This window comes from Pterocles gutturalis, unplaced genomic scaffold, assembly GCF_000699245.1.
Source record: "Pterocles gutturalis isolate BGI_N339 unplaced genomic scaffold, ASM69924v1 scaffold7002, whole genome shotgun sequence".
In the NCBI taxonomy this organism is placed as follows: Eukaryota; Metazoa; Chordata; class Aves; order Pterocliformes; family Pteroclidae; genus Pterocles; species Pterocles gutturalis.
This window is the reverse complement of record NW_010112627.1, coordinates 43,530-108,469: the sequence shown is the minus strand read 5'-3', so window position 1 is coordinate 108,469 and position 64,940 is coordinate 43,530. Positions and strand designations below refer to the sequence as shown.

Genomic DNA, 64,940 nt, shown 5'->3' with positions numbered 1-64,940 from the left:
ATTATTAAATAAATATTAATAGAGTTCTGTTGCCTTGAGCTAGAAGCTGGCAGATGAGTTCAAAATATGAATGCATTTTGAATCTTAGAAGCAACGCTGTCTTTTTTTCCTCAAGCACATATTTTCTTGCAAAGCTATTTATTTGCCCCATAAGATAATAAAGGCAGGCTGATTGATGCAAGACTTGACAGCATCCTTTTTGAGCAGCTCGGTCACTTTATCTGGGATTTTTGAAAGATTAATTTTACTGTGCCTCAGAATCATATTCTTAAAGTCGCGTTAGGATGAGTAATGCTTCTTTTTGGTTTATGTTCAGTCATTCCCAATTGAATGGACTTAAGCGTGCTCTTAAGGGACCAGATTGCATTTGGAGGGCAAAGTAGAACCACATAGCTTATCCAGGAGACCAGATGGGGACTGTACTGGTAACTGCCTTAGAGCGGAAACAAAATGTGTTTTTTCACAGGTGTAAGGCTGGTGTTTCTCAACATTATTTGGGTTCTGCTCCTGGGTTGTGCTTCCACAAGCAGTACTTGTAGTTATGGAAGCCCCTACAAATCCATTGCAATCAGTTAGATGCAATCAGTTAGCTCCTGCATTAGATGGTTCAGGTCTAGTTTTCAGTAGGCTTCTTAATGGCCTGGTTCTGCAGTAAACAGATGACTTTCTATCAAGAGCAAGCCTGTAGCAATCACTTTGTCTTTTAAAGCAGCCTACATGTTTGATAAAGCTTCCAAATATCTGTTAACAACAAAGTTGTTTGTACGACTTTTAGGGATGCCTGAACAAATATTCCGTGATTCACCTCAGGTCACAGACTAAGTCATCATCAGAGTCAAGGGAATGTAAGCCCGGGCTTTGACTTAGAGTAATGGCCTGTTAAATGGGTAGGATGAAGTTCTGTTAAAGGTAGTAGCTCTTTAAGGGAAAAGGAATGGATCTTGCTCCCACTAAATGATATGTCAAGACTTCATATCAGGTGACCCAGGAGGAAAATTGCGTTTTTAGTTCAGCTTGAGTATGGCACACTGCTTTTATATAGTACATTGCCATAGTGAAATCAGTTGTATTTGCAATAACATTATAATAAACATATCTGCTTCTTTTCTTGTTAGTCTGGTGGTTTGTCTGTAGAACTTAGGTGAAGCTGATGCATTTTCTGTTGGTGGAGAACTAGAGGAATGTGGTTTATGAACAGATGCACAAATGAGTTATTTGACCAGAAAATAGTCCCAGTGTTCTTTGGGGTATAGTCCTTATGATAGGGTCCCTCTGCTGTGGAGTGAGCAGGTGTGAAGTCTGTCATGCCTCTCCCTGATCTATTTTTTCTCAAATTTGAGAAGTGACTTTTTGTTGGTTGGTTGGTTTGGGGTGGGCTTTTTTGAAGATGCTTTTGACTGTAACCATCTTTTTTTTTTTTCTTTTTCTATGTTAACCTCCCCCCACCCCAGCCTCTGGGATCATGATTCTGCATTGCTGACTCCTTCACCCGGTCTCTCTCGTATGGTGCATGGAAGCATATTCCTGCCTTGCATGTCCAGTCCAAAGTGCTTGTGTATCCTGACTGTTTCTCACCTCACTTGCCTTTGCAAGTGTGTTCTTTTTGATAACAACAAGCAAGTGCAGATATTTACATATGCCCTCAGATCTCCATATTTATCTGAAAACATTTTGGACTTTTTCCTCTTTGCCTAGAAGTCTCTAGGAATTTTACCTGTCAGTGTTTCTAATACAAGCTATGAGTTCTATGAAATTGTGAATGTATTACACGTAAATAGATGTCTGGTTTTATTAAGGAAAGCCTTTGCACAGTGTGCAAGTCAGGGTGTAGTTTCACAGCACATAGGCTTAAACAGCTCTGCTGGTTTGCATTTTCTCCTTCCTCTCCCTGCCTATCCTCTTGTTCTCCCTCTGGCCGCACACCAGGGCTTTGGCTCTGCCAGCGTAGTTGTCGGAATGGCTGCCCCATACCCAGTGTCTCTGAACGCCTCCAGTTCAGAGGTAAACCTGCACATTGTGACTTTCCTTAAAACTGCAGGGTTAGTTTTCATGTTAAATCAGTCTGTGGTTTACCATGCTGCCTCACAAACTATTGTGTTAACAAAATTGTGCCAAGAGGTAGAAATGACTGGGAGGGAACAAAGAAAATGAGAGGATTTTTCACTGAGCTGCTGTATCATGGAACTATTTGCATGGAGAGCGAGCAGTGGGATGTGTCATGTGTGCAGAGCATCCCGTTTTGTCCTTGCTGCTGGGTCCCCTTTCATGGCACTCCACTGGGCAATGTAGATCTTCCCTAAATTCCCTTCAGGAAAATGAATCTAGACATCCTGCGTTCTTGCACTTTCTGCTAGTGTCACTTGCTGTGGTCTTAAAGCCATGTTTTTAACCTGATTTTAATAAGTAGGCCATAGCCCTTCCCACAAGGGAATGAATTGCTGTACAGAAAAAAATCCTTAGTGTATGATCACAGGTGCTGTTCAGCAGTATTAGGTTGATGATGTGCGAAGGGCAAAGGCTGAGAAGTACTGGAATAAGAATATTCTTAGTTGCTACTTTTAGATAACATTGAAATACTTGTTTTTAAGATAGTGATTTCTCTTTAACTTTACATTAATGCTTTAGAGATGTCTATTTAATTTTTATCAATTTTGTGAATTAAGAAGAGATAATTTCTAGACTGAACTCTGCAAGAAAAATTTGTAAAGATCAACCAAATGTTACTTCTTACAAGAAGCAGCCAATGCTTTTCATAGCCTACGCTCTCATCAAGATAAAAATAATTCCCTGGCAGTGCAAGTATGGCATAAATACTTGCCTAGCAATCTGTGTAACCAGTAGTGGATTCTCTGTATGGCCAGAATTATTGCTGCGTTTAATTTTGTTTTGGACAGCACCTTACTGTGTTAACAATCTGAATCCCAAGATGACACAGACTAAAATTCTCTATTTACAAAGTCATCATTTCAACAGGAAATAAAAAAAAAAAAACCACACCAACCAACCTCTATTGAGAATAAAATAAGGAATTGTCATGCCTCAAAACGGGTCTCAGTCATGACATCAACAGACACTGACTCTGTCTTGTTCTGGTTTTGTGTCAAACCTACAGTGGAATAATTGGGTTTTTCCTCTGTTTTGCCGGTGAATGCCTCAGCAGGTAACTTGCAGCTACAGCACGTGTAATTATACATACAGACAGCGTTGCCGGTGAATCATTTCGCTCTTTCTGGGAACAGAATATTTTATTAGCTGTTCCCGCAGGAAAGCAAATAATTGATATAGCACCAGCTAAGACGTGACATCACTATACCCTACGAGGAAGGAGGAGGAGACTCTTGGAGATATCTCACAGGTTTTTTTTCCTGGTTATACCTGTGTGGTTGCACATTACCAGCTGGGCAGTAATATAGACATCTTGATGCTTTATGAGAGGAGATTTGTTGTTTGTAGTGGTATGGAAAGAAGTAAAACAGTTAAAGTCAATATACACTTAAAAATCAGTGCACTCGGGTGAGATGCAAATTAATTGGTGCATTATTATAAGATAGCCTCATGTTTAATATCTTTCTGTGCTTTAAGTCACGGCATGGTGTCAATGCCATTCTAGCCTCTGGTGTTACAATTCTTCATGTCCTAGTCTGTGAAAATTCCATACTCTTATTTGTTTTAACATGATCCTGAGGGCAGATCTCTCTAGTATTTAATTTCATGGAGAGTTTTTAGTACTGTGAGACTGATGTAATAATCTAACAAAGATTTGAGGAAGACCAGCTTGCTGAGGAGGGGACGTGGAGAGGGAGGTGCTGAGCTCTTCTCCCTGGTATGGGATAGGATGTGAGGGAATGGTTCAAAGCTGCGCCAGGGGAGGTTTAGACTGGACATTAGGAGGCGTTTCTTTATCGAGAGAGTGGTCAAATGCTGGAACAGGCTTCCTAGAGAGGTGGTCAATGCCCCAGGCCCGTCAGTGTTTAAGGCATTTGGACAATGCCCTTGATAACGTGCTTTAACTTTTGGTCAGCCCTGAGATGGTCAGGCAGTGGAACTAGATGGTCGTTGTAGGTCGCTTCCAACTGAGAATCTTCTCTTTCTCTTTTTCTTACACTTTTTCTCTTTCTGTTTCTCTTTATCTCCTCTTCTCTTTGTAGCTTGGTCTTATACTGATCTGGTACTTCAGGATTAGTGCAAGATTAACAAGACTGATCAAGCTAAGTACAGCTGTGGTAAGGGAGAGAAAGGTAAAAACATGAAAGATGGGCAGTGCAGTAAGTTACTCTGTGAATACTAAACCAGTAGTGATCTGCTTATTCAGTTTGCTGCTTTTTTGCCTTTTAAGATGAAAAGTGATTTCCTTTAATTTCTATTCATGACTTAAACTTGGCGATGTAGTGATTTATGTGTCACATATTTGCTGTGCCTGGCAATAAGATAGACACATTTGAAAAAGAACTGAATGAAGCTGTGTGCCTTCAGTGACCCTTGAAGCGTGTTATCTCCTAGTAACACCAGGCATAGAGTAGTTCCTGAAATTGTAAACCAGCAACACAACATACGTAGTTTAATAATACATTGAAAAAGTTTCACAGCTTGTGAAGATATGTGCAAAATTAATCCCTGCAGAACAAAACAATTACAAAAGCACATAATGAAGCAATTAGCTAAAAGAGGAAGGAAAATACTGACAATTTAATATGGGAAGAATCTCTACGTGTATTACTTTATCAATGAGTGTTTTAAAAAGGTGCAATTAATGTAAAATGAGGCCTATGAGGCAATTAATGATGACTTCTAAAGTAAGATTTAAGGGATAATTTACATTTTTAAAAACGAGAAGCGCTAGTTATGTTAAAGCTTTTTATTTCCTTTTAAAATGTCTTTTAGATTGTGGGGGTGTGCTTTTGTAGGTTGCTTACAGTTTCGTGTTAAGATTATGAGCTTGCTTATGGAAAATATCTGTTCTTGCACACAAATAGGTAAGTCTACCTGAAAGTATGACAGGCTTGTATGATGATAACAGTCCGCAAAAACCTCACAGCACTTCAGTAAAACAGATGAAGTCATTTTAAAAATCTCCCCTTCAGTCTCTGATTTCTCTATGCATACTGTTCTGAGCCGTGACTATCGGCAGTCACCTCTTGCAGTTAAGTTACACCCTAATTTCCCGCTCTGCATGTATGTCCCAATGACTTGATTCTCTTTTCCAGCCCATGCAGCACCTAGAAGCAGGGAGTAAACCAGAATCATAGCTTCAGTAGGCAGTGTATTTTCTTTCTCTTCCTGTCCACCTGTATTCTGATTTTTCTCATCCTGAGTTTGTGTGACTCAGGTCAGGACTCTGTGTTTATTCCTACTATTTGGGAAGACTTCTTCAATGAGTGGAAGCTGTTTGGGACCACTGGAGTAAGCAAAGCTGTGCATCGTTTCTTACTGAATTTGGGGAAAGTTAGCCAAATCCGTCAGTACTCATGGTCACTACTGCAGTTATTGAGTGAAGATTATGGGACTTCAGTCGAGATACAACCTAAATAAAGATTGATGTATTTCAACCAGGGAGTGTAGTTTCTAGGTTTACAGAGACAGACACCCAAATGTACATGACAATCCAAAAACTTCCAGGGTGTGATCCAAAACTCACCGATTGCTACTGGAAATGTGAACATTAATTTCAGTGATCTTTGTTTCTTACCATTCTTCCTGTTCTTTCTACAGTCACCTGTCAAGATACCAAAACAAAAATGCAGACCCAAAATAGTCACAGACTTAGCTCATGGTATTGAATAAAAATAGTTTATTCATACTTGCCTGTAAAGCATCAAGCTCCATTATTGGTTATCAGTAAACAATTAATAGTAATGACAAAGGTTAACAAGATTCATAAATATTTGTTCCCCAAAATACATTTTAAATGTATTGGTGACTATTTGTTTGTATCCACAGTAGTAATTAATTCACACTGACTATTTTTTTATTTTCAGGGCATCTTTAATGAGTTCTAATTTTGTCATTCACAGACTTCACAGAGGCTAGAAATTGCTTCAGCTTTTTGAGAAATCACTTAATTATTAAAAAGTTTTGTTTGCAGTCCAAATGAAATGATGGTTTCAAACAAGGTCACATCAGTTCTTGGAGAAATGGCATGATCTGTGTAGATTTAATGAGTGCATTACATGCTAATAAACTGCTCAGCATCATGTACAGTTTATTTTTTTATTAGGTCAAGCTTCCACAATGTGAAAAGAACACTCAGTGATTAAAGAGATAAAAAGAAACACTTCACACTTCTAATAAAGAAGTGTTATATACTTTTATAAAGAAGTCTAAATATTTGAGAGAGGGAACAGCTTCAGAGTTGTAATTGTTCTGATTAAATATGCAAATTCAAATACCTTTAAATGCAATTGGAAACGATTTACTAAAGGATGTGGATTTAAAAATAAAACTAAATAGAAATGGAGGCTTTTTGTCTAGTGAGACAGATTTTCCAGATGTGAATGGAATTTGCTCTAAAAAAATGATGACCAGATGGATTTAGACATTCTAAGGATGTGCGAGTCATCTGTCTCTGCTGCACATGCTGTCACTACTGCCCTTGTGGTGGTGAGAGCAAGTGAGGCGTGATAGCACAGCAATATTGGGGCTTAGGCCTTTGCAAAACGCTTAAGGAAGGCCTTTGGTGCGTTACTGCTTCTGCAGCTGCCCCGCTTGTGCCATCCCACCGGGCTGTCCGGTACTTTGGTCCTTTACTCCTTTAAGGGAGTGGAAGTTGCAGGTGATCTGTTGTGCCACCACCTGTGTTCTCTCTGCAGTCTTATGTATCCTCTGCTTTCCTGCTCTTCCAAAGCAAAGAACATGTTCTGTTTCTTCTGTAGGGCTACTTTAACCTTGGTGAACATAAATTCACACAGATATAGGGCCACAATTATAGCTTACATGTAAATGTACCTTCAGTAAATTAACAGTAAGAAGTGCTTAGAGCTTGGATAAATTCTCCCCATAAGTCATAACAACTGAAGATTTAAAAGGGAGAAAGTTTTCCCACACCATCCTTTTTTTTTCTCCAAATAGAATCTCTGTATTTATTTAATGTTCCTATCATCTCCCACTTGCTTTGCTTAGGTTAGGTCAGAAGCTTTGCTGATTTTAGTCTTTCATCTTTGTGAGTGTTAGAAGTTGCCTTGGCACTGCTACTGTCCCTTTACACCTTGAATATTTTTGTGATAGTTTACTAACTTTTGCTAGTGATGAAGGAACCCTTTCAAGAGAAGGAAGCTCTTTAAGCCCTTCTTGGGGCTACACCAAATATATGAATCTCCTCAGGAGATTGGAGAATAGAGCCCTTTCCAAGGTACTCTTGGAAGGGAGCACTGAAAACACACTGAAGTGGACTCTGAATGCTCTTGGAAAGGGAAACTCCAGCTGGTGTGTTCTCAGTACTGCCAAAGATACCCAGTCCCTCACACTTGAAAACTTGCTGGGGTCTTTCCCTTAAGGCGAAGCCTGAGACCTGTTGGTACAGTTTTACAATTGATGCTTTTGCCGAATGAAATGTGCATTGCCATTTATTGTATCACAATGATGGAAGCATGTGTTATTTTTGACAAGTGTATATGTATGTTTAGGGATTTGACAGGAGATGGAAACCATTGCGAGCAATTTCCACCTCTGCTACCATAGGTAAAACATCTTCATGGGCAACAGGAAAAGGGGCTGTATTTTCCTTTAACTGTAGTGTAGGAAATTCATCGTTTCTTCCTTGTAATTTGTACGAGCGGGTTTGTCATTAAATATTACTGATTGCAGTGACAGTATGCTCAGAGATATAGCATTCCATGCGGTTAAAAACGTCTTTGAAGATCTTTTATCTTTAGACTTACTACTAAAGTCATGGGTGATAATTTGGAAAAGCTTCACTGATTTTAAACCTTTGTGTTTATTTATAGCCATCACATAAAATAACAGTGCTGGAGAACTAAAAAGGTGCTATTCAGTGGGGAGGAAGCCTGAATAAAGATAGCTAATGACAGCAAAAAAATAGCCATGAAATTCAGAGAGGAAACGTGTGAATATGTGAGCAATGGACCCCTCAATTGCTCTTCCTATTTCTTAACTCCTTCAGACAAGAGATTGTCTTTATAGTTTTATTCTATGAAGAACAGACCACTCTAAAAGGCTTTGCAACTTCCCTCTGAGTGAGTCTTTAAGAAAATATATTTCTTAGTATAAAAATATTAATTAAAAAAAATTTAAAAATTGTCTTTGACCAAAAGGTTTTCAGAGTAATTAATGAGTCTCTCCTATGCACTTCTGATCTGAGATTTATACCTTTTCAAGATGTCTTGAAAAACCATCAAGCCATCCACAGTGGCTCTAACACAGTGGTTGGAGTACATGGATTTGTGTACAGGAGTACAGAAGATGGGGAGAGCTAGCAGCAGTCAGACTCAAGTGGACGGTTGGTCTAAGGCAATACAGAAAGAATGGATGGGTGTTCTTGAACTAGCTGCAAGAAATTCCCTTATTTCAAATATAATGAGAGAAAAATGAAAAAAACCTAACACTTTCTGTAGCAGTCAGTTAATCCTGTTATATTGTTTAGTATGCACATATGCTGTTCAGTATAGTTTTTAATATTTAGTGTATGACTAGGAAAGCCCTCCGGTCCTTGGCTGGAGATTTTGCACGTGTTTTGGGGAGTTGGGAATCTAGAATCCCTTGAGATTGCAGGAGAGTTTCATGCAAACTGAAAATCCCACTTTAATGCCTCCCTGCATTTTCTTTCTTTGCAACTGGCCTCTCCCTAAGTGCAGTGAAATGTTTGGAGACAAGAGCTTTCTCACTGCACTGTAAATGGGCAAGGAGCACTTGTGGGAGAGAAAGGTCCTATAGCTTTTCCTAGATGTGACCATCGGAGGAAGTCAGGACTTTTCTTTCTGCCCTTATAAAGACTTGCATCTGCTTTCACTCTGAGTGCTCTAAAGGCTTCGTAGCCTGCATCTAGGGTTGTGCTACTTGTGTAGTACTATAGCTGCAACATCTGCATGCATTCCCATACATTCAGATCACATGTGTTTCTCATGTCTTCCTCTTTAAAAAGTCATTCATTAGAGGACTCTTATTTGTCTTGATGTATGGGAACTATTAGCATACGTCTAGTATAGTTATGGTGCATGCTAATCACATTTGCATGGATTGCAGGAGATTTTTGCTTAGGAATAACAAGATTTGGTTTTGAAGCGGTTTAATACAACCTGCCTGTTCTGTCAGCATCTGTATTGACAGCTCCCTCTTAGCATTAAGTTTTTAAGTGAACCCATGGTTCTTGCAGACTAATTAATTAGTGTTTGGAAACGGAACAAAGACTGACAGTGTCTGAGAGAAAGGAGTGGCCACCAGATTTGATTAATTGCTGTTTATTCAGGTAGTGGGTAACTGTTATTTACAAACTGTATTAAAGACTTTGCCATCTCAGGATGTTTTTTGAAAACACATATGACTTCATTATAAAGTCAAATTAGATTTTACTGATTGCTGAGCCAGTACTAAAATTATAGATGAGTCCACTCTTCAGATTTTCAGATCCTAGAAATTTACTTGCAAATGCAGCTTATTACAGACCGTGAATTTTTGGCTCAGCTTGTTCTGAAGATGGCATTTAGACTGAAATCCCACAAAAGATCTGATGTTCACATGTTGGACTTGGATCAAGGCCATCCCTAGTTAAAATGAGGAAAGGCTAGGCAGAGGAGGCAGCACATGAGCTATGTGAGTTGTCTTGTCCTAGGCTAAGTTATGACCATCTCTACATCTTCCTTGTCTTTTATGATACTAATTTAAGCAGTGTACAGTGAGTAACTCTGAAACAATTTATAGCTGGATATCAATGCTGTACTGAGAAATGGCTTGGAATGAAAGCAGGCATTGTGTGAGCAAAGCTTGATGATACTTCACATTTAATCTTTATTAGGTAATGTATCTGAACCATTTAGAATTAAATGTTTGACAAACTATTATTTTTGTTAGATCGTTAAACTGGATTGCCCACTTCATATGACATTTAGAAAGACAGGACACAAATGCTGTTTCCAGATTATTTATCTTGTGCCAGATCAATTGCCCATCTATTTTTAAATATTTATTATCATCTCAGTTTTGCCCTGATGTTGATAATGGTTATGTTTATTTACTCTTACGGTTTTCCAAGTGCTAGACATGTGCTGAAGTCTTTTCAGCTCCCTTCTCGACTGTACAGTAGGTTCATGGGATAGCTCATCTTCCAGAGGGCTCTGAAAACCAAGGCTCTGTCTCTTCTCCCAGCATATGTTGAATGCAATTAGGCACCAGTTCAGAAAAGGCTTTGTAAACATTCTGAATCCATGCCACATTTTCTGGTCTCGGGAGCTGCCAAATGCCTAAATGCTGTATTCAAGCCAGATGTCTAAATATATAAAATGAATGACTGAACAAAGTGCCTCCTTAGTAGAGCATATGCCTATAGGGTGGACTGACCTGAGGGGTCTGAGATCAGCTCCAGACACAGTGTTCTGCCAGCCCACATCCCTGGGCACTAGCAGGGAGACCAGAACATGCTCTCTCCTGGATGAGCTGTATGAGGAAGGAACACCCTTGCTCTCGTTTTTTGCTCTCTTGGTATGGGATACCAAGCCTCAGAAATCTCTGCTAGCAGTATCATAAGGCAAACTCTGTCACTTCTCAGTGAGTACACCTGCCTCTGGGACACTGAGTTCAGCAGGATCAAACAGTTTGCCTGCATCTGGGTTTTCACCTGAGCAGCATCCACTCAACCATTACGAATGGGCTGCCTTGATCTTGTTAGGGAGTTTGCATAATACAAGATACACAGAAAAAGAGTTTCCATGTAAAATAATTCAAGTACTTCACTGACTGTTAAGGCTGCCAAAGTGGCTTTCTCATTTGTTGAAAGCAGAAAGATAGAAAATCAAAAATGAATGCAGTACTCATGATTAACATTATGGACATGAGCTCAGCTGTGGTAGTGGGAAAAACTGAAAAACACTTGAGCAGGTACAGTAACCTACGTTACAGATGAATTATAATTTATAAGAGTAGTGTGTGTTGAAATTGTTCATGGAACATTTTCACTAGGCAACCTTAGTCTTTGTCACTCTTCAGAAGAAATAAACCTGATCCTTTCTGAGCTATGTTTAAAGCAAAGCATAAGATGCGTTTATATTCCTAGTCTTTCTAGAACCTGAAACTTCAGTGATCTTAAAAAGCTGATTGGCTTTGTTTCCATTTTACATAAGGCTGACTAATTCCAGATTCTGAACAGTGCATGTATGCGCTGAGAGGGAATGTGCACAATCTTAGAGAAATGCCTGCAAGGCATTAAAACTTGAACCCAGACGCTATTGTTTTGGATGTTCTATAAATTATTTTATTAATAATCTTGAGAATAGCTAAATTGATCCAGGAAGATTGTGATGAGAGGCTACTGGTAATGTAATAATTCTGTAGTAAGGTTAAGTAGTAGTAAAAACTCAAGTTAATAAATCTCTCCTCTCACAACTGTCTAAAAAAAATCTCTGTATAGTCAAATAAGTCTTGAGTAGTTCTTCTCTTTTGTAACAATGGCAAGCATAGAAAAGGACAGCAGTGGTGTAGGGAGCTCTCACCAGCAGAATGTCTTTTTTCCTCCTAGGTATGGCAATGTGGAGGAAGTGTTGAGGTTCTACCTTGCTCCAGGATTGCCCACATTGAAAGAGCTCATAAACCATACACAGAAGATCTAACGGCCCATGTCCGGAGAAATGCACTAAGGGTGGCTGAAGTCTGGATGGATGAATTTAAGAGCCATGTCTATATGGCGTGGAACATACCCCAGGAGGTGAGTCACGAAGACCAACCAGTGTTTGCAAGCTTTGACTTTAGATCCTTTTCGATGTGATTCCTACTCTGATTTTTTTTTTTCTGCTAGGATTTTGTTATTTATATACACGTATGTATGTATTTCTGTCTTACGTATAGGCATAAGATATGCCTATACATACACACTTGCATATAAAAATATGTATGTAGTTGTGTCTTATTGTGGAATAATTTATTTGTCTTCAGGTTCCTTAAAAATTAATTTCTTGTCAAGTTCATCATCCTCACTGATGACTCTTTATGGAGATTTTAATCTAGTAGCTGCAGAAATGTGGAAAAAAGAAGCATCAAATCTATATTGCACATTATTTTGAATTCGAGTCTCTCATTTACGATCAGAGAGAGCTATAATTCCGCCAGATTTGTGAGGGGAGTTCTGCCAAGGAGCAAGGGGTGTTAACATCTCTCAGTTCAAGTGTGGATGTATCACTCTTGAGCAATGGTTGGTCCATTGTATTGAAAAGATAATATCAGATGGCTGACCTGAGAGGTCAGTTTGACATCTGATTTTAGTTCCTCATTTCTGTAGACAGTGGTATTTAAGCTATGAACAGTTAAGAGCTGTAGGGCTCCGAGAAAGGTGACTGTACCTATTCTGGAAAATATTCAGAATCCATGTAGAACAGGTTGTTTCCACCTAGAGGCTGGCTGTAGTTGAACTTGAGGTTTGACCTACAGTGTGCAGTTCTCATCATTATGACAAAAGCAACTATTCTAGACTTAAAAAATGAACTTGGGTAATTTATTTTGTCTTTAATAAAATCTCTGTAAAATCTCTCAGTGATTTTGCAACTGTTCAGAGAAACTGGTTTGCTGCAATTTCTGGTTCGAGAAATAAAATGCTGTACTTCTCCTCCTTCAGTTTAATCAGGAAGAAAGGTTAGAAACCAAAAACCAGCTAGATACGTGAATGCTGATGTTGATTCAGCTGCTTTCAATAGTTTCCTTCATCTCTCATGGTTAAAACTAGATAATTTTGGCAAAGTCGGGACATGATTGTCCTGTTTTCAGGTTGCAGAATTAGACACATAATATACCATGAAAGCACCAGGGGAAAAAGCCCTGTATGATCTGGTACAGGGAAAGGACCTTTCTGGAAGTTAGTCCATGATCACAGACAGAATCCAAGCTACCCTTCAAGTGTCCCTGTTCTCAGTAGTCACACAGCAGTGCGTACAAGAATAAAGACATCTCTGTAAGGTAGGGTTACGTATTTTACATCAAAACAAGTTCGAATTAATTCCATTTGTGATTAACCTGATAGATTTAAATTTCAGCTTCTATTTTTTATTGTTATTTTCCTGAAGATTGGTTGATCTTTATTTATTAATCAAGTTTCAGGTTTTTTACGTGCAAACATAGCATTAACACAAAACTCAGAAATTCCTTTCACTAACCAGGATATACAGTATTATATATGTATTTGCATAATATTCATCAAGATATGAGGGTGGCGGTGCTTAATCTTGTGCAAAGTTGAGATCTGAATGCAATTTGGAAATGAAATTCATAGAGAATACAAAGATAAGTTGTTTTCATTACTACTTTTTAAATGAAAATTTAACAAGTAATAATAACACACTTGACAGTGCTAAAGATCAGGAAAAAAATAAGCCTGTTATAATAAATTTTAAAGCTCATTTATTAAAGGAAACATATTTTATTAAACAAAGGAAAAATAAATACAGTGTACAGATTGAACTAATTTCTTCAGGTTACAAAGTGCATCAAGGTGTTTGCAGAGTGTATCTTGTACTGCCAAGACTGATTTTGTTCATAGTTTTGAAGAGGAGTAGCAAGTCTGCTTACTACTTCAATCTCCAGTCATTTTCCCACCACAAATATACTAATCATTGCAGTGAACTGCTTGAATAAATTGCAATACAGATTATATTCTGTCTTCATCTTCACAAAGGCTACTGCTGTCAAACTGTAGTGCAGACTGAAAAGCTGGAAATGGCAAGTGGTAAATCAGCTTTTAATAGTAGTGGGCTCTTCTGCAATGTAATGAGATGCCTCTGTTGTAGGGAGAAGTCTATTACTAGGTGTATGTATGGAACCTGTAGCACAAAGAACCTTTATTTGTATTTCTCACAGCTGTAGAGAACCAAAGAAACACACTCGATCACATACTTGTTTAAAATACTTGGGAAACAGCTTAGTTTTCACAGTTGCAACAGGCTTATAATGCCTGAATGTACTCCTGACCTAGTCGTTGCTACAGGGTGTTCAGAAACAGCACGGCACCTTTGTGACCACCAGAAGATTTTCTCCTCAGATGGGGTCTGGGACTTACAGCTGGGTACGTTCACGTGCTGTTCACCCAGCTTTTGCCATGTAGAAAATAGGGAAGGACTTGGAAGAGTGTTGGGGCTCTGTTTTGTTCTGAGAGCCTGACATGTGCCTGGGTATCCCAAATCAGTTGTGTAATTTGAAGCTGTTCTGAGCTGTTTCGTGTTCATTGTGTGAGGCCCTGGTGCCAAGAATAGGGGAAAGAGCTACAAAGACCTGGGACATCCTTTTCCTGTCCCATGCTAAGCTTTGCGAGTACTGAACTGGTTCTGGAGCAGTAGGAAACAAGTATATGTTTAAGGAAGGCTTCTGGCTTTTTAAGGGAAAGAAGAGAATACAGTACAGAATTACACTCCCAAGCACTGTAATTCAATCAGTCAGTATAAAGAAAACCTACATCGTTAGTCAAAGTTCTCTTTTACCCTTCAAAAGGTTAGGAGTAATGCAGTCTCTGCTTGGTATAGAAACATCAGTAGGAAGAGAGAGTATTCAGCGTAAAGAAGCAACCTAAAAATAACTTAAAGCTTGTGGGACACTTGTAATACAGACTTTCTGTAGGCAGGGGACAAAGACATGGTGTATGAAAAAGGCTGGGGATGGATTAGGTCAAATTTAAATATCAAACGGGATGGCAGTAGTTCTGTTTCATGTTTGCTTATGTCAGGATTAAATTAAAGATGAAATAGCAAAGGGGGCCAATTTTCAAATCAAACCTAGCTTCACCTTACGCAAAAAGATGTTGAGCCATCATTGTGAGAGACATGCAGAGAGGACAGACAGATGGCATGGCCAAATAGTGTTACACAAGTGGAGAACTACAGGAGTAATTCTCTGTCTGGAAGCTGATGAAATAGTGCACTGGTAATGGGCTGTGTAGGTACCAGAAGTGTATTCACTTAGAACAGCCGGGACTTTCCATGAAATGTGTTATTCCAAAATGTTAAGCACAGGACCTGTTTTTTCCATGGAAGAATTCCCAGATCTGAGTAGCCCCACAGTCAGATGTTTCCAAAGGTTTTAGTCTTTGAGACTTAATAAAAAGGAGTTAGATTCATTTGGCAGTGTGCTGTGACTGCCCTCTTGGGATCTCTGTGGGTGGCTCTGAAGTACTGAGGGCTTCAAATTGGGATCTCGGGTACCATGGTGATGTCTGCATCATAACTACTTAGATAAATAGATCCAGAAAAGCCCTTAAAACCCAAAGGAAAGATTTTTCAAGTCCCAGAACCAAGAGCTGTGCCCTCCATATGTTGTCCCTGATGTTTTGGGTTTGGTTGTTTTTTTTTTTTTTTGCTCCCATCATATTCTCAGCTTTGGGGAACACGCTGAGCTGTTGCTGGTGATAAAGCCAGTGTGCTACACGGGAGCTGTTTTCCTTCTCCAGCCGCGCGGGAGGATGTGATTACTGAGGCCCCAGATACTCTTTCCTACCTTATAAGTAAACTGTGAGGAAAGAAGCACTGGTGCCCGTAGGGTTGCATGCGAAAGGAGCTGGGATGCCCTGGACCAATTTAGTACCTGTTCCTGGAAAGCCTTGCTAGTGCTGAAAGGCAAATGTCTGTGTGCTGGCATCCTCCTTTTCCTTCAAACAAGTGGCAGGTAGACTGGCAAGTGCAGCCAGAGCGGTGCATGAGTGGGATCGTCCATGGGAGCAGTTAGTTCCAGATTAACATTAATTCAGTGCTTTGGGATATAAGAACCAGTTGTTGCTTTAGCAGCTCAGAAACCCAGATAATTACAAAGATACCTTTTTGGTGTGTAACTAAGAGAATTCAGTGCTTCCAATGTTGTTTTTAAATCTCATTTGGTGACTGACAAAATCTGTGGGCATTTATGACCCAGTAAAGCCTGTTGTTTAACTAGGCAGCTTATAGAATTTCCTAATGAAAATTCTTTTACCCTGCGTTTTGTTCTGAGGCAGAAGTGGTAGAGCGCAGTGTGGAGAAAAATGTCTCATTTTACTTCCTGCCAAATAGCAGCCATGGATTTGCACTTTGATCCCTCTCTAAAAATTTCTGCTGCATGATTTGAATGTGATAAATTATTGATTTTATATACAGGGACTTTATGAAAGTCACACTTTATGATCTGCTCTTACGATAAGTAGAAATTAGCTTAGCCAGAAACGTAAAGGAGAATAAAAATCAGGGGAGAGAATATTGTGCAAGTGCTTTTAACTAAAATAGCAACGAATGTCTCTTTCTACGTTACAAGAGACATTTAATAAGTGATATTTCAGAAGGGTGAGCAGAGCTGCTGCTGTATGCAGTGAAGCAGTAAACCCAGACTTCAGAAATGGCCAGAAAGTGTCATATACTAATGATCAGGCCACAGCGGGATGCCAGCAATAAGGTCGTTTCTAGGGCAACTTGCTACTTCCTGCCAATTACTTTCGGATCTGGAAAGTGGCAGGAAATTAGAGAACAACCATGATATTCATTGGAAGCTAAACCTAACCCCACTGAAGGCAATAGGAGTGGTTCCATTAACCACAGCAGACTCTGAAAGAGCCCTCGCCATGGTGACCTGTATCGCATTTAATTGGGGCATTTATGGAGTGTGTGTGGGTAGCAGGCTCACTCCGCAACCAACACCTGATAGTTATCATAGGTCGTAATCACCTTTGCAATGAGGGAGACTCTGGTTGATTAGTTTGCACGGAAGTGTATCACTGACGTTTTTTCTGCTTTTTCTGTCCTTTGTTTTATGTGCAGGACTCTGGAATTGATATTGGTGATATTTCTGAGAGGAAGGCCTTGAGGAAGAAGCTCCAGTGCAAGACCTTCAGGTGGTACCTTGTCAGCGTGTACCCAGAAATGAGAATGTATTCAGACACTGTCGCCTATGGGGTGGTAAGGATCTTGTTTACTTTTCCCATTCTAAAAAGGTGAGGGAGAAAGGTGTAATAGCAGAAGTAATTCGTGAAGACAACGCCTGGCTCTAAGTAGAAGAATTGGATAAACTTGAAGTCATGAGTTAAATAACCTGTTAGACTGCTTAGTTGAGAGAGACAGCTGCTCTGCTGTAGTTCATGCTGAGGTATTCTCTACATTGTCTTCCTCCCTGATTTTTTTGTTTATTTGTTTCATTGCTTGCATTCCACTCAGAGATACTCGAGGCATGATTTTTTAGACACATTGGAGCTGTCAGCTGCAAGGTTTGTAGCAGCAAGTGAATTAACAAAATAGGCTCAGTATTTCAACTGCAAGCTGCTTAATATTGTAGTCAGATCTTAATGTAGAACCTGAAATGCCTGTATTTTAGGATCATCATCATCATTACTTTTGTGACAGAAGTACCCTTGTCTATGTTGAAATCACACTTGAGTTGCACTGTGCTAATTAAAGCAGAGACAATTCTTGCCCCTAGAAAATCGTCAGTCTAAACAGAGAGGGCAGGTGTGCAAGACATGGAAGATGAGCATAGTAAGCTAGTGTGGGCCCATAACGAGCTCGTAGAGCTAGGACGTCCTTTTCACATTCTCTGTCCAGTGTCATATTTGCAAAAAATGATTCCTGTGAATAAAATTTGCCTTTCTGCATGCAAGTCCCAATTAGGAAACATAACTAGTGAGAGCAGATCATAGAAGTGAAAGACTGGGTTTGAGACATTCCTCCTCAAAAAGAATTCGGCAAATGAAGTGGTTATATGCCCCACAAAGTTCCTTGTCCCCATGATGATCAATCAGAATTATTGTGCTGGCTTTTCATACAATCAAAAAAGAGAAGAAAAGACTTCCAGCAAAAGTTTAGTTCGTTGTTAAATGCATGAGATAATGGTTACTTTCCAAAATAGTTCCGAAGAAAGCCAAAATCACACCTGTGTGCAAGGAGCCTCTTCCACAGACTGTGCGGCATTGCCCTCAGCGATGCCATGATCTGATCAGGTGTGGAGTTTCCTGAGGAGGAGGAGGCGTAGCAGCTCATAGGTACATGGTTCTGCTTGTAGGTACCTCTGGCTAAAAAAATCTTTGATTGCAGGTAGAAGTGATACTAGATAGAAAAAGAAAGACCAGTAGAAGAGCTAAGGCACTTGTTTCCAAATCTCAGTATTAACTCCGCATCATATAAGTCAAAATGAAAATCGGCGAACAGGCACCCATGATTGTTGAGACTTACTTTGCCTCTTTTTCTGTAATGCCTGATCACTGGAAAGCTGCTGTTAGGGTCAAGGGCACGTTTCATTTAGAGCCTGGGACTCTAAAGCCTCTGTATCTGTTCTGCTGCTGGGTCAGTCCTCTCAGCTAAGTCGCATGCTGATGTTGGTCAAGGCAGATTTTTTTCTTAGTTTATTATGGGGATTGTTGTGCAAAAGGTTACAAAATTAGGGCTAGGATAAGCATTCGAATTTGAGTGTGTGGAAGAGGTTTTGAAAAGCCGAAGGTAGTAATGGATCCAGGCATGAATTAATAAGGCTGATACTTATCATCGGTTTGGATAGAGTGGTGCCTAACATCTGATTACGATTAGAGTCATGGTTGTGGTTATGTTTATGGCTAAGAAATGCAAAGCACGGAGAGAGGAAACTTTATGTAATTCTTGGGGCTTGCAGCTAAGAGTAAGGCCAGTATTGGTACCTAATGCATAGGCTCCCTTTAATGTCGAGATCTGTCCTGTCTGTTATTGAGTTTAGTTACGTTTGGAGTTGGGAATCTTGTAGAGATGAGTTCACGGTTTTGATTTTTTTCACTGCCCGGCTTCAGTGTATGGCTTGTCCATACTTTTTACATACTACCGCACTTCTAGACTTCCTTTCTAAGCACATTGATTTGTTTTACTCAAAGGAGGCCCTTGTACACAGCTGACAGGACGGCTCAGTTCATCACATCAGCTCTTCACTCCCTCCATGAGACAGTTCTCTCACATTCTCTGAACTGATCTTTTATGACGACTGAACACCTTTATACGTGCCCATGGGTTTGCAGTCCACATTTTTGGCCTCACACTCTAACAAGACCTTCGAGCTATTTTTGCTCATTAATTTAGCACTTCACTTCCAGAAAATTCAGTCTCAGCATGGCCCAGGTAATATAGTGAGTTTTGTGCTGAATGGGGCCGAGGGCTTCGCAGTCTGTTCGTAGCTAGACTGCTGTGTGGGGGTTAGCCTGGAATAATGCACAGAAGAGCTAGTGCATACCAATTGGCCAGAAGTCTCGACATATCAGCAGAAAGGATTTTTTGGCATTATTTCCAGAAATCAGAAAACTCTTCTGAGGGATTCTGAAAAGCTGTTTAATTACAGGTCTTTCTCCATATTTGAAACTCCATTCATAGTGCTCAGCTAGCTGCACTGGTTAAAAATCTGTCTTTTCTATATAGGATGAACCAGAGACTCATTAGACTTTAGTATTTTAAACATGTATTCCAAAAATCATTGCTATCTCTGAAGGCTTTTTGAAATTCCCTCCCTGAAATCTTGTACAATATTATTGAAATCAGTAGTGTTAGATTATCTACAAGGAAGAATTCCGTCCAGGTGCTTTCTTTTCAATATCTTCACTACAACAAGTATTTTTAATTTTGCATATTCCCTTGCTCAACTTCATATGATTTTTTTTCAGAGAAAATAATCACCTTCTCTTTTTCTCATGGCCAATGTGCTTGACTTCTTTTTCTTTCTGTTTATTTTAGCTGCAGAATTCTCTGAAGAGTGACTTATGCCTTGATCAAGGGCCAGACACGGAGAACATCCCAATCATGTATATCTGCCATGGAATGACACCGCAGGTTAGTTTGGCTAATGATCTCTGATACTGCTGCTGCTGCTTTTAGTACTGTGTAGGAGAAACCCTCTCGTTCCTGTCATTGTTCTCCTGCAACAATACCATGATACCTCCGTCAGCTGTTTAGTAGCTCTTTTACAGAAAGCGGGAACATTATTTCTGCCATAAATTGAGAATCACTGGTATATTAGCACTTTGACAATGAAGTTTGTTTATTCATTTTGAAAGAATTTAAGGAATACAAGAGTCAGCACTGACCCAGATTTGTTGATAAAAGCTTTAATTTCTGATCTTAACTCTGCATGTCACATGAATGAAATAACGCATTTTAAATATTTTACATACATACATATGTATACTAACAGTTTGTTTATACATTAACTGAAGCAACGTCTTTTTTACATTATATATTTACTGTCTCATTTTCACAAATCGGAGATATACAGCCACTTTCTTCACACCATACAGCTGACCCTTCCAGACCCTGTTCTTGTGAAAGCCCTTCTTCTCAAGCTCCTTTTTTTTTCTTTCTCTGCTGTTGTCCTGTTACTGTATGTGCCAAAGACTCATCCAAAACCTTTCCATTTTTGTACACAACAGCTGGATTTATTAACTTGGCAAACAAGGCATTGTATCTCCCCAAGTGGCTAAGTATATGGGCGTAGGTGAAAGTGTTTCTAGGCAAATCTTGACAGTAAAAACAACGTTATGTGATCTAGAACATGCTTGTCAAAGGCAGATGTGCATATTATCTAACTCTGAAAAGTCACAGAAACGCAAATGACATAAAGGAGGTGGCTGTATTTGTGGGAGTGATTGGACAAACTGAAAAATCCCTCCAGTTTGAATAATTTTTTTCTCTGACTACCTTTTATATTTGCTTTCTCTAAAGGAGCCCATTATATATACTTCACTTAAATTATGGGATCTGGTTTCACCCATGCAATTGCCAGTTACATGACTTGACTATACAGCAAATGAATCCTCCTAATATCTCAGACATAAACACAGAGCAACAAGGTAGTCTTGTCCTCTGTACCTGGATCTCATAGCAATCTGGAGACATGAGTCTGGAGAAATGCAGACAGGATTCTGTCCTTCCTTGCCAAGTTACACATGCTGCAACTGTGTTCCGTGCTGGCTTCCTTTGCTGAGGACCTTTAACGTTGATCACTAGTGGCATCACGCTTGAGTAAATTATGAAAGATGAAGACAAAAATATCTGAAAATCCCATCCATCAGACTTTCTCACCGCATGGGCTGTGGCTTGTTTGTCACATAATTATGTGGTAACCACTGTTTGCCTCTGGGAGGTTTTTAAGCTAGTCCTCAGTGTTCGCTAAGAACTGCGTAATTCACCCGTGAGCCATAGCCATTATTCTTCATCTTCTGGGAGGCACCATAACTCTCTTCTGGCACATCATCTGTGATAACAACACGCTACAGGCACAGTTGTAAATTCCAATTAGAAATTTTAATTATAGTTAAGAGACAAACAACAGCAACAAAAAAGTCACTTCAATTAGCACAGTTCAGTATTCACCAGATCAAGAACTACCTTTGAATATCAGCTGAAGTTCTGGGTGAATGAGATAGCAGCAAATAAATGACAGAGGGAAAAGAGGCAAGGGAAACTTTTCTTGACAAGATTCTGCTCCTTTCATAATCACAATGTTGTGTCCTTCCCATTACTATGTATTTAATTTTGTAATTAATGATGTTAGAAACAACCCCAAAACAGATTCATGTATGAGCAAGAATCGCAGTAATGAGTGAGAACTCCTTTAAAAGAGTTGACTTTCTCTGTGTTAGGGATTATGGTATTAACAGGGAAACAAACATTAGTCAGCACACTTCAGCAAGATTTCCATGGCACATAGTGCATTTCTTGCTTAAGCAAGGCTGCAGCCATTTACATTTCCTCTAGCGTATTGAAAACTATTGGAATAAATATTCCTTTTAATCTTGGACTTGCCGGTAACCACAAAAGATATTGCTGAGATGCTAATTTAATTCTAGTAGTGGTGAAATGCTATATAAAGGGGGTTATTTTGACCACCTGGCAGTCTTTATCAAAACAGACTATTAGTGAAAAAGATTAGCCCCCTGATTCAGGACTGTTTGTATGACTGAGGGTTTAGATCTGGCTGCCAGGAACCATTCCCTAATCCACAGTTTTAAGTTGCTGTTCTTAGTTACTGCTGTAGCCTCTCTTCTAAATTGGGTAACTTACTTTTTTTTCCCCACTGACCTCTTTCAGATGTTTTTGGATTTTCATCTTTTTGCATGGGAGATGGCTTAGATGAGGTGTTTGACATTAAGTAATAGTTTCAGAATTGTACGTATGGCTGCTGTTTCCTTTTAGCATGTTTTATAGATTAAAGTACGAAATTATGGAAGTCAAGAGAAAGTGAACTGCATACCTGGTATTAAAAATCCATGCTCCATTTTTTGCAGACAATATTGAGAACATCATGGATAGTTTCATAAATAAAAGTGGTAGAAAATGGCAAGGAAATGTCATCAAATAGTTTAATGAAACGATCAGAAATCATTTTCCCTGTGGTGCTTCAGTTTCATTTTAAATAGACATCAGAATTAGTGATGGTAGGACTTCTGTGAGGCAGATTTCCCAACCTTTCAGCAATCCACTCCATATGTCTACTGTAACTAACATTAGCATATTCATAGTTCATTCCTGCAAGTATCTTAGAGTGCTTTATAACTGTGTTTATTTTGTAGTACTGTTCTACAAATAGAGAACCTGATGCAAATCTCTACATGTGGTTAAATAGTAGGATGGAATGGAAAATCAGAACATAATCTGTCCGTTTCCTTAGTCGCCTGATACTACTAGTGAGAAAGAATTTCTCACAGCAGGGTATTTGGCTTGGCCTGAAATGACAGAGGGCACTTGAAAAACTAGAATCCGTGATTAGGTATCTTTTGTACCCTCCTTCTGACTTCAGAGAGTGCTTCCCAGGGTAGCTGTATTTTGTCCTGGTCCCCAGAAGCCTGGCCACTTCATGAGTTATGGTACCATCCACTGAGTAGAGCAACTTGCATGTTCAACTAGTGGAAAAAAAATAATGAATGGGTGGCAATCCTGCAATGAGTTCTCATTAATTTAAGGGAAGAATTGCTTTTACTTTATCTTTAGTAAGAATGATTTCATTACAAAATCTTGCCCAGATAATTATAGGTTCTGTTGGGAACTTCTGTCTTTCTACGTGGTAGGATCTGAACTGCATAACTTTTGAAGTTGCTCATCCTCCCCCAATTCTGTTGCTGGAGTGTATTGCTTCATAAGCATCACATCCTTCCAGTTCTGCCTTTAGTCACTGTCTGTCCAAAATCAACACTGTAATTACTTCTTCCATCTGTACAGCAACATACAGAACATTGGCCTGACCCTCCAGACTCATCGTCAGGAACATCACTATCCCACCTGAGCATCTGCTATTACTTCTTGTAGCCACCAGTACCAGGCAGCTGTCAGATGTGCATGAAGCAAGGCCATAAGGGGGTTTTGGTACCTTTGGTGGGCTGATGGCCAACCATTTGGAAGGGGCCTTTGGAGTATGTCTCAGCCTGTCACATCAAGGCTCTTCTGCTGTGCAGTGCTGCAACTTGTCAGAACAGCTGAACAAAACTGACTTCTGCAACTATTAAAATAGCTAATATAGTAAATACAACATGGTAATACAGCTAACAACTGTAGTTAAAATATGTTCCTACTACACTGTTCGGCGGTGGTAGAAATCGATCGTGTTGCTTTAGTTGTGTAAGAACAGCTCAGAGGCAAAGCACAACAGCCCACAGTTGTTCTTGGCCAAAGAGACCACACTGGGAACAGCTGCGGGGTGGAAGGAGGCTGCCCCCCTTCTGTGTGATGACAGAAACAGGAAAATTGGGGGATGAGGTGGACTAGCAGTAAGGCAGAAAGTGAGAGGAGATAAATGTAAAGGAAAGAAGAGAAGACAGAGGCATAGTAGTGGGAAACAGTACAAAACAATGTTCGGGTCAGGTTGTGGGGTTTTTGCTTTTTTTAAAGTGGTTCATGCACAAAATTATAAAGGTACTCTTTTAATTCTTGAACTTGTTGAAGCAAAGCTACAATTTGTTTATACGTTTATGCCTTAAAAGGTCCATTTCCAGCAGTGCCCCCACTTTGCATGGAAAAGATGGTTGCTTGTAGTTGGAGTAAGCATATGCCCCAGGCCTGGATGCATTCTCTTCCTAATTCTGGCAATGAGTTTTAATAAAGCCTTCATTTTAGTCTGTTGCAATGTTAAAATTTTTCTTTAGATTCCTGTGCTAATGAAATTCACATTGTATTGGACAGTCGTTAATGCCAGGAAAGCTGGGAGAAGAACCACATGCTTTGTCAGAATGAGAGTTAAGGGAATTTGGAAGCAGAAGCAGTAGCCCTCCTAGGAGTGGCTTTCTGTCTATGTGAAGTATGCTGGCCAAGAAGCATTATATACCATTTTTTTAAGGAGAAATTAATAGATAAGCGTTGATGTTCATGTTTGTCTTCAAGGTAGATATTAGGCACATTGAACGTCTGTGTGTAAGACAGTCTGATCTGACATCTGCTCTGTGTAGTGCCATTTCTTTCTAAGGACCTGCTAACACATTGGTCTGAAGTTAGCAATTACCTGGTTGATGATAATTATTTTATACATGCAGACATAGAGAGAGTGCTAAACAGAAAATGAACTGTACAAAACATTCAGTTGTGTCTTGATGCAGATACTTTGCCGTGAAAAGTCACACTGTGCAGTAGATAGAGTAGTGGTTCCTCTCCTTGTACAGCTGAAGTGAGTGTGTCATTATTCATACAACATGAAGCAGTTTCATCAAGAGTGGCAGCTCAGCTGGTCGCCCTGATTCTTAGGAGGAGCAGACATCAATGGGTGCCTGGCTTTGGCGAGCAGTTCAGACTGTGCTGGGAGCTGCGTTAAGCCCTGTAAGGTTTGTAGTGTGGCTGCTGTCAGGCTCTGTCAGCGGTGCAGCCTTTTTCCTCCCGGTCTCTCTCAGCAGACACTGCAGATCAAGTCTCCATGCAGAGGGGTCTGTGCTTTCTTCACATCTGCCAGGGGCTGTGGCTGGCAGAGCACAGTCAGGCTCACTGTTTTCCTTTGCCTTTTTCATTAACTCTAGTGGAATGATCTAAGCACTGGGCCTGATACAGTGTACATACAACATGCTTTCTGGGAACAAGGGTATTTCCACAATAAATGCTTCTGGAGCTAGAATAACTGTTTTTTTTAATGTAGGTTGCTCAGCTCAGTAAAGGTCCAAGTAATAGAAGATAGAGAGTTAGTGAAACTGCCTAGCAAGGATGGTTATAAGCATTAATGAATTCTAATTTTTATTTTAAACATGTTCTGTAAAGGGCCTGCTTCCTATGGCAATTAGTGTCTTACATAAGACTTTTGAGTAGTTTATTGAGGCTATTTATATTTCTCTTAATTGGTTTAAGTGCATAAATCCTGATTTTGATCATAGTAAAGTTAATAGAAACTGTGACCTTGTTTGCAGTGGAAGCAAAATCTGGTGTTAGTTTTTTGCACTCCCTTTCAAAATAGAATGTTTTTCTGATGTATGCCTGAGAAGCTAAATCCAGCGAACACTTTTTCAAAGCTGCAGCCTCTTCAGAATATATGGCAGGTGCATCAGGGAGCTACAGAGATGTTCCAAAGGCTTCCAAAACCAACTAGTCCTTCCTTGGCCTAGCACAGGCAGTACAACACTTTCTTCTTGGGAACGTGCTGGATGAAGACTGTAATATCTCTTTTCACATTGTATATTATTTTCTTTTTAAAATCTTTTTGCTCAAGTTTGATTCTGGACAAATACGCTTATTTACTTCAGTGCAAAATTTCAGAGAGAAAATCTGTTAATCTGAGTTCTAGTTTTGAAGCAAACTTTTTACTGAACCATTTGCCATGAGTAAATTATTTCTGTTCTTGCTGTGGTTTGATTCTAGAGGCTTTCTGTTGATACAGAAAATATAATATGACCAGATATCCAGTCTTCTGTATTGCTTACCTCATTCAAATTCAATTTCTATTGCCTAGCTGGAGAGATTCTCTTAAACTGAAGAGAGTCGTTCATTTGCAGGTGAAGATCAGGGCTGGTTTATGATTAGCTTGTGAGCTGCAAGTATGGATCTGGTCACTGCTCCATTGTCTGAGCATAGACCGGTGAGTGATTTGTGGATGCATTTTTCAACAGACCGTTAAGTCTTTATAATAGTAGGACCAGAGGCTAACCTGTCTCTTCATTTTAGAAAAGTATCAGGCATAATGAGCATAATTCTTTGTTCAGAGGGTAAAAGACACCTGTATTCAAAAGAATGAGCACAAGGGGTCCTCCTTCAGGTTTCAGACCCACCATAGACCAGGTCTTTTGTGTGTTCCACTTCACTGACTGAAAACAAAAGCAAAGAAAAAAGCTGTAGAACTGCATTATTCTGGACCAGAGCAAGTATGTCCCACATACTTCAATTTGGAAATAACTGAAGGGATGTTGCTGCTTATTTATTTTTGTGTTTGAAACTGTGTAGTGTAAAACATTGTGTATGCCTGTGAGGATTGAGAGAACTGATCACTTGGAATTGAAACTCCAGCCACAGTGAAATTAAATAGTTGAAAAGCAATCATTTTTTTCCAAGAGTAACATTGATTTTCTCATTTGGAAGTGTATAGCATTTACGTACTCTTAGAGAAATGGTTTTGTTTTGAAGAAATTTTTCCTTTTTTTTGATAGGATGGCCTAGAATTAAAAGACTTACAAATGCCTTAGATGCTTTTGAAATATATATTATTGCCAAGTGTCCAGGATCACTGATGAAGGTGAGCATGAATGACGAAAAGGGAAAATACTACTACAGAACTATAAACTGAAACCAGGGATCTGGCTGAAGCAGTAATCTTACCATTCAGGCTCCATGACCTGAGGTGAAGTTAAAAAGCAAGAACTCAAAAAGTAATTCAATTCTTTTGAGTGCTATGAATATTTAGGACCAGAAGGAAGAACATTAAGTACTTGAATTACTCTGAAAACCTAGAGCCAAGAAAGCTCTAAGACAACAAAGGTATTTTTTAATTAATATTGGCTAATTGATAAGCATTTTTCTGAGTGAGAAATGACTGCTTGTTTTGTGCAGGTAGATGCAGCAAAAGAGTCAAAGGTAACTTGGCCAGTGCCACAGATGACGTGTGTTTGAAAAAAAGCAAATAAAACCCCTAACCACAGTATCTAACAGGAATAAAAGCAGTTGTCCACAATGTGCTATATCTATTCAATCATCCGTTCTTCTAAATAAAAGGGAAATGCTCATCTCCGAGAATGGATAAGGGTTCTTTTCAGATAGCTGTGCTATTTAATATTTTACAGTAGAGGTACTGGTGCAATTTTCCATACATTACAAGATGTGCTGAAAAGATACAGAAGCATACGTTGACCTTTAATGGGAGGAAAGATCGCAAATGCTGATCACAAGTAATGTCAGCGCGGTACTCAGAAGTGCTATCAAAGATGTTCAGTTAGAAAGCTTTTGCCTAGTAAAGCAGGATTTCCATAGAGATAATAGAAACTTCAACTGGCAAAAAATCTGATGTAGTTTATCTAGAATTGATAAACTTAGCTTTCATCATATTACTGCAGAAAAGAATAGTGCATCATGTCAGCAAAAAATAGTAGTAAGCAAACGTGTGGAGTGCACAGAGAAGTATGGTGGGGACCACAAAGACTGCTCCTGCACGGAAACAACAGGATTAATAAATTAACACCTCTGCTCTCCTCTGCTGTGCGTTACAGCTCACAGATCTGGGGTGTTTTCAGTTTTTTGGGTGTTTTGGGTTTTCGGTCTTTTTGAGGAAAAATCGGTTAGTTGATATTGCTGTACATTACAGAAGGTTCTTCCCAGAATATATTTTACTAATTTATGAAGTATTTCCACTTCATGTTTTGTGGATCATGTGATCATTATCTTGCATGTTTTCTGCATTGCTTTAATTTCTGTATTTGCCTCTCAGCCCTTTTGTTATCCTCTTCATCTTGAATTCTGTTGCCTCTGAATATGACTAAATCCTACTTGAGCATCATTATCGTCTTTTTTGGTTGTCTTGTCCACTCTTGATACATCTGTTATCGGTACAGCAGGAGAGGGACATGTATCTGCTGTCTCTATAGTTTGCAAACGAGCCCTACTTGTCCGGAGCGGTGTTTCCTCCCCATGGGTACGAGACCTGCTGAGAGCAGTAACAGGCTGCCACAGGGGCACCAAAAATCTTCAGAAATGAAGATGGCTTGTAGCTCAGCGTCAGTGGAGTGGGGTTCCCTGCCTGGAGGCCATCAGCCGCGTGCTGCCAAGGCCGAGAGCACTTCGCCATCTCTTCAGCGAGAAGCGCAGGCCGTGGGGCAGCAGCCCCGTGCCGTGCCCGTGGTGCTCACACCCGGCGGGGCCCCGCAGAGCACCCCAGCGCTGGGAGCTCCTGAACGGTCCTGGCTGAGGAACGTGCTGCCTTCCCCAGGGCAGAGCCAGCTTTACACCATGTAGAGGTGATGTCCGGGCAGAATGACTCCTCTTAGGTCATGTTTGTACGAGAGCGTTGTTGTCAGCGGCATGGCAGGTGAGAACTGCTAGAAGCCATGCGTCCTGGCCACACGGGAAAGCAGGAGCTGTCTCTGGCCTTGGACGTGCCGTGACTGGTGAGCACTCCATCTCATTCACTTATATCTTAATCATTTCCGTGGTACTGCACAAGTGTCCAGGTATTTATTTTCTCCTAACAAAAATGTATTAAGTGGCTATCCTGAGGCCATATACTCACAGTACCCTGATAAGCCATGTGCTGCTTCAGTGGTGAGTTGAAATATTTTTGTAAAGTGAAATTAATTTCCCGTTTTCTATTAACAGTCCTTCTCTGCCAGGTGGAATAGGTGTAAAAATTTCCATAGTTCAGTTGATTTTCATCTCAAAACTATATATTACAATAAAGAAAGAAGGATAAGGCTCTCCTTTGCTAAATTGAAAATGTTTTTTAATTAATGCTTTTGGAGAAATAAAACAGCAGCATCGAGTACTAATACTATTTGAGCATTTCACATTTTGAAAGTGCATTAATTTGGAACAGATCAGAGTTGCATATTATGTAGCAATTACTAGAGTTATCCCTATTTTAGAGATGTCTCTTCTCATTGCAAATTGGCATTTCCATCAGCAGTTTTTAAAACCCATTGTCACTTACAATATAAATTCAGCATAAAACCAACATAGTTATTGGAACACATGTATAGCACTTGGAGATTGATGTTGTGGTAATTGCTGGATGGTTGTCAGTTTAAACACTCTTTTGATTGACATTATACTATCTCATTTGTTACTTCATCAGAGTTAAAGTTCTGAAGGTCAGATTTTTGTTTCTCAAATTCTTGACAGTGTGAATAACTGTTAGCGAAGGTAGTTACTACAGTAGATGGAAGATTCTCTTTGTAATTTCTTTAGTTTTATTGATAATTTTATTATGTCATTCCATTAATTGAAGTCATCCACTGGCTCATTTAGAATTCATGGACCAAATTCAGTTCCCATATTTAACTCCCTCTGTGATTACACGAGCCATATTACTTTTACGGCGTTCATTCCAATTCTGATCCGCCGTTCAGTTTCAGCTTAGTTTCTCTCTGGTATTGTTCACCATTTGCGGTGTAGAGGTTTTTGTGGAAATGTTTATGGAATGATGGTATCCACAGTATGTTTCTGTGAACAAGGGATTTTTTTTCTCACTGTTCATTAAACATCATTTGACCAATCAGGAAGCAGAGAGAATATAAGAAATTATTTGTTCGCATAAAATCTTGATTGAATATTTATGAGTAACTGAATAAAAATCTGCATTGATTTGTAAGGCAAGAAAAGAGCTATGTATGTCAGATAATTTATTTGAGATTAGCAATCAAACTAGCTATTAGCAAGACTTGAGTTCAATCTACACCTGGCTATATTTACAGAGTAGAAGTATTTTCACCAAAAGAAAATGTGGGATACTAGAGACTTTAATTTAGCGTTGTTTCAAGAACAAATGGCTAGAAGTTAAAGCCAGCTGGATAAAAATTAGGAATAAGGTGCATATTCCTATCAGAGCAGATGACTAGCCATCATAAGAAGCAGTGCCAGTAACTGCTGAAGTCATCAAAGCTGATACAATTCTGGAAACTATAATTTAATGTGATACAAGTTATTGGACTTAGAGGTAAGCAGGTGGAAGTATACAGCCTGGGGCATATGGAAGATAAAAGTAAAAAAACTAATGGTCCTCTTTGGCTCTGAAATCTACTAACATGTCAACTAAGTGGCAATCACAGCTAGTGCTTCTTTGATTTTTGATTCAACTCAGAATCTACAGAAATAACACTGTGCGAGTAGAACAATATTGCTATGCCTTTAAAGAAATTGGGCGGGTTTAACATGTTTTTGTAAGGTAAAGAACCTTATAGCTCCAGAAATAGTTGCTAAGTTTCTTAAATGATTTGCCTTTTTTTTTTTTTTTTTTTCTTAAAGTGTGATTAAACAAATAGCTCTGGGATAGCTCTGCTGTGCCAAGCCTATCTGCTCAGCTGGCTGTCCATAAAGACTTAGAGCAATCAAGTGAAAAAGCTGATGAATGCATTTTAGTTATTCAGATGGTACTACAATATTAACTTCGTATGTGTTTAGCAAGGAGCTGCACTGATTGCAAGCACTGGAGCTTTGTTGCTCTTGTTATGTTAAAGATGTGGTGATTTATTCAGAATGCCTGTTCCATTCAGCATTTATTTTTAGTGCTTCTAAACTCTGAAATTAGCCTTAAAAGTGTGAGGTCTGCATTGGCTGACTCACTAATGGCATCAGTTTGGGAAGGAAAAAAATAGAAGTACAGCTTATGAACTCACAAGTTTTATTGAAATAACATGAAGTTTAAATTAAAAACTGGAGAAAACTGAGATAGGTTACCACTGAAACCTGGAACTTCTACAGATTATGCTGCTTTGCCTCTAGCATGGAGCTCTGCGACCAAAGGGCAGGGACAGAGCTCAGTATGTAAGGAGATCATGCGGTAAATCATAAATCAGAGCTGAGAATTTCAGGTCAGTTTTCGGTTTCAGTCAGATCTTCTGTTTTATATTAACACAGATGCAGAGCAGCTTCAGACAAGTGAGAGAGATGCTTTGTGCAACCAGGAGGCCACATCCTGTGCCCCATGTGCAGTGGAGAATGTAAAGTCAGTAACAGTTTTATTAAGAGAGTGCAGATCACTTCATGTACATATTTCGAGATAATGAAATCTGAGGAAATTTGAGTTCATTAGTGTTGATTGTTGAGGGAAGAAATAATCAAAATAATGTAAATAAAGAGCAGTACCCCTGTGAACATTGTTTCACAAGTGCAAATGGAGGCAAGTCATCTAAGAATGCTAATTAGTTAAAAGGATTCCCTTGCAAAAACAGGCTTTGTGCAGGAGACTCAGGAGTGCTCATGAGGAGACGTCAAAATTTGACCTCTCTTGCTCAAAGGTAGAACAGCTAAGTGAAAACCTATATTAACATATATGTAGAAGCTGGCTTAGGAGCAGTTGTGCATGCTTGAAATTCTAATCTTACAAAACGGAAGAACTTTTTCTCCACGTTTGTAAACTAAAAGTTGTAAATGTGCATGCTTGAAATTCTAATCTTACAAAATGGAAGAACTTTTTCTCCAGGTTTGTAAACTAAAAGTTGTAAAGCTGGATCAGTGGTGGGACACGTTGCTTGACACAGGTCAAATTGTGCTTGACACTGTATTGGGATCAGGTACATAGTCTGATTCAGCATCTCAGATGAGGATGTAGCCCGTCACCTCAGCGTTCCCATTCATCTCCCAAGTTGTTCTTTGAATATTGCAGGAATAAAATTTTCTGGTACCTGCTTTTAGGGCCGATGCGGTTTAGTTCACAAGGAAAGGGCTCTGTTGGTTTGAAGCAGACCATGAGAGTTCATCTGGAACTTCCAAAAAGTTGGTAGTGTAATTTTTAACTCTCCAAGTTCCTTTCTTACTAGGAGACTGACAAGTGGGAGTCACAGAGCAAGTTGTACTGGAGATTCTCTGACAAACTGCTCCCCTGCGATTCTGCTTGTGAGGATAATAACAACAGTGTCTTTTGAAAGGAGGATGCCAAAGGAAATAACTTGTAGTTTGGTGTAGTTCTGTACTCGGCAGTGCCTCAGCACTGGTCCTGGGCATAGGCCATCGTCCCCTGGGAAGGAGGGAAGGAGCAGGGAGGGAGCGGTTAGTTCCCAAACCACTAGTTCTCTGATGCGTGCCCACGCCAGTGCCCCTGCCACCCCTGCACTCCCAGGGAGGATCTGGTCCTAAAAGGGCCCATGTGGGGACACAGATTTGCACTTTGGGGAGAATGAGGATTTTTATTTGCTTTTTTAAAATAAAACCAAAACAGAATACCAAAGTAGGCAACAGCAGAATTGGGTATTTCACTGTGATACAGTTTCATTAATTTAAAATAGAAAGTCTGGCATTGAGTTCCTGTCTGTTTTCTATTAAGATAATGTTAACATTTTTGTGTCTTCAAGCCTGTATTTATAGCATCACACTATATTATTTAAAGTTTCTGAGCACCTTGGCTTTATTGCTGTCAAATATTGATTGTTCCTTAGAATTCAGAATTTAATTAGTGCACAGGCATGAAGAGCAGGTAGGTCAGATAATCAGTATGCTGGTGTGTTAATTCAGTACATACAAATCTAAACATGGAAGTGAAATAGTGAGTAGTTTTCTTCTTACATGCTTTACAATTTAAGTCTAAATTACGGTGTTGCTACACTTGGTATGCTAGCTGTTTGTTTCATGGTGAACAGATCGTCAACGTGGATAACATGATTATAATTGTTTTCAAGTTGTATCACCAGGCTGCACCAGCTGAAAACCTACCTCAAAAAAAATAACATGAATCTTCTAAAGGCTGACCTATGGCTTAGGACATAGGGGTGGTTAGGGGTAGCTTTCTGTAATTCTCAGCCTCTGTACTTCTTCAGCAGTAAGTCTTTCAGGGCAGCACAAGAAGCTGCAATGCTGCTGATCTTGGCTACAGGACAGCACAGCCTCACTCTCCTGCCACTTCCTACAGGAATAGTAAATAGGAAAACACCTGATTTTTATCTTAGTGATGTATTTGTTTGTGTTATTCATAATGAACTTGGATCCTGTTGAGAATTTCATGTCAAGGTTGAAAAGTTCTTTTGTTCAGATGTGTTTAGGTAACAAGAAATGCTGGAATAAAAGTCAGGAACAATGCAAATAGCCAGGTAACAGAGATGTTAGCTAAATCTAAATTTACTGGATTCCACCAGACTGCTCTTTAGCTGGAGTTGTAGTCAAGTATGAATCTTCTGTGAGACTTTGGACCTAATATGTTCATATATTACTCCTGACAATAAATGACTTTATGGACTCATTTGAAGAAAAAATAGGGTAGTGGTGAATCAGGATTCTTATCCCTTGTAGTTATTATGCTAAAAGCAGGGTAGCAAATAAATACTGCTGGTGCTGAGCGTGAAGTTTGCTCATTGTAAATGCAGAGTCATGTACCAGTCTCCAGTGTGATTTCATCTGGGAACATTGCCATAAGGATTACAAATGGCTTTCAGCCTGAAAATTGGTGTGTATTGCTTTAAACTTCCAGTGGGGAGTTGGCAATTTATCCTTCAGATAATCATCTTGTGTTAAGTTGAACATCTTACTGTAACTTTTTGCCACATGATAAACCAGCTCCTATGAATAATTTACTGCAACTGGCAAGCCACTTCAGCTCTGAAATCTTTATCAGCTCTGGTGGCTTTTCAAAGTTTAATAATAAACTTGGAGCCAAGATGTCATTGCACTTAAAGTCAGTGGAATTTCAGTGTTAATTGCAACAGGAATCACATTTTGACTTTTTAGGGCAAATTTCTCATTAATAGAAACTCTACATCCCATCTTTGAGAGGACAAAGCCGTGTATTTGTGTCCAAGTAAGCAGAGCTCATTTACCTTCCCTTGTACTCTACAGTGGCATGGGGTTTTGTGCAGATTTCATGAGGTGTTTGAAATATTTTCGCTGGGCAAAAAAGCTGGCTGAATTACCTGGGCCTTCATTGCTTTCATGGCAGATTTAGGATATGTTCTGTACTGCACCACTGCAACACAGCGCATAAGATATGAGTATCCCACCAAAATTATCATTCCAGCCATACAGGAAACCTGCCATGGCAATCCACTCGGTAATTTTCTAGAAAGAACAGCAACACCTGAGTTTGCCAGACCCTGACTGACCGGCTGATCTGTACCAGCGAAGTCTGTCCCAAGCTTTTGGTCTGCGCTGTCTGGCTCAGCTGAGACTTGCTGCTATTAAGGAACTGAAGTACTACCTGGGGATTTTGCGAATTGTGCTTAGCATGATTCCCCCTGTGTAAGCAAAGGGAGCCAAACCTTGTCAGCTGAGCTCTAACATCAGGAAGGAAGCATCTGCTACAGGTACGTGCGAGATTCAGTATGCATTATCTCAGCTCTAAACTTTTATAAATCACAAACTTTTTTTTTTTTTTCGTATTTTGAGCATTCTTACACAGACCTGCTTGTCGCTATGCCCACTTTATGCCCTTGCACTTGCATGTGCTGTGCACTTGTTTTTCCCAGTGAGCGCTAGCTCAGCAGAGGATGAACTCCGTGGCAGTTAGCGGGCTGGCTGTAAGAGAGGTATTTCAAGATTACAGATGAAAGCAGACTCTGTCTAGGAGGAGACAGGTGGAACAGAAGAGCAAAAGGACCCTTTGTTCTGAATGTAACAATTGAGATTTAGGGGAGACTGCGACTCCAAGCGTGAACTCTCCTTTTTCTCTTCCATGCTGATTTGCAAGAGGGAGAGAGAGAGTCCCTGCATTCCCCAAAAATGAGCAAGGATATGGCTTGGTCCAATAGCAAATAACGAGTGAAGCTGCTTCTCTTTTATACTGGAGTTTGACTGTATACAGCTTTTGTTTTCATTGCAATATGTTATTGTAAGTTTTCCTGATATTCGAGTAAATTTTCAGGAAAAGTTAGGGGTAGAATATTTAATAGAAAAAGTAAATACAGCAAATTAGTTCACCTGAAATGCAGGTGGGGAAAATATTTAGGACACTAATGAGTAGGTCCTAGTCATTAGACTCAGATGGTTAATATGCTACTGGCCACTCCAGAAAGGTAATTTGTGTACCATCTTTAAACTAAAAAAAACCAAAACTAAACCCTCAAGAAAAAGATTAAAAAAGAAACCCCAAATAGAAACAGGAGAATACAGTGTGAAGGCAATTAAAATATTTTTCTTAATTTGTGAAATTATTTAAAGGGAGGCGTTACCATGGTTTCACGTCTAATAGCTTTAGGTTTCAGACTAGAAGAGCATCTTGAGTTTAATCAGTAGTGGATTCTGTTTTACCAAATGGATGTCCTCCCTTCATCCTGACATAGTCACTATTATGCTGTCTCTGGGCAGGGACTGATTTATTCTCAGGTTGGGGGAAAGGAGCCAGGGACTGTCCATAGGTTTTAAGAAAACTTTTTCCAGCCAAGTGCAACACAAATGGATGCCTCACTGTTCACTAGCGTGCTGCTCAAGTATAATTTGTACAGGGTATGTGCTATTGATGTGATCCCTCCATTAGAAAATCATAGTAGTCAAATTACCAGGTTGTGCAATGTTTCCAATTCTGAAATAAGATATACTATTATTGCATAAGATACTATAGTACTTATAATAATATATGGAATAATTAAATAATATCCATATTGGTGGATAAGCAAATCAGCATCCTGAAAGAGCCTAGTTAGAAGGACTACCTGTAACCATCCCACAATCTGTTTCAGTTTGATCTTATTTTCACATGCCGCTTAAGAGCTGAAAGATGCCTCTCCCAATACTAGGTGAGAAGACAAGATTTCACACATCCTTTCTAAACAGGTCCACAATGAAAAATGAAGTGATATTAGCAGGTAGGGTAAGCTCTCTAAAGATAAGCCACAGCCTGATAATTATCTCTACTAAGCATAATTGCATTTGATCTACTTCTGTACAGTTTTGCCAACAAACAGAATTGGGTAATTACTCCAGCCAGAGCCATCATTCTGCTTCTTCCTAGAGAGATGCCCAGACTGAACCATTGCTGCTTTGACATAAACAAAGCTGGTGGAGTTGCCTATGAATTGGGCTTGCTTTATGCAGGAAGATGAAACGATTACTTTCAGGCCCCTCTGTGAAAGGCTGAGGAGACTGAGGAAGAAAAAACAACAGGTTAGCCCTGAGGGTTTGCAGGTACACCACTTTTTTGGCACAAGCAACCCTGAGCTACAGTGTGGTTTACAGTTACAGCCAAGACTGATGTGTGTCTTCAAGAAAAGAAAAGAATGCAAAACTCCTTGATTTTCTTCTACCATCTTTTCTGTAGTGACAATGTGCTGAAAAAAATGGAATTAACAAATCACTTCCTAGTAGTAAAAAATGAAAAAAACCAACAATTTCCCTCTTAATTTTTCTAGTAGGAATTTTAGATAAGAGGCAAAAAAGCTGCAACAAAATGTTCATCTTTAGAATCGATGTGTCCTAAGAATCCATTTTAAAGATCACCTTGATCCTACTGCCTTGCTGTATCACTACCTCAGTCTCTCTCCAAAAAAAGCATCTGGATAGATCTTCAATTGTTGCTGTTGGTCTGTCTAGAAAGTGCATTCTAAATATTTATTGTTCTTCTAAAGCATCAGTTTTGTTTGCAGGAAGGTCAATTACCTAATTTATGGATGGGGTCTGTTGGGGTATGGTCTTGTTAGTCCTTCTGCAGTTCTTACAGTTTACGTCAACCAGTAACAATCAACCATTGTGGAAATGTGCTCCGCTAGGTCCTTTTATTTACCTTTCTCTTCTCCTTTAACGTGTGACCGAACTATTCCGTTTTTCTCTATTCAGACTCTCAAACCTGGACTCAACCTCAGTTCAGCCAGCTCAGACTTCTTTTACAATTTCTGTGGGGTGAAAAGAATGAAACTTGATGAAGGGGGTCAAACCTTTGATTACTGTAAACCATTAATGTCATTCATTAACTCTGATGCAACTATGTCAGTTTACATTTGCTGCGGATCTGCCCTGGGAGTGTTCCAGGAAGGTAAACAGAGGATGTAGTCTTGCACAGAAACACCACCATTTGTTTTGATCTGTATTTAATTCCTGCTTGACTGATTCCAGCTTTCAAAGTTGTTTTTTTACATTAAGCTCCCAAATCTTTCTTCAGTCCTGGTTTGTTGTGTTTCTCTGCTTTCTCTCCTATTTGCAATTAATATTTTATCAGAGTTTTCACAAGTAAGAATACACACATACAAAACAAGCTACAACATCAACAATGAACAGATACCATCAGCCTCTGGGAACAGAAAAGATTCCCAAATACACATAGCATAATTTCCAGCTCCCCTTTTGCCACAGACACACAGAATGATATAGTAAGATGACAAGGACATTAATCTGGTGCTTCTGTCCAGCTCGTCTGTTGTGACTCTGATACCCCTGGAGTTATCAAAGCCTTACACCTACCCTTATTGCATAAGGCTGCTAAAGCATGATGTTGCCATTTCATCTTTCTCCTGGTCCTCTCAAGAAAAAGGTCTGAATTAGCAAAGTAAGTTATATTTGTGATTAGCAAACAGACAATCCCGGCAGAGTTCTGTGCTGCCTTTCTGGGCTTATCTGTAACCTGCTATCTTCAAGAGCACACATTATCAGCTCTGTCTGGCAAGCTCACCTTCCTTCCCCTTCTTTGTCTTTCTTCTAGAGAAACCTCCCACATATCTGTTTGTAGTCAAACAGAGTGGAAAGAATTTGTGTAATATAATAGTCTCGTGCCTTTGGTCGAGTGTAATCGCTGAGGCCTATGAGAGCACTCCTTGGCTACAAATCCAGAGCAGCCAGTGTCTGGTCTCTTTTTTCGAGTCTCTCGTGTCTGTGTGTATTGACATATACAAAATAAAATGAGAGTAAATAGCCTGAAACGTGGCCATTCTGTTCTCTCTCCTGCCATGTATCTGTCTGTCACTAACTGCTAATGTTTTATTGTTTATGCTGGATTCTGTTTAGCTGTCTCAAATTCGGTTTTTAGCATTTGTTTGTAGAAAACCTTCATTTATCTTTCTGTCTGTCATATAAAAGATTAATTGCTGAACTGCTATGCTGCTGTTCACTTTCTTACCTCTCCTGTTAGGTATTATCCTCAGATTAAATAGTCTAATCAGAGTTGATGGCAATACTCAAACCAACCCCACTGCTTGCTAGAGGGTGTACATCTCGCTCTTCGAAGCCCCGCGGTGCATGACCATAGGAAACAGAAGTAAACAGGCACATGATGAGACAACCATAGTTTCCTATTAAGTAGTTAACCAACATTTACTTGTTGGTAACAATTAATTGTTAATTTAGAACAACTTTTAAAATGTTGTGTTGCCTCCTGCATGAAAGGAAATAATTTAAAAGCCACTGTGGGGTCAACCTGCTGCTATTCAGCGTATTTATCTTTGCCATTAGCATTTTGGTAAAAGTGCTGCTTCTGTCTAGAGGCCACAAATCTTGTTTGTGCTTCCTGTTGCAGAATGTTTATTACACAAGCAATCAGCAGCTCCATGTGGGTGTTCTGAGTCCCACTATCGACGATGATGACAACAGATGCCTGGTGGATGTGAACAGCAGGCCCAGGCTCATTGAATGCAATTATGCCAAAGCCAAGAGAATGAAGCTTTACTGGCAGTTTACTCAGGTAATTCTTGCTCAGCAGACATTTCAGAAAGTTCAAAAGCTCTGTTTCTGTATCCAAAGTGTGAGTAATCTGTTTACTAACAGAACAGAAATAGATTTATATCCTTGCTTTCTCTGCACGGAGGCAGGGAGCTATGCTTATATTTGATCCCAATGTCAGCTCCCTCAGGAAAACTTGCATTATATTTTCTGAGTTCACAATAAATTACTGTTTTTTAAGGTAGAGTGACTGCAACAGAATTATCTCAATCACAAAAAAAAAAAAAAAAAAAAAGTTATTTTGGTAGAGTCAAATGCAAAGTAACCTATTTAGGAACAAAAACCAGAAAGCTTTTTTGTTGTTTGGTTTTTTGGAAGCAGCAACTCAGAAAAAGGGGTAGGGGTCATTGATGGTAACAGCCTCATCATGCACTGCTTTCGCAGTTCCGTACTTAAAAAGGCTAATGCTTTTGTGTGTGAAAGAGAGAGAGAGAGAGATAAAAAGGAGTGCAAGTAAAGGCTGAGAAGTGATTTCACAGGGATGGGAGCGCTGATAGGACACTGAGTCCAGGCCTGGTGTTCACACTTCATAACTGATTTAGAAATACAAAGGAGAACTAGAAAGAAGCCACAAAAGTTCTGGGGCTAGAAAACACGCTCTGCGATGTAATGCTTATGGAGAGCACTCTGTTCATTTTAGCTAAGAGGAAGTGGCAAGGTGACTCAGAGCATATCAGTGTTCCCACAGAGGGACATACATTGTCCTGAAGACAAAACAGGTTCCAATGTTTGGAAGCTAAAGACTGTCAAATGTGGTCTTTCAAAGGAAGGTAAAATTTTCCTATAAGGTAAGAATTAAGACATTGGAAGTTTACCATGTCAGGTACTGACATGTCAGTTGCTTAGGATAAATAAAATGAGATTATAGTGTTTTCTTAAACAAGTACCTGATTTAGCTGCTTTGAAAAATGTAATAGCTGGTGCGAGTTGGACAGGTCACGCTTGCTCCTCTGCAGTTCTGCGTTACAGACCTAGCTGTGTACTCCAGCCCATGGGCTGAGGCTCACCATTAAGGTAATCCTAGTCCTGCATTTAATTTTCTGTATCATCCATGTGGGTTTGCAAATATCTTTTCTGCCAACTCATTAGTTTGTTTTTTTCTTTTTCTCCTTGTCTTCAACAGGCATGATTGGTATATTTTAAGGCATTGGCAACACAGTTTAGCATTTACCTTAGTGCAGAGAACATTTGGCCAGTAATCAGTAAAGTATACTATTAACATAATTTATATTGATACTTGAAAGTAATCCAGATCTTTGTCTTTAAAGGGTAACTCTCATGGGGGGGCAGCTCACTGTAGCCATCTCTGCACTTGACTTCTGGTACCATTTCAAAAACGTATAATTATTACTTTTTTAAAAGCTCTGGTATTTTTTTCCATATTATGCAGTGAGCAGAACTACTGAAAATAAGCAGGATTGTAAGTACTGATGCTCATGTAGTCTTGAAGTTTGTGAAATATTAATTATAATGTAGAGTGTAGAGGCTAGCCATAGCTTTTTATAGCACCTTCCTTTGGCTGCAAATATGCTTTGACTTCTCTGAATTCTCTAGCCCTTCAAAAAAAAAAATGTCTGATGATACAGATAACTAAAAATATAGCAGTGCAAGGAGAGAATTGTCCCAGAAAGGGAAGGGGAACAAGACTTACCAACCAGAGCAGGATAAACCAATTGAACTGGATTTCCCTGACCAGCACAAAAGTCTGTATTTGCCCTGCATTCCAGACATGCATCTTAAAATTTGAATGAGGAAACGTTCTCATTTTTCTGTGGAACACACTGTATTCTGAGAGGCACCATGACTTGGGCTATGGACCTCAGTCTGGTTGATAGGAAGCTTTTTGGAAAAAGGATTCCTCAGATAACATCTTCCTCCTCCCTTGCATTGTTGAAATGTAATAATGAGAGTAATCTTTATGACAAAAGTAGAAAACAGGAGCTAGTGGTCTCGTTCTGTAGATTTATTACAGATTTTTTTTAATTCTTAATTTGCACCTTTAATTAGAAGTGTGTGTGTATATATATATCATATATATATTATTTTTTTAAAAATTTATCTTTGGTTTTAAAATTTTAAGTAAGTTATATGGCTGCTTTCAGTTGTAGGCAGCTGGAGTCTGACACTCAGGTGTCCACTGCTACCGTGTGGACAAAGCAGTGGTTTAATGGGCATCCATGTGGAGGGAACCACCACCAGTACCTCGAACTGTGTTCTCGTTATACATCACGCTGGCTGACTGGACAGAGGCCTGGGTAGACTTTGTGGTATCTTTCTGTACAGGACAAACTTGCATTGAGAATTCAAAGCTTGTATTATATGTTTGTATAATCAGGATCCATCTGAGCAAATTCCCATGCTCTACAGTTTTGTACAGCTGCCAAATGCAATGAGAGCCAATAAAATGTAGGCTTCAGTGACATTCTTCCTTCCAAGGCTTCGAGTGTTTATAACTGTAATTATGTCAAATTATGTAAATTAGGCCTGAAAAGACTCCAGTCAACTGGATAGTGTTAAAGAATTTTATTGTTGAGGTTGTTTGTCAAGTCTTACCTTAGGGAAAAGCTTATTTTGGGAATACTTTTATGCTGAGAAGTCTTCTAGGTGTTCGACAGTTCATGTAGTTTGGTCTGTCTCACCACTTTTTCATTTAATCAGAACAAAATTAGATCTTGGAACAAAATAGTAAGGAAGCACCAGAAATTACACAAGGCAGAAAGGACAGAATTACAAGAATTACATAGTAGTAAAATGGTCAGCATTTTACTAAAATGTTAATTTAAATGTGGTATGAAGGGAGCTGCTCTGGCATCGTGAACCATTAGGAAAGCAACAACTAACCTGAGTTGCCACTGAGTTCCCCTTATTCAGTACCAAACAATTAATCCTGCTCGCACCCTGTGAGCTCTTTATGGCCAGGAGCAGGTGCCCATGCAGTGTGCTGGCAGCAGCAGCCTGCTCCCCCGTGTAACCCAGCAGCACACATGCATGACGGTCCGTCCCTGCCCACGTGCTCAGTAAAGCTCAGGACTGCCCTAGTGATTGTGTTACCTGGTCTGCTGTGTGACAGAGAAGGGGCTCTGAGATGGAGGAGATGGAGGCCAGTACACCTGGACAGGTAACTCCTTGGGACATATCCCAGTAGAAACTGCTTATGGCCAAAACCATGCTCCCCTGAACTATCTGATACTATGAAGTTGGTTCTGTGTACTAAGAAGTAGTACATTCTCAATGCTGCAGTCAGGGTTTTTGGAAGGGGTGTATTGCTCGTTTTTTTTAAGAAGTTTCTCAGTCTCCAGTCTGTTTTCTTAGGTTTATTGCTGATAGAAAGGCAGTTGTGACATAATGCCTGCCCTGTGAGTGAAATTCCTCTCTACGTGCATCACCTGGGTGGCAGCAGGTCATCTAGAAAGTACACTTACGGCATGTAAGGACTCCTCCAGCAGCACAACCAACAAACATGAAAGGAGGAAGTTTTTCTGTAATTACTGTTTATCTCGAAGTGTCTTCATGTTTGTATTTAATCAGAGAGGGATGTGACTGTTTCTTAATGCTTCTAACCAGACTCATGGCAGACCTTGTGGGAGGGAGAGGCTGTGCAGAGCCCATGCTCAGCACTGTCACAGACCCGTACCCACCAGCAGGTACATCTGCCTGCGAGGCTAACACTGCTTTTACATGTTACCGAGAACTGTGATTCTAGCCAGTGCTGGAGGTTTCCACAGGAAATCTTCCAGTTCAGAAGTGTTCACAGGGGGGTAGTTTATGCTATCCTGAGAAGCTGTAAGTAACATCTGTTGCTGACAACTGTAGTTACCATATGTATAATTTCCCAAATATCATAGTAAGAATTGCTTGTGAAGGAAAAGGGAAGATGGATGAGAGCAAACGAACTACTCAGTTGTTACGGTATTGCACAGATAAACATGATTCAGATCTCATTTAATTAAGTATTAGATAATAGATTAAATAGATATTCTATTAGCTATATATAGAAAGAATAGACCTTGAAATTACTGAAAGTATTTACATCTTTTTCCTCCTACAGATTTTGGCCTTTGCCAGACAGTCATTCTGAATTATTCTTACCTGTCTTTAGCTTATGAAATCAAAGGATGTGCAATACTACCGCTAGCTAGAACCATCACCCACAACCACCTCCCAAACAAGGGAATGCATGGTGCAGACTGCGTGGCAGGACTAAGCTGAAGGCCAGTGAAGAATCTCTGTACTAATTTCGTATGCCCCCTCGCTGGGCATACACAGTACAGAAGTGGAGGCTAACACCATTAAACAGCAGACAGTTTCCTTCTAATGTCCTGTCCATTTTCAACCCGTACATTAGCCAAGGACATCAGTGTACATGAGGGATTAATTTCAGTAGCACTGTGTGTCTAAGGGAACAGTTGTCCCCATGAACTTTTTTTAGATTCTTCCATTATGAGAGCCACGGGGTAGAAAAATAGCATCATTAATTTATCAAGAATTCAAATTTATGCTGTACTTCTGACCCCAAAGGACGCAAATACACTCAATATGTATTTGCAGTATAAGACATGCTGTACCGCTATACAGCTATATAATTATGCGGTGCTATCTGCCTGGCAGCTCAGAACAGAAGGTGATTGTGATCCTGTTAAAAGAAATAGATTTTGATCCTGCAGGAGAAATACAGAGAAAAACAGAACCCAATTATTCAATTAATTGAGCCGACAGACTAGGTTAAGCCCCATAGTTTTAGGGAGTGTATTAAAGTATTTGGTTTTTATACTCCTTGTACTATGTCTTACAAACTCTTTAGTCCCATTTATGCAGAACAGAATAGTTTAGAAGTACAAAAATAGGAAAGCATTCAGTCTTCCTCTATTTGAATACTTGACTTTAACTTAAATATGAAAATGTGTAGGCAAAACACATGCAGAAAAAATATAAAATACAAATATTACTATATAATGCTGTGTTTTAACAACTGGTGTTAAATTTGCTTGCAGTTATTGCTGTAGTTAGTGGTAACCAAAATTTCCTTATATAAGTTTAGTCTTCTATTTGGAATAATTTCCTAGTAGCAAGTTTTAATCTTTGCAAATTCAGTGTAGAACTTGCCAGGTAGAAAGGCTGTGTGTGAATACAACAGTAAAATGAGCTTTTGGTGGGTGCATTTCACGTCTTTTCCAGCATATCACATTATGCAGTATTTACTCTCCTGAGGACTACATTTAAGCTCCAAAGACACTTGTGCTGAATTAATTTAGCAGGAAGTTAACACATATTCATGTTTTTCTCTTCAAAACAGATACCCTATTTGCATATTTTAGCATAATTTTAAACAACACATTTATTTACAAGGAAATTATTTGTTCTAGTTCCACCTGATTTTTCCTAATTTCAGATGTCTAGACAGGCTCCATCCAAAAATCACATGACAGCTGCTACTGACCAGGTCCTGCATGGCACTATGACAGACATGCAAAAGAATGGCCAAACCCAGAATGTGTTTTACAACTTGACTGATAACCAGCACTTACCAAATGAAGTGGCTGGGTTTCAGGAGATCTGAGCTCTGTTCTTGGTTCCTCCTTTGCATTACTGGACCAGTCACTTCTTGGGTTCTGCATTCCTCAGCTGTGAGATAGATGGAAGTATTTTTACCTTTAGCATACATCTTTTATTATTTCTGACTTTCCAGATGGAAACAAAACTGTCCTGGTCAAGTCAGTAGAAGTTGCATCTTTAATTCCAGTAGAGACCAGAAGAGTATGTATGTAAACAAGGTTTGGCTAAGTAACACCCTACAATCCAAGATGCAAATACTTGAGAAAAATGTTCACTTGGAAGGCAATTAAATCAGGGCACAATAATTATATATATGGCAAGAAAAGAGAGTTTACTATTTAGTGAGATGGTCAGGCCATCAAGTCTGGTATCCTGAACCTGACAGCGATGACACCCAGTATAACAGACAAAAATTAGATTTATTCCATTATTGTCTGAGTAAACTGTGCAAGGTTTTTGCTGCAGCTGCAAGGACATTCTTCTCCCAATATCAATTATCATCAGCTAACAGGTTTGTGCGGTTACTAGGAGAAAAGCCATTTCAACAACTAGATGCTGTGACCGAAGTCCCAAAGAGCCCAGCCTGAATTCCCATGTTAGAATATGGAGATCAATTGAAATACTAGTGCAAATTCATTTCTTAATTTTCTTCAGTTGGCACTCAATTTATTTCTTAGTCTCTCGAGATTGTTTTAATCATAAGCATATAATGACAACGCAGACAGTTCAGTTTCTGGGTTAGAATGAGTTAGGAAGCCTTCATATTGAGCACTGAGATTAGAAAACCTAGACTAATTGAATATATTACACACACACAAAAGAAATAAAATTGACATTCAGTAATTTTGTTTTCCAAAGGAGTTACATTTTGGTAAAAGTTATGTCTCACAAGGAAAGAGTAATGCGTATTTTCTCTCATCTAAAACCCATCAATCTTTGGGAATCTGTTAAGATGTCTAGGGAAAGCTGCTCATCTTTCCTGGGGAAAATATAAAAGTCTTGGATTTTTTAGTTGTGCTGAAAGGAGTTTCCTATTTGTCTGGCTGAAGACTAATACCTAGCTATCCCCCATACTAAGGTTGGTAGGTAATAATGTTAACTTCTTTACATTAGTTTCCTAGGTATGCTGTGTTAGAACAATATTTTTATCCATAAGGAGAAAAAGAGAAAGAATAAGGTAGTAAGGTGCTCTTAGATGTGATCTCCAGGTGCATGCTGTGAATGGATTTTCATTAGCAAACTAATACTGCATCTCGTGCACACAAAAATGGGGAGGGAGGATGTATTAACAACAATCTGGCACAGACAAGCGATGCAGAACGAGCCTTAGAAAGCAGCATATACAGATGTGATGATTGCTTCAAAACCAAACAAAAAGACAAAACCTAGGAATACACAATTTGCCACATCACAGATCAGAAAATAAATTAACTAGATTAATTACCTCATCTAGAAGACTGCCTCAAGCAATGGCCAGTGTTTGCTGTTTCACAGAAATGAGCTCCAGCCTGAGCCTGCAGCTCACTGTGAGCAGGATTGCCTTCTTGACCCCTAATGGGCTCTCTTCACAAAGACCAAGATATGATTTGTCTGAATGATAATCTCAGCACGCCTATAAAAAGTTGTTTTATCAGCGCTCTTAAAATTAACCTAGCCCACTAGAAACTTCTCATCAGTCACTGAACATCAATGCCTGCAACATCACATTCAACAGGTTTCCTAGACCCACATTCATGGTCGTAGTTGTTGCAAATTTCTAACTCTTAACAATTCTTTTTTCCTTAGAAAGTTCATTTACTAGTTTCACACTGGTATTCACAGGTATTGATACTTTCAATCACTGAAGTCAGATCCTACTAATTTTCATTTACATCCTAAGCAAACTCCTATTTTTATTTCATTTTAGTGTATTTTGTAATTTCCCACCACCTGAATATTCCATCACACTTTAAAGCATCTTTGTTGCCTTTCTGTCTTCTCCTTTAGACATCTTGAAGCAAGCCTAGATCAAGGCAGATAAATCAAGCCTGATTTGTTTGCAGAAGTCATTTATATGTAATCTCAGAATGAAAGAGAAAAAGGTAACTTTTCTAAGCTTTCACAAAATGTATTTGTAAAACATGCAAACTCCACTGTATCCAGCATGCCCAGCTTTTTCCTCGTTACATCATATTGTGTCTCTACACAAGCAGCTACTGTATGGCACACTCCATTAAAAGAAAGATTGTATAAGGAAAAAATAAAATCTATTTTTTATTTAGAGCAAAATTACCCTGCAGAAAACATTAGTACAATCATTATCAACTGCATAGTGTAAGGCTAGTTTTCCCTTTTCTACAAAGGTCTTATTAGGTAATCCTAGCTGTCAGAAGCTCAACACAATATATCCTCATTCAGATTTGTTGCCAAAACAAATCTAAACAGTATGTTCAGCTGTAAATTCTGTGTTTAGCCATAATGATCAGAGCTATGTATGGATAAAAGATTCCCTTTTTAAACTGCTTGCCCCCTGACCCCTGGAAACTGTTCAATAACTAATTAAAAATATAATATTGTATACCTACAATATTTGTTTCTGCAGATGTTTTTCTAATATGTCAGAAAGATTTCCTGGCCACTTCTCATCCCTAATGATCTTTCTAGTCTGGCTAATGTATTCTACTCCAAAGCCTGATTCATTTTTCTTAGATTTATCAGCATTTGCTATAGTAAAATGCATTTTCAGCTACCATATCCTGAAAAGCTTCTTTGTATTTTAGTCAAGGCTTAAATTTATCTCTTTGCAAATTATTGTTTTTTTAAGCATGTGATTAGCAATGGCCCTTTGTAATATCTTATAAATCTGTGATAACATTTTATAGGTGTGTAGAAAATGCTACCGATAGGCATAAATCCATACATTGCATTTCTGATGTTCATGCTGTTTCTCTGTAATTTGTTTTCTCTACTAATTGCATTCTCTGTATGACAGTGCATTTCCTTTCGCCAGGTTTAATGGCTTTTATTTAAATACTTTGATTAACAGTATTGTGTATTTCCACATCCTAAAGCTTTAACTATTACACATTTGGAGGGCTGTGCGCGGAACCTAGAGTGCTCTACAATCATGTAGCCGGTCTAGGTTAAACAAAACAGAAAATGATTGCACAGTCCACTAGTTACTAAAACCTACGTTGGACATACGGATGAGGCCACATCATTTGATCTGTCACAGCTGCAGCATTAAGACTTTATTGCAGCAATATAAACAATTTACTTTAAGAAATGGTTTGTCTGATCCCTATTATAACTCCATCTAACTTTACAGTGTACACAGCAATTAGTTTTAAAATTCTCATTTTAAAAGTGTCTGGTAAAGATTCTCACTTGCCTATCTAACTGTAAATAGTGATCTAAATAGCTGACAGACAACACCTTTTCAACATATAACACTGCTGTATATAATATTTAATACACACGTTAGCAGTTAAATGCACCTTATCTTCACAGTAGTGATATCAAACATATCAGGAACCAAGTGCCTTTGAAGCGCACCTTATCTTCACAGTAGTGATATCAAATATTTTAGGAACCAAGTGCCTTTGAAGGTGTTAGCCCACAGCTAACAATATACTGAGTAATACTTCAATTCAAATAGTTAAAATAAATTTTTGAAAGATGTGAACAACAAAGAGTATGTTATAGAGTTGGCTTTACTTACAGAGAGCTGTTCGCCAAAGAGTTGCTTGAGAAGGAATTCATCAATTACCTATATATACCGTTATATATACCGTTATATATACCTATATTCTTTATACAGCTATAAAGCAGAGCTAGTAAACTCAGTAACATCATCCAATATTTTCAAGCAATGGGCAACAGTGAAAGTACATTTATTACTGTATCAGATAAATTATTCACTTTCCTATGAGCACTTTCTCACTGCAGCCATATCCATACCAGTGACCACATAGAACACAAAATGACTTGTAAAAAACAGAGTATTTTTTAATGACTACATTTGGTGTACTAACAGTCAGTGAAAGTTACCCCAGTATTCTGGGGAAAGGAATGAGAAGATCCTGCACTGTGTTTGGAGGGGAGATTGTCTATGTTACATACACCTCAGCGTGATTATTTGATTCACATGTCTCAAAGCAATAGCAAAGACTGGAGTTTCTGCCGCAAAGGTGGAGTGAACATGTGAATATTTGAGGTCACTAAATGAGGTACAAATAGAAAATTATAGACTAGTGAATGCAACGATCTGTATAGCATATGTGATACAAGACTGGATACACTTATTAACCGTGTAAGATCATTTTCTGAAATAGCCATGGTTAGGGAAGCTGATAAGAGCACTTCTGTTTTTTAGGTAAAATAACACAAGCTTTAATGTGATGAAGAAAAAGTAGGTTTAAACTCTGTAACAGAAGTGTATGCTTTATAGTAACTTGTTTAAAAGAGCTATCAGTGTGATTTTCAGTAAAGCTGACAACCTCCAGCGTTTATTTTATATCCCTCATTTTTACGAGTGATCAAGCCCTGTCTAAGTTTCATTCCCAAGAGCTTGGATCAGTCTAAAGCAACAACCCCACTTCCCCATTTTCCCTTTTCCACATTGCTTTTTCTGGGAAATTTGGAAACCCACTACAACAATTTGCAGCTCACAGAACCCATCACACCTACATGAACAACTGGAATGTCATGGATCCCATCTAGCAGATGTGCCAAGTACCAACAGCGACTAAACTGATCAAGTCAATTAAATTATGAATTATTTAGATTTACTTAATTAATATAATTAATTTATTTAACATAGTATGAATTTATTCTTAATTATTGAGATGAAATTAGATTTATTTTTCAGCTTTAATGATGCCACATATCCCCATTCAAGTCCTTTGTTTAAAATACCTAACCTACGTGAAGTAGCATCTCTGTTCTTTTCCCACTGAGTGCTTTTTTTGTTCATGTATCAAAACACAACCTTAGCAGTCTGACTTTGGAGTAACAAAGCACAGAAAATTACAGGGTTCTTGCTGAAGAGAAGTCTTAGTGAAGAAAATTAAAGAGTAAATATAATGGTAAATGGCTCTTAAGTACAGTCAGAAATAAAAAATATCTTACACTGACACCTGTAAAATGCCATCTGATTGATAGGCCTGTCCTTCAGCACAAAAGGTAAGTAACCATAAGGTGAGATTTTTTGGCAAGAACACCCATGAGCTGTTCTCATACATTCACAGAAACTTCTTAATCCATCTTTTGTCATTAAGTCAGTCATGCTTTGTTTTGAAGGGAGTTTATCTGAGGAGCATAACATGGTATGTAAGTGCAGTAGCAATGGTATGGAGGGACAGGAGTTCCAGACTACGCGGTGTCTGTACACTGTATGTATTTCTTTACAAGAAAACTGTATCTCTGGTATTTGCAAAGAAAGCTGTCCCACTGCTCTGTCCCATTTGTATCCCTCTGGATAGGAGGCCTTCTAGAGATTAGGGAAACTTTATGAAGACCTTCAGCTAAACCGTGTTCTGCAAGGAGCAATACTCCAGAGAGGACCCACCCCACTTTACTGCCCTGCAGAACAAACACAGGAAGGAACAAATACACCACCCCCAATAAACCAAAACAAAAACCACAGACAGTTCAGCAAAGACTAATTACTTTGCACAGCTTATTAGCACTCCAGCTCCAACCTAGAATGTGTAAGTATATACCTGCAGCAGCATGCTGCTCTTCTGAAAATAAAGTTAGTTTTCACCGTACAACGGGCTCACATGGGACTGCCTGCCAGGCATGTTGGCCTGTCCTTGTACAGGAATGGTTTGCAGGCACACCAGATGGTATCCTTAGATGCCATATGATTGAATAAATTCTACTTCAGCGAAAAACTTGAAAAGAAACCTTTTACTTATGGCAGATATGCAGAAAGTACAATAATTCTAGAGGAAATCAAAAGCATTGCTTTCCACAGTGTGTGTTATGTCCCATTCCAACAGCTATTGGTCATAGTAGGATGCGTGACTTGAGACAGCATTTACAGTAAAAGTACGCTCATGAAGCACTCGATCAGTTTTATATGTGTCTAAGGCTACCAGCAGGAGGTGAAAGCATCTGTACTCCTCACAAGGGGAATTGCTTCAATTTGTATTGCAAGAGCCATCAGTTTTTCAGTCAAACTTGTTAGTGCTGTTGCATTGAGCCTGTTTTTATAGAATAGTTGGCCTGGATAGTTATCCTCCTGAGACTTCTGCAGCCTTCGAGCTGCCTCTCATCATCAGTGATCTTAGTCCTAATTCTGTTCAATGGGGCAGAATTCCTCTAACTTCAGCCTATAGAATTATATTTTATGTACCATGATTAAATATGTTACCCTAGGCTAGCGGGTTTTCTACCTTTAAATTGGAAAGTAGAGGTCTTACCTAGGATGGGGAAGGTCTTACCTAGGATGGGGAAAGGAACCAGCTTGCCTTTCTCTTAGCCTGAAGTGCAATATTACAATAAACCACTTTGCTGAGTAAGTGTTAAACATTACTGTCAGAGTTTTATACAAGTTTAACTAAATGATTATTAAAAAAAATAATTAACTAAGAAGACACCTTTGTCTGCATTTGGCTTCAGGGTTCCAAATGGTGATGATGACGACAGACTGTAGTATTCCTGAGCGGTTTCTCTGATTTGGAGTCCAAGCCAGTCAGAGTAGCAAAATGCAGCATTAGCTTTCAGTGCGCCAGCCCTGCTTGCAGGCTTCTTCCAGGGGAGTTAATCAGCAGCTCGCTAGCTCAGGCCTTGCCATCACCCCGGAGACAGCAGACCAGTACCGCTGTTGTAGGCTTGCATTAGGCATACGAAGGGGAAAATAATGAACAATGAAGTAGGCTGATTTTAAAGCAGCACTATAGAAACCCTTCTCCCATACTTCAGAGCAATTCTTTCATTCACATGCTTACTGAAAGGAACCAAAGTGTGCAGATGCATCCTCGCTGAGGGATTAGGCCATGGTTCTGTACCGACCTCGCATCTTAGGAGCTGAGTTGTTCTGTTTCTAACAGGACCTGAGCCTCTACATTTCTCTTTTGTGGGGAAAAAAAAAATGATCCTGCTAAAAGCATCCCTGCTCTCTACAACACTCAATCCACACACATTAGCCGCTGCTTAACTTTGGTGTCTCTTTCATGTTCCACACAGCAGCTCCAATGTACTCAGCTGGGCTGTTTGCAGTAGCCACTGCCGAGTGCTTTGCGGCACATCAAAAAGAGCTTCCTCGGCTTTTTGTCTCCAGCGTCATTTGTTTCTGTTAAACAGAAGCCGGATTTCATATGAGGGCACATCAGGAAAAAAAGAAGGAACGGGGGAGTGAGGTTTTTGTGTGGCTTTCTGGTTGTTCACTTTTTTTGTTTTGCTTTAGGAGTGGTTTACTCTTTATGTAGCTGCCTGTATTAAAGTATTTTGCATGAATGCATTTAGTGTAACACCTATGTGTGCTCTGCGTGATTTAGAACGGAGGAAAAATATTGTCTCCGCTGTGGACATTCTCCGTGCTCTAACCCAAAGTCCTCAGTGGGGACAGAAGGCATTTGGGCCCATTCAAGGGAAAGAAACCCCTGACCACTGAAACAAATGGAGTTAGGCAGAAAGAAATTCCAGCTCAGCGTGGCAGTATTTAAGCCGTAGTGCTGTAGCTTCCTCTACCTAACAGAGCTCTAAGTTGGGTGACTGGGCCCCATACACAGTCCCTGGGGAGAAAAAAATAGGCACCAAAGAATGGGATTCACAACATGCAGCCAGCAAACTCGGTGGTTGCCCCAGAACAGCTGCTGCAGCCCGCTAGACCCGAGCATCCTCGCTCCTTCCTCTTCATAAGCATAGAAGCTGCTCTCAAGATGGACACCACAGTTTGTTTCACAGAGTTTGGGTGAGAAGAGTTGTACCAGGGAAACGCTTATGGTTTAGCTGTGATGCTTTACATAAAATAGAGAGAATTAATTCTGTTCCTTCACTTATACAAATAAGTTAGAAATGACAGGAGAGATCTAAAGGTACCGTGCCCAGATTCATATGTCAGGTCCGAAAATCAGGCAAGTAATGGAGCTGAGCTAGTCTCCCAGAACTGGTCAGTTTCCTGACAAGACAAAGTAGGACAGCTTCTTTCTCCCACTTCCTTAGGGCAAGATCTGAGCTGAGGATGCCATAGACACCAAAACTGAGACACAGACTAACTGATGAATGAAAAATACAGAACTAGTTAACTTAAATAACAGCAACACAAGCACTTCAGCATCAGTTGGCAGCACAAGGAAGCTGATCTCAATTTCGGGTTTAGGCAGAAACACTTGGGATAAACTGTAATTCCCAATTTAAACCCAGGGAGCTGATCCTGGGCCCCATGCAGCACTGCTTCTATGCAAAGAAAAAAACATAACCAACAGTTTTCATTAAGAATAGAAACCGTATGTTTTGCTAGAAGAAGAAAACAGAACAAAACAACATCACTGTTTCTTTTGATAATGAGAAAATATCCATGACCTTAGAGTTTTATATCTCAAGGACCTAATTCAAAGCTCATTGAATTCACTTGGATATAAAACAAAATCTCACCAGAGTGAGCTGTAGAAGGCCAAAGTAACTTGAGAGGGTAGGGTGTACATTTAAGATAAGGGAAGAAATAGTATATAATAAAGCTTTGACTAATTTCCCATCCTAATTTCTTCAAATATTTTGTATGTCAAGTAGTTTTATTGCTTATAGATAGCTTAGAGTTTATGCTCCCACCAGACACCCAAATTTAACTCCTGTTCTTAATATGAATTTCAAAAGTAGTTATACAGCAGTGGGAAAATACAGTTCACTCCGCATTTCGGAATGAGGCATATTAAAAGGCCTACATACGCCTGTCTGTCCAGTAAAGTAATCGGTGAAAACAGTATCTAGACTGCACATAGGTCTCCCAAGGAGGATTTATGGGAGCCTCATGTTTTGAATTTTGTGGATTATTCTAGAAATAGTCTCTCTTACCCAAAGCCATATTTAAAACTTAGAGCTTTCAAACCTAATTCTGTATTTCATTAATCCAGGTCCCAAAAATGTTTTTAGAAGTCACTTCTCAGAGAAAGTATTCCTGGTAGGACAGTAGGAGAGGAGCCCCCCAGTCACCTGTCTGAACAAAGCAGAAGCTGTACTGAATGGCACGAGCTGCCCTTGTCTGAGGAACAGCCTTCTCTGAAAAAGCAAACGCAGCACTTCTGTGGGATTTATGCCAATATCCTTGTCATTATAATAGAAATCTATCACAGTTATGACTTTCTGATGCAAGGTATAACACAGACTTGAACAAAACTGATGGGGTGGGATAGTTGTGGGTTTTTCTTATTTTTTCCCCATTGTACAAATAAGTAATTTAGATGTGGCTGCTCTTTCCTTACTTCAGCTGTACTAATCTGTACTGATTTACACCCCGTGCTTTGATTTGCAGATTAAGCCAGTAATTCTCTATTGCACAAGTCCAAGGTACTTTAGAGAAAGTCAGACTTTGAGACTTCTGTCCGAATTCCTCTACTCTCTTTATCTTGAAAGAAACTTCACAGACACTAATGTGCACAAGTAATCTGTTTTCTGTATTAGACAGGAGAGAGGCTGAAAGAACCAACTGAAACCAGAATTAAAGGGGAAAAAAATGTAATTAATGTCACCAACATGATGATTTAATTGTAATTTAGGTCTACAGTTAACTGTGTGATAGCCCCAGTGATTTAAGATTTGCTGCAACTCAGCAGTGAAGGCAGGGCTCTACCATGGCCCTATTAAGATAAGAATTCAATAGTCAATACTGAGGATTAGCAATGTAAGATTATAAAAGTTCATTTTAGAATTCAAAGAATAAACAATTTATTCTATTTTTATCCTACGTAAAGGATACCCCTGGCCAAGGCACTGATCCACTTTTGCCTTTTTTTTTTTTTTTTTTGATGTTTCAGAAGTGCAGTAGAGCTACTAAGCTAGGTAACTGAATCAAAGAGGAAAGCTTTGGACTCATGGTTAAAAAGCATGTCTAGAAACAGAGCTCGGTGACTGAAACAGTAACCAGGCTATTGAGGCTACTCTAAACTGCATCAGAGATTAAACCAGCCTGTGACAAAGGGAATCTTCATTCCAAATCCTGCCTAGCGCTGATCTTGTCTCTAACTGAAAGATTTTTCACGGTCTCAGTGGACTTTAGTAGATGGACATCGGAATGTTCTCTAATCTATATTATAACACAGTAGCAGTGCAACACGTTCACAATGTTTAATCCAAACACTTCTTTTTCTTCCCCATCTTTAAAGGGAGGTCCAATCCAGAACCGAAAATCCAAGCGTTGCCTGGAATTGCAGGAAAACAATGAAAATGAATTTGGATTTCAACTCGTCCTTCAGAAATGCACTGGACAACGCTGGTCTATAACAAATGTCCTGAAAAGCTTGTCATCGTAGCAGACTAAATTTTTTATGCATTTCTTTTGCTACTGTGTAGCAAATACTGCATTGTTGCCTGCTGTACTGTATTCCTGTCACCCCCTACCTCCCCTGCTTCCTTCTCTCCTCTTTTTTTTGTCCCTTTGATTTTATTTTGTGAGTGTGTGGAAATTGGGTTTGTGGGCTGAAAATAAGACGTTTTTATTTCACAATGATGTTTTCATGGCATTTATAGAGAGATTGAATGACAGGTGGTGGGTAGGCTATCCTAAAATATTTTACAATTGTAAATAGGAAACAAATGGAGAATATTTATAACTCAAACTTTTATTGAATAAAAAAGTCCAAATACTATTACTGTCTAGCTGTCTCCTTGGAAATCCATTTGAAAGTTAAGTGGTGGTTTCATTGCTTTCATTAACCCAAGCCTGATCTCGGCAAGTTGTTGCTGAGTATCAGTATTCTCCAGACTCGTGGTAAGAAGTCCTGCCTGCACATCAGTCGCTGCAGGGAAGGAGAATCTGCTTCCTCTCCCTCTTGGCAGACCTGGCCATGTCACTGTAGCCACCAGTGTGCAAACACGGGGGGAAGCGTGGTGTGGGGTGTGTGGAGGGGTACAGGTGTATAATATGCACCCACGTACCTTTCCTCACCAGTACTACTAAATAAAAGCACAGAGAGAACCCCCAGGGATCAAGTGAGGCAGGGAAGAGAATTAATTAAAAGAAGGAAAAAAAAAAAAGAAACCAAACCAAAAACCTGTGAGAGTGAAGCAGCAGCTACTGGAAAAAAAAAAAAAAAAAAAAAAAAACACACAACACACCACACCAACCCACACACAAACCACCAAACCAAAACCCTGACATTTCTCAATGGGTTGGGCTCTGTTCCAAAGACTGCACTTCCCTTCCAATTGTCTGTAGTTCATACCACTTCTTTTTCCTTTTTTTTTTTTTTCTTTTTTGCACTGTCCCCTGGCTACCACAGACTTGGATAAAAATGGCTCCTTCCCAAAGCAGCAGCAAAAAGTAAGAATTCACTCTGCCTTTCTGCCAGCCTTTAAGGAGGTGTGACTGCAATGTCATATCACTTCATCCTAGCTAAGACTGGGATGAGGAGAGGAAGAAACAGTCTGATGAGATAAACCAGAACACTAGGATTATTGGCCTCTTTATTTCCAGCTGCTTTTATTTGTATGTAAATTCTCTTTTATTACACTATTTGTTCTTTTTATTCTGTTGTTTGTTACATTAAGTAACATTCATAAGCTCTTTTGGCGCTGGTTATGTGCCAAACTGTCTTTTACAGACTGGCTTTGCATTCAGGACCAGCTAGTAGTATTGTTCCTCGTGACTGTTTAATAAATCATGTGGCGCATTAATTGTATGTGTTTAACCTTCTGCTATATATAGTTACCATAGATCTGCTTCTTAGAGAAGAAAATGCTTGAGCCAGCAACAGAACAGTAATGGCCAATAAAGACAGGCTCAACACCTGCACTTCTACCAACTTCAGACACCCCTCAGGCCTGTTTGAGGGAAAACTCCCACTAAAATCAGAACCCTCAAAGAACATCAATAACCTGAGTGTCAGGGTACCACAGCTGGCCAAGATAGAGCAACTTGAATTTCACCCTGTAGAGAAAACAGGCGGTTGCTACACAAGCAAACCCATCCTCCTGCACACTGGAGCACCTGCAGCGTCCCGACGGGAGAGGGCTCCGTACGTGGCACGCAGACGCGTTCTGAGCATTCCCAAGTTCCGACACTAACCAACTGGACTTATTTTTCACAGGCATTGCAAATAAATGAGGAGGAAATTGCATGTTCACACAGAAAAAGCACAGAAATCACAAAGAGTAGTACAAGATAAACTAAAAAAAAAAAAAAAAAAAAAAAGGAAAATAACCCAAAACTTTGAAGTGAGCCCTGTAGTCTCACCAGCCCTGTTTGGTGCTATCCAGCCATCCCTCCCCACCACACACACCAGTTCTAAGGCTGCTGCTACTGCTGCTCCCCTCGATTCCCATGGGGCCTGCACTGAGGAACTGTTTTCTTCAGCTTCTCTAAAACAGGACATTACCAGGTAAGTGTGGGTTTAAATTTGATCCCAGTGCAATTCTATGAACTACAGTGGAATTACCAAAATAAACACTGGGGAGAAAAAACAAACCCAAAAACATAAATCCAGACTTGAAACATTATAGTACAGCAATTCAGCTATAGGTAAAATATGTGCATTACAAAAGTCTTTTACCTTTGTTTTGCATCATGGAGTAAACATTTTTATGTGATAACATTGAAAAAGGGAAATGGGTTTAAATCTGTGGCTAAGCCTACTAAAATGGTATAGTAGAAATTATCAATGTCCATAAGCAGCACCATTATTGTGCACTTTCTGGGACCCGAAGATCTCAGAACAGATTTTGTTTTACATGCCCCTTCTCTTGGAAGAGAGAGGAAAACAGAGCAAAACAAGCCATAGCCTTTTTTTTGTAGACATGTGCTCACTTTTAGTTGTGAGCTGCCTCATTGCTACTTTCCTTTTAAGATACACAAGAATTTCATAGATAAAGCCGCAGTGCCTCACACCGTAAAAGATAAATAATCACCATACTAAGTGAAAAAAAAAAAACTCATCTTCACTTTCTGGAACATTATAGAACATTATTCAATCATCAGCTGCCTCAAAAACATTCCCAAATCTGCCTTTGCAATAGTTGGTTTTGGTTGGTTGGTTTTTAAAAATTGTTTTAAAGAGGGAAAGCTAGCACTTAAGGGCAAAAAGGAACACTGTTCTGGAAGCGATATAGCTGCTCACCTGCATATGGTCAGAGATTGAAACAACCAGAAAGATCCAGTCAGCTCCCTCTTCCTTCTGCAGCTACAGAACTGCTCCAAAATTTTAATTCAGCTTTTAAAAGGAAGAATGATTCTATGAAACTGAACCGCAGTTTAGAAAGTGATGACTGCTCAGATCTAAAAGAAGGTATCTCACTGTCTCGTTCCCCCATCTTTGCTTGCTCTAGAACTGGTGCACTGTTAACCTCAGGAAGACCCGTTCATTTTCTGAAAAACCACATAGCTAATGAAGTACCTGTATTTGAAGTGCCCATATGTGACAGTGATTCTCATACCAGTTGTGAATGTTTTGCTGCAGACACTTCAACGCAAAGCAACCCACCAAAGGCTACATTTTTATCTTAGCATCCATTAATAAGGGGTTTCTGTGTATAATTTTATTTGTTATTTACTGTTATTTTATAATTCTCTGTATTCTCCTAGACGTTATGCAGCTACATAGTAAAGAGTAAGTCTTTTACCACTTGAGTTCCAGATGCTCTGGAAATGCTCACAATTAAAGAGGAAATACAAAACATATGTCCCAAACTTCTGTCCCAAATATGTCTACAGATCATCTTGAAAAAACAATGACAAATCACAAACTGAAACCTCTTGCCTCTTCCCACAGTCTGAAGATCACTGAGCAGTTCTTACTCCAATCCAGAGCCAACCATTAGCATGAGAATGCTGAAATGCTGTGCAGCCTGCTCTGCCCATACCTGCTAGGAACAGGCACGACTCCTCACCTACTGTAAGTTAGCACACGTACACCGACTTTGAGGAACACCATCAGTTCCACAGTATGAAGTCTGGCTCCCCAAAGTACACCTCAAGCAAGACTCATACTGAACTCCACACATAACCCCTGTTCATACATATGTGTGAGTAGTTCAGGACTCACGTGCACTGTACACCAATACAAAGATGATCCTGCCAGACAAATTGCCTGCTGACAATACTCTTCTAACAGCTGAAAAAGTACAACACAAGCACTGCAAAGACAGGAATTAAAAGTTATCCTGTGCACGGCAACTTTCCAAAACAGATCTTGTGCTCTAAGTATTTATGCTGAGCATACCTAGTCAGATCTGGCAGCCATTTGGAGAAAGCTTGCTTTATTCAGAGATGAAGAGAGACCATCATCATCTTGCTAGGGAAGGGAATCACCTGGGTTTTTACTGTTCCTCACAAGCTTTGCTATTTAGCACAGTTTACCTGGGTACACATCACACAAGAAAAAAAAACCCAAACCACAAACCCAGTATCAGAGTATGAGTATACTCTTATTATACTTATATTATATACTTATATATTAGATACTCTTATTATATATATTCACATAGCTATTCATATAGCTGTTGAACCTCTGCACCTTACGCATTTTCTGTCCTACAGCCAGTCATCAAGCGCTGAACTTCTGACACTAAAGCTAGAAACCCATCACCATGCCGATGCTGACCCTAGCTGTTTTCCCACATTGCACCTTACAGGTGTCCAGGGTTTGACTCTGAAATAGCACCTCTGTTACCCTTGCTTTTAAAAACTGAGCAGAAGTCCCTCTGGCATGATGTGTCAATAATTTTCTGCGAAACAACAATGGTTTATACAACACTTTTCTGACCTCTCCAGGTGCTCTACTGTTACAGTGATAACCACTACAAAAATAGTGTAAAACAACCTTGAAAACTATAAAAGGAAACCACTTGAAAGAAAAAATTGAGGGAAAAAAAGTTAGTCCAAGTCCAACCTTGAGGCCAAACAAGCACACAAACGTCCAATATCAAACCTCGTTTCACAACTGGAAGGTAGCACACTTGAGGGACTATCCACAGAAGTAATACAAACATTGCTGCAGAGTATTCTTGAATTACTCATTAAGCCCACAAGCAACAGTTTCTGTCTGACTCTTCCCAGATATTTGGACAGGACCTCTGGACAGTAAAGGACTCACATCCCAGTTCCCTGGGAGCAGCACACTGAGATTTGGCTGCCAAGGCTGACACGTGAACCCGTCTGGCTGTACTCTCAGCCAGGCCTCCTGGGTACCGAGAGATTTGGAAGTGGTGTTCTGATCCCATGTGTATCGGTGTGCAATCTGTCTGCGTGCATGGGCAGCCACTGCTTCCCTGTCCCCGAGGGAGGGGGCAGGTTAATTTAAAACACATTACCAGAATCCTCTTCTTGACTACTTGGCACCGGGGAGCATCTCGGTCTCCTATTCTATTCTATTCCCATGCAGCTGAAAAAAAGAAATTTTTGCCTCTCCCAAACAGTACAGTAGAAATACCGATAAAGACACTGCAATAGTTGCCATAACAACTGCTTTTAACTACAGTTGTAGTAAGGAATACAGTTTCCTTTTTGTCCACAGACTAACAATATCTTCATTATTGCTAAGTAGACCTTTGTAAAGAGCTGAATTCTTTTAAAGCTGTTACTTTTGAGCATATATTTTAGATCTGCAAGAGTAAAAGGCGGGTGGCCTTTTGCTGTTCAGAAGAATAACAACTCTAAAGAATACCTTAGGTCCTGGTTTATGGTTCTCCAACTTCCAACCCACATATATACATAAAACCCAATAATTTTTCAGCGAATTAAATTTGGCCCTACTGAAACAGAGATAACATCCATCAGGTTGTTGGTAGGAAAACATTGCTTGTACTCCACAGGTACCTTGCATCCATTTTTCTCTTCTACCCAAGTTCCAGTGATCAGTAACAGCACAAGGTGACGCTGACCATCACAGAGATCAAAAGATTTTCCTGTATCTATTTATCCGCCACTCTATAAAAAGAGGGCAGGGGCTGAATTTTGCTTTATGCTGTATTGTTGAAGGCTGCACTTTTCAGGGATGCAGTTGTTCCCAATCCACCCTGCACAGCCAGGGAACACTACTGCAGCAGCTGCTGGGGCCTGAGCAGCTGCTACAGACCAGGAGGGGAGAATCACCTACAATTACAGCTGCAGACACTCGCTCCTCCTACCTAGAGAGGATCAGAAAGAGCCGAGAAGTGTGTTGGCAAAGGGTGTGAGACACACAGGGGTAATAAATCTGTCCTCTGAACTGCAATGTCTTGCAGGAGAAACGTGGAGTGACAGCTTCATAGATCACAAACCACTAAATGATTCACAGTTCTTAATAGTGGGAGGGATTCTCAAATAGCTCAGCCCTACCTTTTGCCTACCAGAGGCCGTGCCACACGTAAGACAGGGTGCTGAGGGTGAAGTGTTCGGTATAAGCAGTGGATACAAAGTGCATAGGATACAATGCCCAGTTTAAGGTGACTAAAAAACTTCCAGTGTGTGGGTATGTGTATGGGGGAGAGAGGGGCTGCGTGCAGATTTTTGCAACGTCTTGGGAGAATATAACATGTTTAACAGCTGATCACTGAGAAAACTAGCTAGCACAGCCTTCTGGTTATTTATTATTTTGTTTAAAGTCCCAAAGGCAATTATCTGTAATTATCTTGCAGATTCTTTTTAGTGCTGCACTCTGTCTACTCGTAGCACCTCAGAAAATGAGTATTTCCATGTCCCTTAGAAACTGCAAGCACCAAAGCCACTAGCTACACGCAGTGGGGATCCAGTTGGTTTTTACAGCTGTTACCAGAAGCAGCTAACATCACAGTTCTGCAAATAACCGTGCTAAATAATTATGTCTCTAACAATGTTATATAATTGGAAGACCAAGTGCTATAGCTATTTGAACTTAGCAATCATTTACCTTTTCAGAAATGATACCTTGTAATTGCTGACCATTTCGGTACAGCAGCAATTCCACAGAAATACTGAACTTGATTTTATATTATTATAATGAAGTATTTACACTTACCATAGATTAAACAATAAAAAGGACACATAGCAATGTTTCAACCTTGGAGTCAAGAGGCTGGATATAATTAGTCAGGGGAAAAAAAAAAAAAAAAGAAAATAAAAAAAGCTTTTTTTTTTTCCAAAATTCAGACTTGATAAACAGCAGTATTATATGACATTACATGGTTTAAAATATTTCTAGAGACGTACTAAACAGGTCTCCCAGTTTAAAAATAAATAAATAAATAAATGAAATCAAAGTACATCTGAATATCGAGCTTCATTGTTCTGAATTCCTTCTAAGACCTTGGCACATAGAGCTGCTCAAGCCTGAGTGAAGTATTTTCTCATTGAGATTTCAGTCACTGTTGTCTATTGGACAACTTTGCTCTGCAGGCTTTCTGTGAGAACACTTGCAGGTTTTGGTACGTGGAAACTGTCAGTCTACAAGGACATTTAGGGAAGTTTGTAAAGAAAAACTCAGTGAAAAAAATATGTTAAAACATTAAGAAGATAAAATTTTGGACTATCTCAAAGGAAATAAAGTGCCTAATTTCAGTAAACAGTTCATTAAACACTAGATCCTGCCCTGCCCCAGGTTTTGCCTAGTATGTGCTCATCTTTCTGAAAAGAAAAATGTCTCTGCTGCACCTGGATCCTTTTTCAAGCTTCAGCTTCACCAAAAGTGTATTAGGTACAGGACTACGGGATGTGATTCCTGAAGATGTGACTGGGTATGTTCTCTGAACCCTCATAAAGGTATAGTCACTACACAAAGAGAGCTGGAGGAGGACCTGTGCCTGTTTTCCCTTTTCATCAGCAGTTAAGACCATTCACACTAAAGTGGCAGTTACATTACATAGCCTTCTTTCTGGAGGAATAAAAGCCCATTTTCCCCAACTTTCTGGGGAGTGACTTTCCTAACAACACCGTTTTAAAGCAGTCTTGCAAGAGTTTTCTCCTCTTCAGTGTATTTTATCACGCTGTTTCTAAGTTACTGCAGTACAACCATACTTCATGAAGAAAAATTAAAGCTACTGCTGCCGCCATCTCTGCCAACCCATAGATGTTTGGTGCAGCACTTCATCACAAGCCAAAGGTTTCAGAGGACCTACTTTGTAAGAATACTGTCAGCATGTTCCTATTGTTACCATGTCAAAACATCTTCATCAACATTATCGATATTCTGTGAATAAAGCTGCTAGCTAATGGATGCTGTGGAGCCAGCAGGTGGAGCGCTGTGCTAGAGATGTGGAAAGTTCTCTGATCATCTTTTTTCAAAGTATAATAGTATAATTATGGCCACACACACACAAAAAACAACAACAAACACCACACACACACAAAACAAAAAAAACACAAAAAAAGTCAACCCACAAACCACACCACCACCATGCTGAGGGAAGTTCTCTTAGTTACACTGCTGCTAATTTGGCCCCTTTCTGTTGACTCCAAGTGTTTTCAAATTCTGATCACTGGAACACCTTCTAAGGCATTCTGAACTGACCTCACAGTGTTTGTCAACCATCGTGTTTAACCTTAGTCATAGCTGGCAGCCAGTCGACATTGGAGCGGCTACTATGTTGTGTGTAAGGTGCATGTTAAATGAGCATTTAATAAATTATTTTTTCTTCCCATTCCAATAAGATATTTGACTTTTTTTTCTCATCTGAACATCCTGAAACAATAGTAACAGAATGCTTGACTTTGCTGTTTGTTTACCATACAGTGGGTAGCTGTCACATAAAGAAAAAACACGAAGAATAAATCAATGTCACTTCTAAGGCACATGTGTATCATACCCTCAGCATATATCCAGTTCTCTACCATAGAATATGTTAACTAATTAATAAAATTGATATTTGGAATAGAAAGCATCCTTATCATGAAAGGCAAAGCACAGGCTGAAACATTTTCAAACAATCTCAGTGAGTTACAACAACTCCAATAAGTTCACTAACAGTGCCCCTCTAACCTGAGGATTTCAAAGCTCTTTACAGATTAGATGCTTTTGAGGTACATCTTTAGTCTTCCCATTTGGCAGAGAAGTTAAGTAGCTTCCCCAGGTCACATGCGATAGAAAATCACTACCGCCAATAGCCTGGGGAAAAGTTTCAGAGGCAGAAATGGCTGTTAAGTGTCCAAATGCCATTTGTGCATCTGAATATCTTCACCATTAATACTCATCACCTACTTATACCAGTGCTTTAAAGTGCTGCCTAAATAATTTATGGGCCTTTATAATATCTCCATGAAATAGGTTACTCATTTATCTCTACTGTACAACAAGTTAAAATGACGCATAGAGAAGTTAAGTACTTTGTCCAGACCATTCAGCAATCTATGAACTCATCCAGAGTAAGAAATGAGTAGTCCATGATTTTTGAAGGGTATGGTCAGTTTACATCAACATAAAGACCCTACTCTAATATTTTAATATTCCCTCCAAACTTATAGATGCTGAGTTTCATCTACAAGCAGTGAACCATAACTTTAAGAAAAGACTGGTTAGATAATGCATCAGACTACTGAAATACATCCATGGTGTATAATGCAGATAGAAACATAAGTAAAATTACACTTTGCTAGGATAAGAGAGAGACAAGCTCATCTAAACATATTTCATTGGAAAAAAAGCAAAGCAGTACAGAATGATTATACTTCAGTATTAATGGGAATTAGATCAGACAGGAGTACAGCACTAAAATTTGGCAAGTTCCTCCTTCAGAACATAGAAATATGTACCCTAAAGTTGTACATGACTTTGAAAACAAACTCAGAGAAATATAGCAATAGTTTCTCATCCCTGTCACATCAGGAGACAGTTGCAATTTTGCAGCAATTTTTTTTTTTTTTGAGGGTGTTGTATTTTTAACCCTGGCTGGCAGCCAAACACCACAACAACCACTTGCTCACCCTATGCCCTCCAAGGGGTGGGGGAGAGAATTAAAGGGTTAAAGGGAATAGAGACTCGGGGGTTGAGATAAGAACAATTTAATAACTAAACTGCAATAAAATTGAAAATAATAACAATAATAATAATAATAATGGTAATAGCAATATATGCAAACATACAAATGAGTGATACACAGTGACACCACTCACCACCCAAGGACCAAGGCTCAGCCCTTACAATCCTGGAGTCCTGGAGCAGGAAGAGTCCCAAAACTGCATTCCCAGAGATTAGAGCCCAAGTGTCTGAGACCGAGAACTGACTGAGGGAGCAGGACAATCCTGAAAGAGGGGAGACTCAGAGGGAGACAACCCAGAGCATGAGAGGATGCCAAGGAGCAAGAGAATGACCCAGAGCAAGAGAGAGCACTTCTGGACAGAGCCTCATCTATCCACTGGGCATGACGTGCATGACATGGAATAGACCATTGGCCAGTTTGGGTCTCAATCCTCAACCTAAGGTTGAATCCCAGGCTAGTAATTGGGCTGTGCTCCCTCCCAGCTTCTCCTGCCCCTGCAGACACTGG

The 64,940-nt window shown here is 39.4% G+C and overlaps 1 protein-coding gene across 1 annotated transcript; it reads left to right on the top strand.

The window, feature by feature from the left end:
• Nucleotides 1–11,686: 11,686 nt before the first annotated feature.
• Nucleotides 11,687–55,159, top strand: LOC104462256 (polypeptide N-acetylgalactosaminyltransferase 18-like). Its single transcript, XM_010074131.1, has 5 exons — nucleotides 11,687–11,866; nucleotides 16,914–17,051; nucleotides 19,830–19,925; nucleotides 38,614–38,778; nucleotides 54,677–55,159. The coding sequence occupies exons 1-5, from the start codon at nucleotides 11,816–11,818 to the stop codon at nucleotides 54,821–54,823; spliced, it is 597 nt and encodes a 198-aa protein (XP_010072433.1). The 5' UTR covers nucleotides 11,687–11,815; the 3' UTR covers nucleotides 54,824–55,159.
• The last annotated feature ends 9,781 nt before the right edge of the window (nucleotides 55,160–64,940 follow it).

Bases quoted from the DNA above. Each gene is read 5' to 3' on its own strand.
- LOC104462256 (XM_010074131.1), top strand. From the start codon at position 11,816: ATGGATGAATTTAAGAGCCATGTCTATATGGCGTGGAACATACCCCAG. The intron at 11,867-16,913 runs GTGAGTCACGAA...TTTTATGTGCAG, and splicing joins CGTGGAACATACCCCAGGAG to GACTCTGGAATTGATATTGG. The intron at 19,926-38,613 runs GTTAGTTTGGCT...TTCCTGTTGCAG, and splicing joins GCCATGGAATGACACCGCAG to AATGTTTATTACACAAGCAA.